Below are 71,927 nucleotides of genomic sequence, written 5' to 3'. Positions count from 1 at the left end.
TTTTGCCTGAAATTATGTCTGTGCACCATTTGTGTGCAGCACACACAAAAGCCAGAAGAGGGCGTTGGATTCCCCACAACTGGAATTATATAGCAAGTTTGTGAGCTGCCATGTGGATGCTGAGAATTGAACCTAGGTCCCCGAAAGCTCAGCCAGTGCTCTCAACCTCTGAGCCACCATTCCAGCACTGAGCTTGCGTTTTTACATCTTACAACTCTGCCTAAGACAAAGTATATCTCACTGGATCTGTTACCTATTTCTCTGAGACAATATGATCTGAGTTCAAACCGCCCTCCCCAGCATCTTTTTCACCATCCTTCCCCTCTTGAAAACTCCAGCTCCTGTGTAATCAGCAACACACGAACCTGGTTTTTCCTGCTTACGTGGCTTGAGGTACTGCCTCTCTGAATCACAGTTAAAGATAACTAGAACTGCCTTTGCTACCCATAACCCTTGACACCCATGACCCACCCTGCAAACAACCGTTTTGTTCATCATAGCACAGACTGGTGGAAGCATTTGTTCCAGGCAGAAACCAGCAGGACGAAGATTCAGACCCAGCCTTTTCAGTCAAGTCCCACACTGATTTTTAACTACTCGGCATGAGGTACCAAAAACATGCAGATTTTTTCCACAAAATATTTCCATAACTAGCTAACATGATTCTCACACACATTTTACAAGCAAGAGTACCTTTTGTGTTATTTTAAGGATAAAATATGTCCTCTTTACTGACTATAATGCAAGTTTTTATGGGAGAGAAGGAACTATCAGAGCAAAACCACTTAAAAGAATATTGGAGCCGGGTGTTGGTGGCCCAGACCTTTAATCCCAGCACTCGGGAGGCAGAGGCAGGCAGATCTCTGTGAGTTCGAGGTCAGCCTGGTCTACAGAGCGAGAGCCAGAATAGGGGATAGGCTCCAAAGCTACACAGAGATTTTTCTAGACTTGGATTTTGGAGCCAGGTGTTTGTTTTAACATTTTTGACCCAGAGATCTTTACAGGCCAACAATGGAACCTCATGAGAATAAAGACCCTGAAAGCTGACAGAAGGCAGAACCCAAAGAAGCCGGCCAACGAAAGTAGGGGTGCTGGGAACCCTACACATTTCTATTGCTTTTGATGGGTTTTCATCACCCGTCAGAAAGTGCAAGGAGGACAAGAAAGAAAAACAACAAACAAACAAAGATATGTTCGCTGCCTTTAAAGTAGTGGAAATGTACGTTTACTGTCTCTGACGAGGCCAGTCTCTCCATATCTTATTTTGTGATGTTGGCAGCAGGTCAGAAAACCAGTCGGGTTTGCCAGCTGTGCCTTGCTAGGATCTGCCAATAGGGGGCGCTGGTAAAAGTAGGCAGGCTGGAAGAGAAACTTCCGGTTCTCTTCCTATTTCCTGTTTCTGTGAGCATCACCATGTCAACGCCTGCTGACCTCTTAGAGGCCGTTCATTTTAATTTTTTTGCCTGCACTATGGTCAGTTTACAGAACGACCCCTGTTGCCTTTAAGAGGTCTGGATCTCAGCCTAGGGACTCTGAGCTTAGACAGCAACCTCAGCTCTAGTCGAGCAATGATCCTTTCCTCGGAGGTCTGAATTTAAGCTTGTAGGGGCTCTCTATCCAAATTTCTCCTTAGGCAAGTCTCCATTTCTTGCTTTCTCCAGCCAAGGGATAGTAGAGTAGTAGCTACTTCCAATGACTCCTGCCTGAGTGTCACCCCCATATCAGTTACTACTCTATACCTTGATCCTTTGGGGTTGGCGGTGCTGGTGATTGAAGCCAGAACTTCACATATGCACACAAGCACTGTACCATGGATCTATACTCCCAACCTCCCAGATAAGTACCTTCTATTCAATTGTTTTCTTCAGATATTTGCCAGGGACAGGTGCCCTTTTCTTAGAGGTAGCTAGGAATGGGACTTGTGCCAGTAGCTTTGAGAAAGACATCTCCCACACTTCATCGCAAAAGCCATATCTGAGGTGTTCAGTGAAGCCCAACATCCCATAATGTGATCCATTCTCTAGACTATCAGCAACACTCTGCTGTCAGATGTCATAGTGAGATCTACTCTGGATGGCTGTGGGCAGTTCTGTGACCTACAGGTTACTACAGCCACCACAGAGAGACATAAGGGACTCCAGCTTTTGAACACGTAAGTTTTTCAAATTAGTGAGCATGGTTCAAAGTAAAGAGTTTTATAACGACAATACATGTATATAATGTGCTTTGATCATATTCATGTAATACTTCATCTTTCCCCCATGTTCTCTTTCCCCTTCAATATCCTTATTATCCCCTTGTTATTTCCACAAATGCCCATTGTGGGTCCCCTCCCCATGCTAGAGTCCACAGGAGAGTAAACATGCTGTACCCGACTTCCTAACTTGGTTTTTCTATTCATCTGTTGTAGGCATCTAGGTGGATTTCTTAACTTGGCTGTTGTAAATTGCGCTACAATGAACACGAGTCTGCAAGTATCTCCATGGTAAGCTGACTTTGGTACCTTCAGGTAGATACTCAGAAATGGTATAACTAGGTCACAGAGAGGTTCCATTTTTGTTTTTACTTTTGAGAAATCTACATACCAACTTCCATAGTGGCTGGACTAATTTACATTCCCATTATAAATGTACAAGGGTTCACCAACCCTACCAACATTTGCTTTTTTTTTTCTTATAGCTGTACTGAATGGAGTAAGATTGAATCTCAATGATTTGCATCCCTGATAGCTAAGGAATGGGTATATTTTCTCATGTACTTATTGGCTATTGGTGTTTCTGGATTGGAAAATTGTTAAGTTCAAAGTTCATTTGCTCATTTGTTGATTGGATTATTTATTGTTGAGCTTCTTTTTAAAGATTTATTCATTTATTGTTAAAGATTTATTTATTTATTATGTATAGTGTTCAGCCTGTATGTATGCCTGCACACCAGAAGAGGGCATGATTCTTCACTATAGATGGTTGTGGACCACAATGTGGTTGCTGGGAATTGAACTCACGACCTCTGGAAAAGTAGCAAGTGCTCTTAACCTTTGAGCTATCTTCTCCAGTCCCTTAAAAGATTTCTTATGTATATAGGTGTGTGTTTGTGTGAGTGTAAGCCATGTAGGTGTGGTTACTTATGGAGGCCAGAAGAGGGCACTGGATCCCCTGGAGCTGGAGTTACAGGCAGCTGTGGGTGCTGAAAACCAAACCAAGCTGTGGTCCTCTTCAAGAGTAGCAAGTGGTCCTAACCACTGAGCCATCTTTCTAGCTCTTATGTAGAAGCTTTGTAATGTTGATTCTTGATCTTATTTCTAAAATCCTGAATCATTTCCCTTTTGTTCTAGTAGTTTCAGTTTCAGGTCTTACGTGAAGGTTTCTGACTTGTTTTGAGTTGGTTTTTATACAGGGGGTGGTTTTTGTACAACACTCCTTGTAAAAGAGGTAGTCTTTTACATGCATATTTTTGGCCCCTTTATCAAGAATCAGATGACAGTTTCAGTGTAGATTTCATTTTTTTTTTGTTTTGTTTTGAGACAGGGTCTCTCTATCTAGCCCTGGCTGTACTGGAACTTGATATGTAGACCAAGCTGGCCCACCTGCTTTTGCCTCTAGTGTATTGGGGTTAGAGGCATGTCCACCCCACTCAGCTCAGTGTAGATTTATTTTTTAAGTCTTCTGTTCCCTTTGTTCCATGTGTCTGTCTTTATTCTAGGAGCATGCTATTTCTGTCACAATGGCTCTGTAGTATTCTTTGAGGTCAGGTGCTCGATACTTCTAGTACTGCCTTTTATTCTTCACTTTGGGATTGCTTTGGCTAGTTGGAGTCTTTTGTATTTCCATATAAATTTAGAGGTCCCCCTCATTTCTCTTTAGAATTCCATTCAGATTTAGAATTTGTAAATCACTTTTCTAAATATCCATTCCCTCAATATTCTGCCAAATATGTGAAATAGTTCTATTTTCAAGTGTCTGTCTTTCTTTAGTGTAAGGTCTCAGACAGTCCATATTTAGGTGCCCTATGTCTAGAAATGAGCTCAAGCTGGACTACGGGAGAATTTCTGATGGTTGGATGAAAGCCAGCATTCCTCAGGAACTTGTGAAACCAGTTGAGATCTGCCAAAAGCAGTCATTTCCCTTACTTCCAGCAGAAGGGGCACATGGCTCCTTTGACATCCCCATGGCTGCCTGTTAGAGCCCATGCTGCCCTCCAGGCTCTCCACCCCTATTCACAAGTACTTGTATATTTCAAGTCAGCAGCCTAGCTCTTCTCACATACCCAGGCTTCCCTCTTTATAAGGGACAAAGTTTTCTCCTCTGCTCTGCTACTTACCCTTCTCTAGCAATATATCCCTGGTCATGTCCTGTCTGTTACTTTCTCTTTGCTTTGAATTCTTCCAGATGCATCTGAATATTTTCTGTCTCATGGTCATGTCCAGTCTGCTTTCTTTTTTCTCTGCTCTGGACTCTGGATACTCTCTCTCTTTTCCTCTCTCACACAATAAGAAACTTCCCCTTAACCATACCATGGATCTGTCATGTCAGCAGTTTCTCTTTTTTTTTTAAATAATTCTTTTAAGAATTATTTATTTCTATTTTTATATGCATTGGTGTTTTGTCTGCATGTATGTCTGTGTGAGGGTGCTGAACCCTAGAGTTACAGTTGTGAGCTGCCATGTGGTTGCTGAGAATTGAATCCAGGTCCTCTGGAAGAGCAGTCAGTGTTCTTAACCACTGAGCCATCTCTCCAGACCCATCAGCACTTTCTTAACTGTGTCCCCTCACATACATCTGGTGCGGAAACCCTAGCATACATTTAGTGCTTCGTAATTTCTCTATCTCTTTCTCTCCCCTCCCCCTCCCCCCTTCCTCCCTTCCTTCCTTTCGGTTTTTTTTTTTTTTTTTTTTTTTTTTTTTTGAGACATGTCTCACTGTGTACCTGGTACTCACTATGTAGCTCATGCTGGCCTTGGACTCATAGAGATCCATCAGCCTATGCCTCCTGAGCACTGGGATTAAAGGCATGCATCACCACCATGCGCAGCAGATTTGCCACTTTCCTTGCTCAGATTTTCACATCTTTGGCTAAGCTTTAGTCCTACATGGTTTTTGTTTGTTTTTGAGGCTATTATGATTGGTACTAGCTTCCTGACTTTTTTCACTGTGAGTTGCTAGTTCATAGAAAAGCCACTGATTTGTTGATTTTGTATCTTCCTCCTTTGCTGAGGGTATTTATTAGATCCAAGTCTTCTGGTGGATTTTCAGGACTTGATTTAGGGTCCCATCACTTAAAAACAGGCAATTTGCTTTCTTTTTTCATTTGTGTCTTTTTATTTCTTCCTCTTGACTCAACAGTACTTACTTTCAAGTATGAACTAGTGTGTGTGTGTGTGTGTGTGTGTGTGTGTGTGTGTGTGTGTGTGTGTAGAATAAGAAAAAAAAATCTTGGGTATTTTTAGTGTCTCTGCCTCCTGAGATGCTCCAGGAACATAAGCAGTGACAAGTTTACTTCCAAGCAGAAAGAGATACACCTGTGCATTGGGTGGGAGAGAAAATGCTTGCTTACGTGAGCACCGGTGAATAGTATCGGGGCAGGAGAGCAGAGGTGGAAACTGGACTCTTCTAGTTGAAGCACTTTCTTGCTTTTTCAGATACAGCTGGCTTTTTTCCTGCCTTCTTCACCTCACCTCCCAGAATGACTCGTGCTTGAGAATACGTCCTGAATGGTTTACCTAAGTTCACTCCCTTTTCTGAGAACAGGAAGTCAAAAGGTGAGTGACAGAGCCACCTGCTGCTCTCTCCTCTGCAGAGGTTTAAAAGGAGCCTGGATTACATAGGTTTAAGAGAATGGATTGCATAGTTTAAGAGGAGCCTGGATTGCATAGTTTAAGAGGAGCATGGATGTGCTTTCTGGTCTCCTTGTGGACATCAGCAAATATTTTATGGAAGGCAAGAAGGCAAGGACTGTAGTGTTAATTTTTATCAACATAGAACCAAACTAGCCTTCACTCCACAGACTCACACCGTTGGAGAAAGCTTCCCGAAACAGCCAAGAGGCTAGGAAAGGTGAGTTTCCTTCATTTTCCCTCTTCTTAAATCTTACCCCCAAAAGTTATTACTGAAGAGGATACAATGTTGTATTCACAAAGGAATGAACCAGAGGAAAAGAACCTGCTGGAAGGGTGTATTATACTTTTAATTTTTGAGGTTTTCTTCCCTTGTAGGTCTGGTTTTCTTTGGTAGTATTCAATACCTTGCGTTGTATTTAAAAGGTAGGTGTGGTTTGTGGAATAAGCATTAGGCTCATAGATATAAAGACTCAGGAAGGCAGAGTAGAGGGAAATCTCTAGTCTTCTAACATGTGATATTTGATAAATCACTCAGCTTCTGTTTTTCTGTCATAAAATGAGTCTAGTGATAACTAGTTGGCTGTGATGATTAAGTGTAAAGAAATAATCTTAGTTCACAAACATTATAAGTGCTCTGTGTACGTGATCATACTCACTTCTCTGGAGATATTTTAAAGTAGATATAGTGTTTGACTGCTGTCAATGTTTGGATAATATTGAGTTGCTCTTTCTTTCTTTCTTTCTTTCTTTCTTTCTTTCTTTCTTTCTTTCTTTCTTTCTTTCTTTTGAAATAGAAGATGGCTGGCCTGAAACTCACTATGTAGATAGGTTGGCCTCAAACTCAGAAATCTGCCTGCCTCAGCTGCCCGAGTGCTAGGATTAAAGGGGTGCACTACCATGTCCAGCTATTTGCTATTTCTTTAAGGACATTTTAAAGTGAAAGGTTAGCCAGATACAAGATCTGAGTATTGAAGGCTATGGGGGAGAGCAGAGTCTTAATAGAGAGATTAACAAATAGAAACAAGGAACCGTTTCCTTTTAAAGGGACTTGATTCTAGAACTGATGCTAGATCAATTTCGTGTAGTTTTGTTTTCAGACCTAGAAATTCTAAACCCCAGATAAAATTCCTGTCTAGAGCTTCAGGGGTGGGAAGAAGGAAAAGGGATGAAGGGTGGGGACTTCCTCCAGCTAATTGAACCTTTAACTAAGACAGCCCAGCTCTGTGCTTCCCTCTCCACAAAGGTAAGGGTGGAGCCGGTCCCTGATAGTCTGGCCAGCGGCTCTGGCTCTGTTAGGGCTGTTGAGTCTCCCTCAGCAAACCTGGTGGATGGGTTCCTCTTTTCTAAGTTATTTCTCCAGAGAAGCAATCTCATCTACCACCATTTTGGAGTTGGACTTAACATTCCTGGGAACATGTTTGGTTAATTTTTAATCAGAAGTTCTTTGTTCTGTTCAGCGAGCCCACCCACCTCCTCTGCTGGGCAAGGCTGCTGGATGGTCCTCACCTGTGAAGATGATTTTGTGGAGGAAGGTCTGTTGGCGCTATCATGTGTGGGTCATGGGCTGCTACATGCTGCTGGCCCTCATTGCCCTGAAACTGTCCCTCAGGCTGAAATGTGACTTCAGTGTCCTAGATCTGGACTCCAAGGAATCTCGAAGCCAGTACTGCAGGGATTTCCTGTACAAGAACCTGAAGCTGCCAGCAAAGAGGTCCATCAACTGTTCTGGGGTCACTCGAGGGGAGCACAACGCAGTGATCCAGGCTCTGCTGAATAACCTGGAGATTAAGAAGAAGCGGCAGCCCTTCACAGAGACTGACTACCTTAGCATGACAGCAGACTGTGAGCAATTCAAGACCAAAAGGAAGTTCATACAGTTATCGCTGAGCAAAGGAGAGGCTGATTTCCCCATTGCGTATTCCATGGTGGTTCATGAGAAGATCGAGAACTTTGAAAGGCTGCTGCGAGCTGTGTACGCCCCCCAGAACATATACTGTGTCCATGTGGACCAAAAGTCCCCGGAAACCTTCAAGCAGGCAGTCAGGGCCATCACATCATGCTTCCCAAATGTCTTCATAGCTAGTAAGCTTGTGTCAGTAGTCTATGCTTCCTGGTCCAGGGTGCAGGCTGATCTGAACTGCATGGAAGACTTGCTCCAGAGCTCCGTGCCATGGAAATACCTCCTGAATACCTGTGGGACAGACTTTCCCATCAAGACCAATGCCGAGATGGTCCAGGCCCTCAAGCTATTGAATGGGCAGAACAGTATGGAGTCAGAGGTACCACCGGTACATAAAACGTTCCGCTGGAAATATCACTATGAGGTGAAAGACACATTGTACGTAACCAATAAGAGGAAGACCCCTCCACCAAATAACATGACCATGTTCACTGGGAATGCCTACATGGTGGCTTCTCGAGACTTCATCGAACATGTATTCAACAACTCCAAAGCCCAGCAACTAATTGAATGGGTAAAAGACACCTATAGTCCTGATGAGCACCTTTGGGCCACCCTCCAGCGTGCCTCGTGGATGCCTGGATCAGCTCCCTTGCATGCCAAATTTGACCTCTCAGACATGACGTCTATTGCAAGGCTAATCAAGTGGCAGGGCCACGAGGGGGACATTGAGGATGGGGCGCCTTACACCCCTTGCTCAGGCGTCCACCAGCGGGCTGTCTGTATCTACGGGTCTGGGGACCTGCACTGGCTACTTCAGAACCATCATCTCTTGGCCAACAAGTTTGACCCAAAGGTGGATGATAACGTCCTTCAGTGTTTAGAAGAATATCTACGTCACAAAGCCATCTATGGGACCGAACTGTGACACACTGCAAGACGATTGCTACTTGTATGGCAGGACAATGCCAGGCCTTACTGGAGCAATATCGGGTGGGCTCCTGGGGCTCTGAACTCCACGTGTTCCCTAGGAGGAGGGGGCTGCTATGGGAGCATGGGTAAGTAGATCTCTGCGCCCTGTGAGCTGCTGGTGGTGACTGTGGCTACTCTCCAACCCTCTCCCCAAGAGCCCTTTTGCCTTTCTCACAGTGCCAGAACCACAACTACTGCTATTCGGGAGAATAAGGGAGGACCATGTGGCCAGGGACTCTAGGTTTTGGCTGCAGATTTCCTGGGGTTGGTCATGGGAAGAGAATTTTAGTGGAAAGAGCCCTCCCCTTTTGTACTGTTCATTTAAAATAAATAGCTTCCAAGCCAAAGTCCTATCCCTACCCTGTTGTCTATGAATCCAGAAGTAATCTGAACAGAAAAAATGTGTGAGACTTTTCTCATATGCTGAGGACAGTCTCTAGCGGCTGGCAGCGAAGTCCCCCTGGCAAGCTGTGTAGATGGCAAACTGAATCACAGAGCTAATTCTCTCATCACAGAAAGCCTTCCTAATTTTGTTTACATTGGCAGATTCTGACTTTACCAAAAAGGCGAAGGACAGAATGATTTAACTAGCATGACCACTATGTGTTTAGGAGAAACCCATGGTAGCTTCTTGGCCAAAGGTTACCATCCTGTACTGGCAGCCATTTCACAGCCAGCTCATTGTGGTATGGGGAGGGGCTGCATTGTTAATTAGGCTGGAAAGTAGAAGTAAACTCTGTCTTGCTAAATCAAGATGCCTGAATATTCTGTTTAAGCCTCTTGAGTCAAAGCTGCTTTGTTTCATTATGTGAGTATCAGGCTTGGTATTTGCCATTCTATAGAGTATGCATTTCCTTGTAGGGACACAGTGATATGTGTACATATACACATACAAATGCTAAAGTGTGTACATTTACAGATATATATATAATAATTATATATATATATATATATATATATATATATATATATGTATGTATTCCCTTGTGAAACAGCTTCCTCTCTGAAGAGCCAGAGCTAATTGTTGGCTAGTATGCATTCTATTCTGTAATGACCAAAGGTCACCGTCACTAAAAACTATCGGTAGAACCCCTGAATATGGTATAGCTGACTTTCTGTGTACATGTCTCAGAAGAGGGCTTTATGTACAAATTAGCATGTGTACTGTGAAGGAGGTTCACATCAATATGTTAGGATGTTAACATGTTTCTTCAGTTCAAGTCCTGATCCAGTTAAGGCTTTCTCTCTACAGCCAACTTTTACTGTAGCCCATGTCTCTCTAACAGCGAGTGTGTGACTGGAATTTATTTTTTTCTTTTGGTGTTGAGGCAGAGTTTCTCCATATAGCCCCAGCTGTCCTGGAATTCTGTACAGTCCTTGATGTTCTGGAACTTGCTTTGTAGACCAGGTTGGCCTCAAACTCAGAGATCCGCCTGCCTCTGTCTCCCCAGCACTGGGATTAAAGGGGTGCATTACTGTGCCTGGTGGAATTTTCTATTTCACAGTGAGAAATCCCGCCACCGCTGCCTCCCCTCCCCAACCACCATGCTTTTTTTTTAGAGATTGGTCTCCCTGGGTAATGGGTACTGCCACTACAAACTTCTCAACACTGTAATACTGAGTCCTTTGGCTCTTGCTCCCCCAGCCTTACCTCAAAGGTGACTAGTGGGTAGTTACAGGCTTGGTGACTGTGTCATGACATCTGCTGCAAGCAGCAGTTGACTATTCCTGGTCCTTCCAGGAGGAGGGAGGAAGAGGGGCTGTTGCCCTGTGAGACAGATGTATATAGAAACACCTCTCAGAAGATACATGTCTTCATGGCCAAGGTTCCCTAAAAGCTTTCATATGACTGAGCTGTAGCTTTTCACATAAATGCATTCAAGCTATTGGTCTGTGGACTTGTCATTTCTGGGAAACAAGTTTCTGGAATTTTCCAAGATTAAAATTTTCTCTTGATAATGAGTCAGGTGGACAAAAGTAGGGCTTTTGTTTGTTTTAACAGCATGAGGTCATCAAATCAGAAGGATCGAACTTCACCTTGTTTAATGTACTTTCAAGGTCACACGGGGAAGCCAGCACATCTGCTGATTTTTCTTTTTCGAGTCTTATCTGTTTCTTTAACCTTTCTCTGGAAAGGAAAAGGCTTGTGAATGAATCAAGCTATTATGCTTGTATCACCTTCCAAGGCTTAAATTTCCTCCTCATTCTGATGTGTGGCCACTATTGAGCTATATTTTAATAACTGTGTTTTTGTTGCATGTGCTACTTACTATATTTGTTCTTAGTATAGGGAAAGTCTATTGGGAGAAGAAAAAGCAGTTGTTAACTTTGAGGCACATAATTTAGTTGGAGAGAGGTCAGGTAAGCTATTTAAAAATGGAGACTAATATCTTGCCTATTTGAAGTACCTTTACTTGACTAAACCAAAGATCTACCCTTATGAATTCTACTTAGTTATTATTTACTGCAAAAGTGATTAAGTTATGAGTCTTTATCTTTATAAATCTTGATGTACTGGCGACCAATAAAATAATTCATTCCACAGTTATGAACTGAGTTCTTGTTATTTATCACACATTGTTATTGATTTTTTTATTAGTTATTCATTTACACGTGGAGGGAAGAGTGGGCAGGACACACACATGCCATGGCTTGGGTGAGGTGATCAGGAGACAGTTTTTGGGAGTAGGTTCTCTCCTTCCACCATGGGGTCCCAGGACTGAACTCAGGATACTAGGCTTCCTGGCAATACCTGTTTAGCCACCTCATATTGTTATTGACACTTGGAATACAACAGTCAACAAAATGTGAAAATCCCCACACTCATATTATTCATTATCAAAAGTGCCAAGTGCTAGAGAAAAACTGAAGGAAGTGATGGAGACCTTGGGAAAGGAGGGTGCAGTGGTGTGAGGCTGTTCTACATCTTATAAGGCAGTCAAGGAGGCCCCCAGTAAAAACAGCACTTTGTAGAAGAGGTCCGAAGGGGGCAAGGGAATGATTCATGGAGGTTAGTGAAAGAAGAACATTCTAGACCAAGAGAAGAGTCTGGGAAGGCCTTGCAGCAGACACACACATGCCAAGTTTCCGAACATTGAGGAAGTTAATTTGCATGGAATGTCAAGGAAGACCACTTGGATATGTTATAAAGAAAAGGGATTTATTAGTTTAGCGTTCGGGCAGCCCCATCAATTTGGTCTCTGGAGAGGGTCTTCCTGGCTGCATCAGATGGCGGTGCGTAGCATCATGGTGGGAACGTAGGAGAGAGCAGATGGTGAGACAGGAAGTCCTTTGCCAGGCTTAACAGAGGCCTCCCTCATAAAATGACATCAATGTCTCCTGCTGGCAGCCAGTGCTCCCCATCACAAGGCTCTACCTCCCTCAGCAGTCACTGCCCTTTATAGCACCACACTGGGGACCAATTTTGCAAGAAATGAGCAACACACTCAAACCATGGCAAGACCACAGAGGAGTAAACACAAGAGACCTCCAGAACCCCCAGAGATGTTTTGCTAGGCTAGCTGGCCAGCAGTCACCAGGGATCTTCCTCTCTCTGTCTGCTTCCCCAGTGCTGGGATTATAGGGGCAGGCCACAGCATCTGGCTTGTTTTTAATGAGTGTGTTGGGGATCAAACTCAGGTTCTCATGCTTGCCAGGTAGGCACTTTACTGATTTGAGCCATCTTCCCAGTCCCCCCAGATGCCCCCATTAACATATTATCTGAGATAAACCATACATACAGAAAAGTACAAAATGTCCTCATAAGAGGTTTTACAAAGTAAACATACCTGTGTAAGTAGAACCCAGATCATGAAACATGACATGACCAGCATCCCAGGGTGCCTCTGTGCCCTTTCTGTAGTGACATCACCACACACCATTTTACTTTCCTATCAACAGGGTGCAGGGTTACTAATTGTTTTACAGTCTCACCAGCATGTCCAATATTCTGCCTGCCAGTGCTCGAAGAGACCAGAAGACTGTATCAGATTCCCTGAAGCTGGAGTTAAAGGTGGGTATGAGCCACCTAGTTTGGGTGCTGGGAACCAAACTCAGGTTCTCTGTAAGAGCAGGGTATGCTCTTAACCACTGAGCAACCTCTTTAGCCCAAAAAGAATAGTTTTAAAGACAATTTCTCCTGGACTCGAACTTCAGGAGCTCCATTAAGAGTTGGAGAATATTCAGTAGAGAGTGCACAGTGATCCAGAGAGCTAGGCCCACTTTATTCTTTCGACATATTGCACACCCTTGCACCTTTCAAAAGTAAAACACCTTGCTTACCCTAATCCCAGAGATTTCATTCTCTTATGTACACAGAAAAATAAGCCATTTTATTACATCATGCAAAAAACAAAATAGACATGTGAGGTTTTTTTTTTTTTTTTCCAAAGTAGAGGGTATTTTTAGAATGGATTAACAAAATCAACTTATCCTGAGGCCCCCTGGAATGTAACAATACCAGGATAGCAAGCAGTTATGTAGAGTAATCTTATATATTAATATAGTGTGGTCAGAGAATAAGCAGGCCCTAAGCATTTAATGCTGTAAATTGCACTTAAAATTGTTTTTAAGTCTGTTAAGAAGCTTTGAAACAAAGCTGGGCATGTAGCTCATTTGGTAGTGCACTCCCTTAGCATCCCCAGGATCACATAAACCAGATGTAGTGGTGCACACCTGTCACTTGGGAGGTGAAGGCAGAAGGGTCAGTTCAAGGTCATTCTTTGCTAGACCCTGGTTGGAGGTCAGCCTGGGTTACAAGAGACTGTCCCAAAAAAAAGTGCTGAAAAAGTTTAATAAATATTGTGAGTTCCGTTTATTTGTTACTATTTCAACAACTATCAATTTACAGTCAGTTTTAATACCCGATCCTCACCCCTTAGGCTTTTTGAAGGTAGACACCACATCTTAAAAAAAAAAAAAAAAACTTTAGTAGTTAAGAGCCTGTTAACCCAGTGGATTCTCACCTCATTCTATATAATATGTCCCATAGCAGCAGGGATTTAAAATGCTTCCATAATTAGCAATGCCACAAAGGATAGCTGGCATATTTTTCATGCATTTTTAGCTGTTGAAGTTTCATGGTCAGTTTTCCCAGCTGGATTTTCTGGTCATAAAAGCAGTCTTGTATCAGGGTTTCACTTTTTTTCATGCACTTGAACTAGGAGTTTGGATCCATCTTTGAGTGCCATCAGCCTTGAACGTTGCTGCTCTGTGGACCGCATCCGTGACCATGAGCTGGCATCTTGGCCAGTAGGTCCTGATTAATGGCATGTTTGTTAACAATCTGAACTTCAGGCTCTGTTGATTTTTCATGAAAGATTACCTGATCTGTGTTCTCTGGTTCCTAGTTAAGATCTTGTCTAAATACTTAAAAAAAAAAACCAAAAAACAAAAAAACCCAACAACAAAAAACAACCTTCTTGAATATTTCCACTTTGTTCTTTGTATTTTACAAAGACCATTAAATGGTTCCATGATTGTATGCATAGGGAGATGGCTCAGAAGACCAGGTTTTGGATGGAGACAAACAGATCTGGGAAGTCTGGGCAAAATGGAGAGCTTAAGGTTCATTGAGAGACTATATCTCAAGGGAACAAGGTGGAGAGTGCTAGGGTAGGCCATTTGAACTCCTCTAGTCTTTTTATGAACATGCACTAGGGTACACACACACACACACACACACACACACACACACACAGACACACACACAGACACAGTGATATACACCTGTAAATCCAACATGTACACACCTGTAAATCCCAACATTTATGTGGCAGGAACACTTCTTTAAATTCAAGGTCAGCCTGGTCTGCATGGCAAGTTTCAGGCCAGCCAGGGATCTACATAGGAACATAGATTTTCCCTCAAAGGAAAACAAAAGAAAGGGAGAAAGCAAGAGAGGAGAGAGAGAGAGAGAGAGAGAGAGAGAGCAAGGGAGGGAGGAGGGAGGGAGGGAGGGAGGGAGGGAGGGAGGGAGGGGGGGAGGAGGAGGGAGGAGGGGGAGGGAAGGAAGGAAGAAAAAGTGAGTCAGCCAAGTGCCTAAGAATTTCCATGCCCAGATTTCAAGATCTCCTGTAACCTACCCTGATTCTCCCGGGTATGCAAAAATGAAGTGTTTTCTATTTCTCTTTGCCATGTATTTTGATCTCACTGGATCCACATTATCATATTGCAAATGGTTTCCTTAGTTGAGACATGTATTTGCTTATACACACACATGAGTATGTATATGTCCGTGTGCATTTAATTTTTCATATACCTATCCATTTGTGATTTCGGAATTTTAGTGTTAATGACAAATTGTGAACACAGTGATTAAGGACTATTACTGTGGTGGTTTGAGAGAGAATGGCACCCATAGGCTCATATGCTTGAATGCTTGGTCCTCTTAGTGGAACTGTTTGGGAAAAATTAGGTGTGGCCTTGTTGAGGGAGGTGTGCCACTGGGGGTAGGCTTTGAGATTTCAAAAACCCACAGCCACACCCAGTCTCTCCCACTCTCTGCCTGCTGCCTGCAGATTAGGATGTAAAGGTCTCAGCTATTGTTCCAGTGCCATGCCAACTGTTCCCTGCCATGGCAGTCTGTAACGTGGTGTTTTCATGGACTCAACTGCCAGCAAGCCCCCAACTAACTGGCTTCTTTTTAAAAAAGAGTTGCCTTGGTCATAATGTTTCTTCACAGTAAGAAAATAGCCACTAAGACACCATCTCAAACTGACTCAAGGTAGATGACCACAAATAGCAACCAATCAATCACTCATCTGTTATTAAATCTATGGAAGAGACAATTCTTTTTCTATGGTTTGGATCTCAAAGCAACATGCATCTAGATAACTTAATGATCTCAAAAAGCACAGCTTTCTTTATCTCCTGAAAGTAGATGAGCTAGTTTTTCCTTTTGTGCACTGATAGACAACTGAACTTCAATTCCTGGAGCCTGGGGGTAAGCTCTTGTGTGACCCTTCCCTCTAATTCCAGGAGAGCCCCTATTAAAAACTATGGGAAGATTAAACACATCAGAGCTGGCAAGATGGCTTAGCAGCTAAAAGCACTTGCTGCCAAGCCTGATAGCATGTGTTTGATCCCTTGGACTTACATTTTGGAAGAGAGAACAGGTTTCCATAAGTTGTCCTCTGACCTCCACACCAAATAAATAGAAATATAATAACAAAAGATACACTAGAGAACCAATGTTGGTCATATTATGTGTAGCATATGAACACAATTGTAAATAGTGTACACGTGCCTCGCAAAAGCAGGTGTGTATTGTGGCTAACCCCCACACAAGAATTTCATCAACTGATGGAATGTAGAACTTATGTTAGGCATTCCATTCCAGTTAGCTGCCCATTTATTCTAGGGTCCTGAAATAAAAATGTATTCTATCAGAGGCCACTCATCTAGCTTCTGAGCAAAACCCTAAGTACAGATCATGTCATGGTACAGCTGTATTTAGGAGACATGGGTTGAACCACACCATACACTTAGTGTCCCCCACCCCCACCCCCAGCCTGTGTGCTGCCATACAAGAAGCTACCAAATAATTAGCAGGGGCTGAGGAGACAGCTCAGTTGGCAAGGTGCTGGATACCTAAGCATGAGGACCCGTTTGACCCCCAAACCCACTTAAAAAGCCAGATGTTGTGAAGCACATCTGTAATCTCAACACTGGAGAACTAGAGATAGGAGGATCCTCAGAACTTGCTGGCCATCCAGTCTACACTACACGGTAAATCTCAGGTCCCAGGGAGAGCCTTGTTATTTTTTCCAAACGTGGGTGTTGTGGATGGAACATAGGTCGTTAGGGAAGGGTATTTTAATACAGTCATAAAAAGCTATTTTGCTGAACATTTTTGCCAATATCTCTTAGCAGTGGGGAAAATAATGACCCTCTGCTATGGAGGCATCCTCTCGGTTCTTCTCAAATGAAAGAATTCTATTGAGACTAAATTTTTTCTTTTCTTTGTGTGCAATGCAATGCGGGCTGAGTCCACATGGAGGCCAAAGGCTGACATAAAGATGTCTTCCTCAATCCTTCATTAAGACAGTGTCTTACTGAACCTGGGGCTTGCCACTCTAGCTGGACTGGCTGTGCAAGTCCTGGGAATCCTGTCTCTGCCTACCCAGGTCTGGGACTACAGGTGCACACTCAGCAGCTTTTGTGTGGGTTCTGAGGATTTGAACTCTCAGTCTTCATGTCTGAGCAGAATCGATTTACTTACTGAGCCATCTCCCCAGTTTGTTGCACAAGTTTAAATTGAAGTTACACACACACACACACACACACACACACACACACACACACACACACACACCCGGCCAGGAGACAGGATGACAGGATTTTTCTGTGTAGCTTTGGCTGTCCTAGAACTTGCTTTACAGACTAGGCTGGCTTCAGAGATCCGCCTGCCTCTACCTCCTAAGTGCTGGAATTAAAGGCATGTGCCACCACTGCTGGCTAAGCTGAAGTTTATTGAGTAAAACAAGCACTCCAGAAGTTGGGGTGGGCTATCCCAAAGGGGAATAACAGGCTCTGCATTGTGGATTTTAAAGTTGTATGAAACACTTGAAGTGAGAGGCAAATTATGGTAGGTCATAGCTCCCTTTTAGGGTATATTTTCCCATGATCCTCTAGAAAAACCCACAAAGGGGATGTGTCATTACCATGACATAGGGGGCAGGCAAGATGGCTCAGACACAAAAGCCTAACCACACAAATTCAATTTCCAGAACCCACATGAAGACTGAAGGAGAGAACTGGCATCCTACGTTTGTTCTCTGACTTCCACACGCATGCTACGATACACATCTGCTCTTGACCTCCCAATTATACACACAGTAATAACAAAGTCTTTAGAAAACACACAATGTAAATTACAATGGAGCTGAAGTCTTTTTAGGATGTGACTGATTCCCTTGTACCACTTTAGTTTTGGTAAAGCCGGAACCACCTATCTGTGGCCTTAAAAATGCTTAACAAGACATTGTGTTAGGAATGTAGCAACCAGAGACACAGTTGCAGCTCTCTTGGTGACTTGTCTGCTTTCTGAGCCTGCTGAAGGTCCCATGTCTGATCTCTGGACAAGCTGTCAGTCTTGGCTATTGTCCCAGTCAAAACAATATTATTTCAAAATAACAAAACAAAACTCATGCCTGATGAAAGTTAGGGCCAAGGTTTTACATCAGCTTGTCAGGTTGTATAAACAGGACGGGGCTTTGGGCTGTCTTCCCCAGCTCTACTGATCCTAGTTATCATCCTGATGTGTTAGCTCAAGTGTTGAAATGCAGATGAAATGGCCACAACATGGGGATGCCAGATGTTCACTTCTACTGGGTGATAAGAAAGGGCCAAGTCTTGGGGCAGTGACGATACATGTCTTTAATCCCAGCATCCAGAGGCAGGTGGATCTCTGAGTCTCAGGACAGCCAAGGCTACACAGAGAAACTCTGTCAAGAAAAATCAAAAGGTTGCAGGCAAATGGATGGAACTAGGGAAAAAAATCATACTGAGTGAGGTAACCCAGACACAGAAAGACAAACATGGTGTGTACTCACTTATATATAGGTGGTTATTAGGAGTATAGGATAACCAACCTACATTCCACAGCCTCGGAGAGGTTAGAAAACAAGGAGGGCCCAAAGAGGGATGCATGGATTTCCCTGGGAAGTGGAAAAGTGTAAACTGGGAGTAGGGGTGGAGAGGATGGAGGGATGGGAACTGAAGGGAGTTGTGGTGATACATTATTTATGATCTATTAAAGCTTGCCTGAGGATTCAGAAAGCAACGTCAAGCCACAAGCTTGATAGAAGCTAAGCACAAGCCTTTAATTCTAGGACTCATAAGAGGTACTTACGACAGGAACAGGGTCTCAGAGCTAGTGTTCATTCTCTAGCCACATTGAGGATAGGAAGACATTGAAGTCTCTAGGTATACATGGAGGAGAACATAGCAGTCTGAGTGAATTTGAGGATCACCCCTTTGGTCTGAGCTGAGGTAGACATAAGAGCTAGTGGCCGGTTGCTTTGCTTTTCTGATCTTCAGCTTGAACCCCAACATCAGTCTCTGGGTCTTTTATTTATCATGATACAGGGAGCAGGTTGGGAGGGCTGAGTACAGTGAGTTGAAGGCAGAATGGAGGGTGTAAGTAACAAAAGAGATGCCTTGCTGAGGGGTGGGTGCATTTCAGGGCAAGGGAGAAACCTGGTGCCAGAGATGTAGAAACAGATGTGTTATGCTTGTAGTAGGATTTTAAAGATTCATCTTGTATTTTGCCTCCATGTATGTATGTTCACCACATATATGCCTAGAGTCAAAAGAGAGTGTTGGAACCCTGAAACTGGAGTTACAGGCACTTGTGAGCTACCATGTGGGTGCTGGGAGGAAACCCAGGTCCCCTGTAAGCACAAATGCTCTTAACCACTAAACCATCTTTCCAGCCCCAGGATTTTGGATAAAAACTAGAATTCTAGTAATTGGTAAGATACAGATCATTTAAAAAAGTATGAACACTACTAAGGACCAGGTCAAAATAACTGACACATCACACAGGAATGCTGTTTGGAGTAGGGCCTTAGTTCTGCTACACCAACTGTCTGAAGTTCACCTCACTCCCCTTAGCTCAGGTCACTCACATTGATAATTATCTTTGAATTTGTCCTTTGGGAAAAAAGGGGGGGAGGCGAGTGTGTCAGATTTTCTTAGTAACATTCCATCCACATTTGGGTCTCCCCTGGTATTTTCAACAGATAAAATTACAACTGACAAGGTGAACATGATTTTATCAAAGGACACCCTTCTAAGTTTACCTGGGTATTTTGACAACTTCTTGCTAACCAGCTACATCAATTATTACTCACAACAAGTTTTAAAACAAGTTTATTGAAGAATATTCGTATGAAGGCAACCACTTTTGATTTGTCATTAAAAAAAAAAGTTACATTTCTTTATGCTGTGTACTAAAGGTCATGTAAGAGAACAGAGTCACATGCTTCTCTCTGTGAAACCCTTGGGTTACAGTATAGCACAGTGTTGTCATTTCTGCACCGTGAGAATAAATTAAAAAAAGTCTCTTCTATGTTTTTCTTCAAAAAGCGATGAAAATAACAGAAGGTGGCATAAAAAAGCCGAATTTCTCTACTCATTCCGTAGTATTGGAGCCAGTATCTAGAAACAGGAAAGAGAGCAATTCAAGGAGCAAGTTCTAAAATATCAGTATTTTAGGAACATCTAGGAAAAGGACTGAAGTGGTGTGTAGCAGGAGGAGGAGGAAGCAGGTAGAGAGGGGTACTCTGGAGAGACACTGCCAAGGTCAACAGCTTCCTTCCCAAGGCAGAGGTAAGATATAGTTAATGTAAACTGCAGGTGACTGTTGCGGACTAGTGTAAACAGCTCTTCCAAGCCACATCCTGCTGGGAAATACAGCAATCTTCTGTCTCTGGCTATCGCTGCCCTTTCCTCTGCTACTCTATTGAGAACACAGCTTAATTTTAGGATGCTAATTTTAGAAGAATGAAATTTTACAGCAGCACCTGATTTATGCAAAATCACTGAAGAATGGAATTTTCCTAATTAAGTGAATTTAATTTTTAAATGCCAAACTATATTTTAACCATGTCTAAGATTTCATCTTTTCCTGTGGCTACAAAAAGAAAAAAAAAAAAAAGGAATCTACCACAACCATTTTTTTTTTTTTTCAAGACAGGGTTTCTCTGTATAATACCCTGGCTGTCCTGGAACTTGCTTTGTAGACCAGGCTGGCCTTGAATTTGGAGATCCACCTGCCTCTGCCTCCCATTTCTTACATATTCAAATCTTTGCTAAAGATCCATTACTACAGTTTGCTTTAAATGAGGGCAGCTCTTCAGTGACCACCTAACTAAAGACATGGATAACTGGCTTCTTTTTATTATCTGAGGTTGGAAAAACAATCTCGTATCTCTCAAAAAGAACAGCACCAAGGACCACCTGGCAGAAGCTCCTGTAAGTAACACACCCACCCCACAGCTCTCTGTATTAGGGTTGCTCAGAGGCTTTGCTTTTTTGGTTCAAATGACTGAAATCAACCCTCTTCTGGTCATATCTATACTGCATTGGTTTTTAGTTGCTCTCGTCACATTTTAAGTGCTCAAGGGCCACGCACAACTACTACGGATGGTAGCTAGAACATTTTCATCATTACACAAATTCTTAACAGAACTAACTGGTGTTCTTCACCTGCTCCCTGCCTCAGGGCAAAGGACTAACCCTAAGGTCTCATACAAATGGAGCCCTCTATCAATGTGCTGTATTTCTAGCCCCCTTTTTACTCTACCAGACAGGGTTTAAGTTGCTTAGGCAGGCCTTGAAGTTGTTATCTGTTTCAGCTTCCCAAGTAAGGAAGATTACAGGTCTGTACTACCTGGCCCATTTATATCAATTAATTTGTAAATATTTAGTAACTATAAAATAATGCACAAACTCTATGATCCAATAAACACTTAAAAACCTAGGAGCTATAAGGATGTTATTAGCTTAAATTACAAGAGGGAAAAACCCATGAAAAGTACAGAAATTTATCTTGTGGTACAGCATAAAGTACTACCTTTGTAGAAATGGAAAACAAAAAGTAACTCAAGAAAAAAGGAAAAAAAAAAGAAAAAAGATCTTAAGTATCTGCTGGTCACACTAAGAAGTCTCTAGGACTACTGCTGAGGATTCCTAGTTAGCTCTGATGAGTAAGTCAATGTAATGGTGCTAATTTCCTAGATTTTTTGACATCTGGAAGACTTTTTAGCCTTTAATCCTACCACTCTGGAGGCAGAGATAGGTGGATCTCTGAGTTTGGCCCGGTTGGTCTACATGATGAGTTCCAAAACAGACATGGCTACACAGAGAAAACCTGTCTTGAAAAATCAAAATAAATAAATATAAAGGGCTGTAGCCATCAGAAATCAGATTAAAAAGACTAATCTATATGAAAAATTATATATGTGTAAACATGTCTCTGTGCACAGATGTGTTACTATAAAAAATACATCCCTAATATGTAGAAGTCTTTACTTTCCAAAGATGAGCAGTTATCTGTACAGGTGGTTTATATATGGAGCTTTTCTGTATTTTCTACATTTCTTCAGTGATTAGATATTCTTTAAAAGATCCAAACTGTAGCCAGCATGGTACACATGCCTTTAATCCCAGCATTTAGGAAGCAAAGGTAGGTGAAATCTGAGTCTGAGGACAGTCTGGTTTACATAATGAGTTCAAGGCTGGTCAATGCTACAGAGACCGTCTCAAAAAACAAAACAAAACAAAAAAACAACAAAAAACAAACCAGAAACAAAACAAACTTGATATGTAACATAAGAAATGGAGGTATTACTTCCTATATTTCTCTCTTTCTTGCTTCTTAGAGTCCCCTCCCCCCTTCTTGGAGTGGTGATCTTTATACTCCAGGGACTGGTACTTTAAACACAAGCTGTTCAGATTACCAATTAAAGTAAATATACAATAAAACATAGGGCTAGGGCATGACTGAGTATTAGTGCAAATCCAGCAAGTACAAGGCTTTGGGTTATGTTTAAAACTAAACAAAAGGAAATAACCAGTCATGGAGCAGAGATGTGCCACTTTAAACATGTTTAACGACCTAAAGAACCTCTAGGTTGGCTGTGGAATATTCCCTTGCACAAATGTAACAAATCAGAGGACTGGGTATCTCCCATTATAACTGCAAGGTTCACGATTAGTTTAAATAGCTTCTTATACATAAAGTGCAGGGTATCCAGCAACAAAGAAGTTTTAAGATAAATGCTCGGTTACACATTACTTTCTTTTTTTTTTGTTTTTTGAGACAAGGTTTCTCTGTGTAGCTTTGGAGCCTATCCTGGCACTCGCTCTGGAGACCAGGGTGGCCTTGAACTCACAGAGATCCACCTGCCTCTGCCTCCCAAGTGCTGGGATTAAAGGCATGCGCCACCAACACCCGGCTTACACTTTACTTTCTTAAAGAAGCAGTGACAAGTCTGATGACTGCTTCTAATAAGCAACTCAATGGAAGGAAATTTAGCAATTAGCTTACTTTCTTTACACATGAATTGAATCTGTGTTAAGCGTCTATGTGTCATCTAAGCATACAGATGTAAGGTCAGTAAGAAGACACATGTAGAATACAGAAGCTAGATTTTTATCTGATCACCTGGCCAATTTCCCCTGAGGCTTTCAGATAGATCAAGATAACTAAAGAGGAGAAAAAAAATATTTCAACAAGTTTGCTTTCACAGTAATTAGGCGAGCACTTACTTTTACCATCACAGGCTACAATTTTCACTTTATCCACTTTAATAAGTTCTGTCACCTCTCTGAATTCAACATCATTCAATACAAAAGTCCAAACATTATCGCAGAATCTGTATGTATTTAGAGAGCCCTTTAAAACAAAACATTGAGAAATGCCATGAGAAGCCATTGTTTCCCCTCATGCTTTATTCCAAAGAAACCCAAGAGAACTTAGCTACCAAGTATATAGCTATTAAAACAGTATGCTTAATGCTTAGCTTAGTTTACTTAACTTCTTAATTTTATCTACTTAGAAATAAGAGAAAACCTGAGCAAGTCAGCTCAGGTAAGAGTTAAAAAAACATTTTTTGCTAACCGACTATTTTTAGCACTCTAAAACAATCTGCAAATTACTTACCTGAAATGAAAAGCTGTATGAAAACTTAAATTTGTATGTCTACTGCACTCTTGTGGATAAATTATGAAAGTCCATCTGACCTCTGTCTTTTGAGAAAGGGATCTCTACATAGCACTGGCTGTCTTGGAACTCACTAGGTAGCCCAGGCTGTCCTGGAACTGTCTGTCTCTGCCTCCGAAGTGCTGGGATTAAAGGTGTGTACCACTACATCCTGTCCATTATATTAAAAATATTTATTTTTATATATGCATGCATGTATATATCTGGTACATGCTTGCCTGAGCTTATGCATACTATATGCATGTAGATGACTGTGAAGGCCAGGAGTCTGATCCCCTGAATTGGAGGCATAGGTAGTTGTGAGCCACCTGATATGGGTGCTGAGAACCAAACTCACGTTTTCTCCAAGAGCAGTAGTGTTTTAGTCACTAAACCCTCCCCAGCCCTCACATTTGACTTTTCTTTTTTCCTTTTTTTTTTTGAGACAGGGTTTTACTATGTAGTCCTGACGTCCTGGAACTCAATATTTAGTTGAGATTGGCTTCCAACTCAATGAGATCTGCTTCCTGAATGCTGGGATTAAATACATGCACTGGCTCCATTTGAATGTTTTACATATTTAAAGCTCTATATTCCACTGGTTGTTCATTTCCTAAATTTGTACAAAAGCAAATTCCTTAGAAACATTAAGACAATTTAAATCCCATAACTGGTTCAGACACATCACTGATATCTATTAAGACTACTTCCAAATCAGCTTTTCCTATGACTCTGCTGTCACTTAATCCAGAAACTTGAAAATTACCAGTTTGTCTCTCAATTCCACCATATCCACAGCTGTCAAGTCCTGTCAGATGTGCCCTTTAAAAGCCCTCCGTTTCTTGCCATCCCTTGTTAGAACTGTCTACTTTGACCCTTCTGATTCAGCTGGCTAAGAGGCATGGTCTTCTGCCTCTAGTCTTATTCCACTGTAATCCATTCTTCATGTGAACACCAGCAAAGCAAATAAAATTGTGTGGCTCCTGTGATGAACAGTCCTTCACTGACTTCCTTATTAGGGTTAGTATATTACTACAGGTGTGGACTTGCTGGGGGTCCCATTGTTTCTTTGAGGTTTCCTTCACATCAGTATCTCCTGAAGAATTGTCTTCTGGAATTTCCTACCATATTCCAAATGTTATCTTTCTACAGTACCACCACTCCTTTAGCTGACTATGAATCATTCTTCAGGACTCAAGCGTTAAATTGTGAGTGTAGCCCTTTGTCCTCCATACCTGCTGTACTCCACTGAACCAAGTAACATATCCTAACACTGTTAACATATTTATTTTAATGGTCTGCTTGGTAAACTATGCTGGTAGCAGAGACCAGTGCTTTCTGTTGTATTTTCAGAGTCCAGCAGAATCTAGACCACAGTAATTATTCATGTCTACTATATGCATTAAATCCATTCACAGTCATCAGTTTTTAAAATTCTGCTTATATTCAGATTCAAAAATTTTTCACCAACATGGATGATACTGTAGGAATCATTTTAAGATTTGCTGTTTAAATATCTTGTGCTGAATTTCACATTGTTTAATACTTTTTTTCACACTTATGCTTCCTTTTATGTACAAGGATATGTTCCTGCTCCTAGATAAAAACCCAAACCAAAAAATGTTTTTATTAAAAGAATTCACTGCAAAGGACAGTGAACCTTTGTGTATATAATTTTTAGTTACTTAGGTATCTTGCTTTTTTGTGTATTTCTACTAGATAAGAATCTAGTACCTTATCTATAAGAGCTGGAAGAATAATGGCACTTTAAACAATTTTAGATTCATTTTTCTTTCAAAGAGTTCATTTGGCTCAATATTGATTTTTATCAATTCTCTCTTTAAAAAAATAGAGTCTTTTAATACATATCAACAATAGGTGATATCTGTGTTTCTTTAAAATAGCAACTTAAAGGTTACACAGTACTCATTTGTAGACAACAAACAAACAACAAAACCATGGGGAAAAAAAGAGAAGAATCTGTCACAAGAAGGAATACTTTTTGACCACTTAAATATTTTAACGCTTACTTATTACCATTTGAAGCTGAGTACTATCATGTTTAGGTAGCCATTTCTTCCATCTTTTTTTCTTCTTCTATCCTCTTAAGTGCACACAGTGGCGCTTTAAAAGCCTAGTTATATGTATTAAATCCATGTGAATTTACTTTCTAAAAGTCCTCCCTAAGTTACTTGCCCCATTTTTTACTTTTTACTAATAAATTTCAACAAATAAACAATTAAAGCTTTAGTTTTCATACTCAAGGATGTTTTTCTTATAATATCTTACTGAGTAGTATCACACAGAATTCACATTAAGGATTTGAAACTAAAAATTAACTCATATATTACGTAAAGTCCTTAAATTCCTTAAATGGATAGACCTAATCTTATTGGTAGATCAGCAAAAATTACTGTACATAAAAATGAATATTGATATTCGATCAAGCAATTTGACTTAGAAAATTAAGTAGTAGCAATATGTTGTCTCTTGACTATATGGTACACCAAGCTAAACAGAATGCTCTTTGCATGTATGGTTTGCTGTAATTCAGGGCAGGGTATGGAATCCTGGGCTGCGGCAGTAGCAATGGGAAAAGAAAAAGTAAACTGGAAAATTAAGACCTCGTCAGGGCCAACTCTTAGAAAACTGACAGACTTACAAAACATTATATATAAGAAATACAAATATCCAATTAATTTTTGCAAAAGAAACCCACACTAGACACTTCTAACAGAGCAATTAGAAGACTACCAAGGTCTTGTGAACCTTACTGCCTCTGATAAGTAGTTCAATTTTCTAAATGGCCAAAATTTACACAGTTTAACATAGATCAATTTAAAACAAAAGTTAAAATTTCAAGCAGATTCCTACAAAGAACAACTTTGTCAGAACCCCTACTTGCCAGATTTAATACTCTTAGAGAATTCTATTTATTTATTTATTTATTTATTTAAATATGGTTTCTCTGTGAAGCCCTGATTGTCCGGGAAGTTGGTTTGTAGATAGATCAGGCTGGCTGCAGAGGCAGAGGCAGGCAGATCTCTGCCTTTCCTCAGTGCTAGGATTAAAGATATGTGCCATCATGCCTGACTATTTGACTATTTATATCTGTAATGTTTTTAAAAGATTTTATTTATTTATTATGTATACAACATTCTGCTTCCATGTATATCTGCACACCAGAAGAGGGCACCAGATTTCATAACGGATGGTTGTGAGCCACCATGTGGTTGCTGGGATTTGAACTCAGGACCTCTGGAAGAATAGTCAGTGCTCTTAACCTCTGAGCCATCTCCCCAGTCCCCTATATCTGTAATTTTTAAGCATGTAAAATGGGTAGACATTTATATGTAACATAAACACATATTTTATCTCTTCAGCAAAATGTAAGTCAAATGGGGACCTCATCTATTTTGTTCACCCTTATATTTCTGATACCTAGAACAATGTCTATTACCTAATAGGCACTTAAATGCTTAAAATAAATACTACAATCTTTTGTTATTTTATCAACAAAACACTCATGTTGCCTCAACACCGAGGTTTAAAAAAATGCAACTCATAAATTCTTTCCCTATATTAGCCTTCATATGTTTTAAATTTATTTCTATAGTGTACAGATGAAGATATTAGAGAAATATAACAGGGCAACAGCAAACACCATTATCCACAACATGTCTCCACATGGTAAACTGTTTTGCCACATTTTGCAATGAGCTCTTAACCTCAAATTACCACAAAATTGAGAGCGGTATTTTGTTCAAAGCAGGGATGATTCAGAAGACATCTAGCTACCAGAACAGACTTTATAAGTCAAGCTATCTAAGAGTAGATGGGAGGCAACATGAAGATTCTACAGATAACCAACCTTTCCTGGAAGGTCAGAGTTTGAAAAACATAACTGAACTTAAGGACTACTCTGTCACTTACCTTCTGTCTTACAGCTTATACTTTCAGGCCTTTGAAAACCTCAGTAATTCTCCAGGGATGAAAAAGCCAAACATATACAGGATGATTTATGAAGCAATGAAATTAAAAATCTAAAAGCTATTCATCACATGGAATGGATGAACTACCATTCAATTATTACACAAGTTCCCAAATCAGACTAACCAAACCCTCCTGTTATGCTGAGTAAGTCCATGTAGGCTCTCTGAGTAACTGGTGCAGACTTCCATACACAGGAAAATATCCTTACCCTGAAATTGACTCTGTTCCTGACTCTCTGAGCCAATGCTGAATTTATTGCTTTATCAAACTGAAGTAGAACTTGAAGGGCAAGCTGGGGGGTGATCTGTTGGGACTGAGAAAAAACGAAGATCATAAATTCACTAAGGGAAGAACATTAAAGACAAAATAGATAAAGTATATTAATTGTAATCTAAACTTCTGAAGTAGAAGTCCCTATTCCTCTGTGCTCTAAGTGACAATGAAACAAGGCCTGAAAATAACTTCTACACTATCTTGACAAATAAAAAAAACTTGCAGTATGTTTGCAAAGCCAGGAAAAACTCTTGCTATTCCTTCAGTGGTTGGACTAAGTGTTCAACAAATGGAAACGAAGCTTTTTCTTAATAAAAGACATGAGACATACGCACACACACACACACACACACACACACACACACACACACACACACACACACACACACGCAAATCTTACCAAAGTCTATATAATAATGCCAAAGCAGATGGAGCCAGGCATGGCGCTGCACAACTGCAATTCCAACAGGTGGGCAGGAAGACCAGGGGCTATAGACCACACTAACTACAGAGCACATTCAGTGACAGCCTGGACCCTGTCTCAAAAAAACCAAAAAACAACCTCGCTCCCACACCTCCCTCCACACCCCAACAGAACATAAATATAAATATTTAATACTTTCTTAGTTGTGTGATGAGTAAGATTAATTCTTCTAAAACTTAAATAGAAATTTAAAGTTCTAACTCAAACCTCAAAAACACTGGACAGAATTACTTTTAAAATGATCGAATATCCCTTTCTTCTAAATTTGAGATGAGAAGACTATACTTTAAGGGATCATTTCTATAGTTCATCACTAAAAATAAGGGAAAAAATGTTAATTTTAAAATACTTTTAACAAAGAAATTTGAAGACTTATAGAGCATGTTTAATGTTTGGTCCCCACCTGTATGAGCTCATCAAGGCTTTCTTGAAGACTGTTTCCCAAAGTCGTATTTCTGTATAACTGATATGCCATGGCTTAAAATGGAGCAATTACTTTTTCTTCAGGCTTGCATTGATGTCCTACAAATTTAATATAAAAGGCCAACCTGTAACAATGTAAATTATATATAATAGTCTACTATTTCATGTATTCTAACATGGAACTATTAGAACTCAATTACAAATTACTATATTAATTATTTTATAATTTCAAAGAATTGTTCAAAGTTGATTTTTCTGATTTTAACACAAGTATGGTATTTATCATTTTAATTCAGTATGTTGACATACTCATCAAAATGTTCATCTTTATTTTTCCCACAGATTTCCTTTAGTTTAGAATTTCCCACATAGCATCCATTCTACCTGCTGTCACATAGTGACATATTTGCATTTGGGCCCTTTATTTTTCTGTTCTCTTAAAATTCCATTAGAGTTCCTGCCAAGAGGATGACACTATGACAGGAAACAGAGACAGGAAGATGAATGAAGGTGAACCAGTCCTAAAAATCTCTGACTCTATAAAGGAAAATAGACACCTAAAAAGGTTAAATTTGGTGTAAAGGAGTAAGACATTGTATCATATAGGTTGCTTGTGGACCGAGCTGGCTTTAAGTTTCCCATTCTTCAAGCAAAGGAAGAAAGCCATTCTAGGATGACAGGCAGGAGGGTAAGAAAAGCCACAGAAGTGTGAAAGTGTAAGGTCTGTGGAAATCTTTAAGTGTGAGTACACAGTAGCAGTAGGTGAAGCAGAAGCAGAGGACAGGATGAGTTTGCTCCACAAGAGAACTGGAGGCAACAAAAAGCCCTTGAAACAACAAGGCAAGAAAGGCAGAAAATCCTACTTATGGGACCTGAAAATGGATACAGGAATACAGATTTAACATGTTTACTTAGAGTCCAGAGATGATAGGAGGAGACATATTCAAACAATCACCAGATAAGACTTGGCAAAAATAATGACTGGCCATTTTCACATTACAGCTGGCCATCATTTGATTCAATAGATCATTCTGTGATCTTGATGACATGCCTTCAGCTTTGGGGGTACCATTCTTAGTTCTTTCCTCCCAGCTCATGGAACTACTTACTGTATATCCTGTTTTCTTTGGCAATTCTTCCTCAGCTCCCTGACTTCCATCTCCTGAATGACCCTAAGGCTTCTTAAGTCTTCTCTTCCCTGGCTTTCCCCTTATTTTTTCCATCTAAGCTTATGGTTTTAAACTCCATCTATATGTTGATTACTCAGAAACTTTTATCTCTTGTCCTCTCTTCTCTCTTTGTACCCACAAGTAAAACTTTATTTTACACTGAAAAAAAAATTATCAAATAGCTGAGACATTTCTCCTGCAGTTAAGAGCAATTGCAGAGGACCTGGGTTCAGTTCTGAGGTACCCATATTGGGTAGATCACAACCAGTTGTAACTTAAGCTCCAGGGAACCCCATGTCCTATTCTGGCCTCCATGAGCACCCACGTGCATGCGCTCTCTCTCTCTCTCTCTCTCTCTCTCTCTCTCTCTCTCTCTCTCTCTCTCTCTCTCTCTCTCTCTCTCACACACACACACACACACAGCTTCACTCCTACCAATAACTAAGGCTGACACATACATGGTATTCCGTCTTCGTCTACCAGACTAGAAGATACATGACGGCAGGGAAATCTAGTTCGGTTATGTATTCACCATTCAGAATAATGTACGTAGTATGCATTAAAAAAAATTTGTTGAGTAAAAAAACCTGGTGGCATGTCTAAGTGTTAATAAAAAAATTAGAAATACATTTACATGGGGGTACATTTCTACTTTACTAATGAAATGAAATTAATGGAAACTAGAATCTCCCAACCACATTCATGTACTCACCTACTTACCACTGCCTATACCCATGGATCCTACCTTTCTGTCATTATAGTCACTGTGCTTTTATGTACATGCAATTTTTCCACCTCTGAATCAGGCCCTCGTTCTCTAGCATATCTGAGGATTTTGTCTAACAATCCAGTCATTCTTTTTTTTCTTTCATCACCAAATTTTCCCTTTCTTCCATCATTTCTATTGGCAAAAACAAAAACAACAAACAAAACACCCAAACTGGCAGCTAGCTACTTCTCTCACCGTGGGTAGAGCACCACCACCACCACTCAAATTCACTCCTCCCGCCACCTATATTCTATTCTAAGAGTTATTTGACTCCCTGTTTCCCATTCTCCCCCTTTCCCTAGTCATACCAAGCTTTTGGCTCTAACTGTAATGAAACTGATGCTGCAGGTCATCAATGGCACTGCTAAGACTAGCGCAGACTAGCGCATCTGACACAGCTGACTTCTTCCAGTTACAGGATCTCTGCTTGGTACTTCACTTTTGGGGTTGTCTTCTTAGATTCCCTGGTTCATCCCGACGACTGACCCTCTTCTCCTTGTAGCCCTGGCTGGTCTGAAACTCAGAGAGATCTGCCTGTGTCTGCCTCCTGGGTGCTGGAATTAAGGGTGTGCACCACCATGTCTGGCCCTTCCCTATTCCTTACAATCACAAGACAGTCTCTGTTTACTATTTTCTTTCTACATACATTTATGAAGTTTAACTTTCATTCTTATGGCTTTAAACATCAGTTGGTGAGTCCCAAATACACATATCCTCTAAGCAATTCTCAATTCTGGAACTAACTTCCTATTCAAAATTTCTGCTTGTCCTTTGCATCTCAGATGAAGTGACCTCTATGGGCTTAGACAAGAAGACCTTTGAAGTTGTAAACCACAAAGATGTCCAATTCCTAGCAAATCTTGTAAACACAACCTTCAAAATGGATGCAGTATCCAATCATTTCTCCACATGCCTATTATTACTTCCTTGTTCTGAGCCACTGTTACAAGTCACTTGGATGGTGCAAATGGTGTCCCCATTTCCTTTATGCTAAATTTGTTCCCCAAGCTCTTTATAGTTTACATTGGAGTTATCTTTTGAAAACATGGGCTAGAAAAATTCCTTTTCTCCCACAGCTTTCATCAGCACTGACAATGTGGCTACCTTTCATGTCTGGTCTTACCTACTATCTGTCTCCCCCTTGCACACCCCAACTTCCCGAGCATGACAGGCACGTCTCTGCCTTTCTGATGGCTGTTCTTTCTGCCTGAAATGTTCTTGCGCAGATCGGAACTTGACTAACACACAAAACTCATCTTTGCCCAAATAGCTCCCACCCAACAACGCCTAAACACTGCGGACTCCCACATCCACTAGTGAACTAATCCGTACCTTTTAGCTCGCTCAAATTTCTTGTTGGCACCATATGCCAAGTTACATAACGGTCTTATATTTATTCTCTGCATAAAATGTAAGGTCCACGAGGGCATGGATCTTTGTGTTTTACTCCCTGAGGAAACCTGCGGGCCGAGAACAGTACCTGACCCACGACGGGAGTCAAACGAAACATTTAGTCCGTTGAAGGTAAACGCCGGTCAGTACAGGTGTTTTGAGAAGAGGCGAAAAAGGTCAGGGAGATTACAAACTTGAAAACGGCCCAGCAGAGAGCCGTGCCACGCTCCCTTCTGACAACTAAGCATTATTTAGAAAACAGCGAGGAGCGACTTCAACGTCTGCTCAAACTAGATGCCTCGGCCATCTCCAATCTTTTAAGGTGGCGACAGCTGCAGAACTGCGGCGTTCCCTCCTCACGGTGGAGATGGAGCGGGGGCGCTTGGTTCCGGTGTCTGAGCCAGACGCGCGTCCACCGAGCGCGGCCTGAGGAGAGCGGGAAGGCGGCTGCTCCCGCGCGGCCGCGTCTGCCTGGGGGCGGCTTCCGGCGGCCACAGCGCTCGCTACCGCCCGCCCCGCCGCGGCTCCCCCGCTCCCGGCCCCGCCGCCCCCTACCTGAGGGAAGGCGCTTCCGCCGCGGCGCTAGCAGAGCCGGGCAGGGTGCCCGCCGCGACCACCTCCTCAGCCACGGAAACCACAGCGCTGGGCCAGTGACCCGGAAGTGCTTGTGTGACCCGGAGGTGACGCCACGAGAGCCACCGGTGGCCCCCACCTCTGCTTCCGAGAAGGCGAGGGCCTCTCCTGCTTGGGCGGGGGAACCCCAAGCCCGCGGGGCGTCTCACATGCTAGCCCGAGTTTAGCCCAGCGAGCTGTTTTGTGAGTCGTTAATTCTTTTCGTTTGGAAGACCTAATACTGAAGCAAATACGTGGTGGCTGTTCTGAATTTCAGAATCTCAAGATTCCTTTTGGTAGCAGCTTTCAGTGTTTGGCTTTCTGCTTTGAAAACAGCAGTTATGTGCACAGCAGATGGCCAGCGAGTATTTGAGTTGTGATTTTGGGGTCAGTGCAAAAACCCGAGGTCTGATAATGAAACAGGTACACCTTTGTGCCATGCTGTGTTTTCCCTTTTAGCCTTTTTGTTTGGTTTTTCGAGACAGGGTTTCTCTGTGTAACAGCCCTGGCTGTCCTGGAACTTACTTTGTAGATCAGGCTGGCCTCGAACTCATAGAGATCCTCCTGCCGCTGCCTTCCGAGTGCTTTTTACTCCCCGCCCCCACCCCCAGTGCTTTTATTTAGCTTTTAAAAACCATATCCTTGTATCCTAGAATAAAATAATCCTAAACTATGAACTATAAGTCTGATTAAAGTTCAAATAATGTTAAGATGTTATACAGGCCGAACTCGTCATCAAGTCAAAAGACTTAGTAGCACCCACACTGCAGGGTAGTAAAGGCCTGCTATTTGAAAGGCTTACCAGATAACTCAAGTGTAAAAGTTAACATAATTAAAGACAAAAAAAACAAGGCACAAATGTATATTCCAACTAATTTATTAAAACGCATTATTAACATTGTAGGATCTGTGCAACAAATTAGGACACACGCTGTATTCATAAGTCCAAAGAAGAGGAAACAGCACATTTGCTTGTCAGTGGCAGCTCACTGACTAGAACCGTAAGCTACAGTAGCCTGCAATCAGACTGAATTCTCACTGAAATGTTCTAGGCCAGTCAATACAATCCAAGATAGCAAAAAATGTCAGTAAGTTAATTTTGTCTAAATGACAGCTGTGAGCTTGTAATGAAAATATCTTTGAAGTATGATTCAAAGTGCAATAGTGTCTGATGAACTCTGAATTGTGGTTTTTGTGAACAGCACCCCAAGGCTGTGCAAGCCAGCATCCCACAATATCAATATCTACTAGTTAGGTTTCTGTAAGTAAACAATGAAGTAACTCTTAGGAGGACAGTTGCCTTTTTGAAGTCTGTATACAAAGGTTCAATGGAGGAGCTGACAGTTATCAAGTTCTTGTCCTGTCAAACTGAATATACAAATACACAAAAACTCAGATTCCAAAGTTTTCAACTATTTTTTTGTTGTTTTTTTGTTTTTTGTTTTTGTTTTTTTTTTTGAGATAGGGTTTCTCTGTGGCTTTGGAGGCTGTCCTGGAACTAGCTCGTCAATCAAGCTGGTCTCGAACTCCTAGATCTGCCTGCCTCTCTGCCTCCTGAATGCTGGGATTAAAGACATGCACCACCACCACCTGGCATTTCAACTATTGTAGGAAGTCTTTTAGACAGCTATTTGAAGCAGACAGCTTAGTATCATTTTTTACTAATTTGAATGCACTAAGTGTTGCTCCTCCCCACCCCACCTCACCCCATCCCCAGGGCTGGTCTCCCTGTCCCCAAACTCTCAATCCTCCTGCCTTAGCCTCCAGGGCGCTTGAATCACAGGCACATGCCATCATGCTTGGCCTGAAAACTTGTGGTTTTTATCTAGTACTTGATTTCAAGTGGTGTATGTGAATTTCTCATAGCAGTTTAAATTTGGCTACACAAGCATTACCTATTATATATAATTGCAATAAAATGTCCTGTTCAAATTGTAGTTGGCTCTTACTGTTCCACACACTGTTTTATTTTTGTTATCTTTTAGAACTTTAAAGCTTCATGACTTGGCCTTCTGACCTGACTGAATTCATTCAGAATCTCAGAAGGGGAGCCCAAGGTGAAGGGCTCCTGAGACAGATGGTTTTGGACTGGTTTAGAACACTGGGCAGACAATGCCCTGCTGCTGCCCCATTCTTGATGGTCTTAGCAACTCCCACTACATGATTCCCATTCCCTAGAAGACAAACTCCCACTAGCACAAATGTTAGCCTGGAAATCTACCGATTCCTCTTATTTCAGCCCTCTGAGATTGATAGATCCATTTCTGAAATATCTAAATACAATAAGGGCAGGAGGAGTGGAGGGAGACACATGACAAAACCAAAGTAGAATGGCGTGGCACCTCTGTAGTCAACTGTCTGCACAACTAACACTGTTAATTTTCTACCCCCCACTTTTTTTTTTGTTTTTTGAGACAGGGTTTTCTGTGTTTTCCAGGCTGGCCTTGAACTCAGAGAACTGTCTGCATCTGCCTCCTGGAATGCTGGGATTAAGGTACACACCACCACCACCTGGCAACAATTTTCTACTTATAACACAGGAAAAAGAAGGCCAAAGCCACTGTTACCTTTCATAAATGGACCACTTCTATCCAGAAACTGGCCTGCTCTACTGCAAGTACTCTAGTGCCAATTCCCAACTGAATAGCTCACTGCAAACAACAAACACTTCTACTTCAGACTGCCTCTTTAAATTCCCTGAGCACGCACACAAATGGCTGCAGTGTTGTGGAAGAATACTGTCAAGGAGCTGGTGACACTAAAGAGTGACACTTGGCACAGAAGCCAACATTAACGTTTACCAACTACAGAAGTCAGTCAACTTGGACACTAGCAACTACACCACTGTTGAGACCCACTTCTATCTGAAGCTGAAAGGATAAGAGAACAAGATTGTCATCACAAGAGCCATTGGCAATTTCCCTTTCAAGCCACATCTTATTTGACATCTACTTTTCCTTGTGGATACAGGAAATGGAACCATCCACTGCGACACAGAGTACTTCCCTTAAGAGGGACACTTTTGGTGGCATGTAGGTAATAACCAAGTCTTATTTATAATGGCCTTTTCTCATCTTCTAACTCTGCTTAGTACCACACTTCCTGGTACCTCTTGCCTCCTTGACAAATTAAATAAAGGCTTCAGTGTGGGGCAGAGACATCACAGCTTCCCTTGGTGCCTTTTTAAGGAACACAATCAAGAAGAACACAGAATCACATTATTTTCGAAGAAAAACTTTTGATAAAAAAGGGGCAATCAGAGCTGAAGTGTAACAAAGACGGTAATAGAAACATCACAAATTAAACCTGTTAAGTTTATCCATGACCCCAGCAAAAAGTCATAGAATTATTCTATGCATTTGCACCTCAATTAGTAATGGAAATTAAAATATGGAAGATGTTATATTGTTACTAATTAAACATCAACTTAATACGGCTTTTCCTCTAGCCTACTAGTTATCAACCCAGTCTCACAGGCATGTTTACATATATTGTGGGTCCATCCCTATACCACATGCCATTCAAATGCACGTTAAAGCAGTTTCCCCCCATGATTCAAGTCTTAGCACCGTTCCCTTTATTTCCTTGTATCAAGGGCTTGCTATGTAGCCTAGATGAGCCTCAAACTTAAGACTCTCTTGTTTCAGACTCCGTAGTGCTGGGATTCAAGGCATACGCCAGGATACTTGGCTGTCCCTTCTGAATTTTATTCATTTTTAAAAAGAGGTTTAGGGGTGTGTGTGTATGACATCATGGTATGCAGGTGCCCAGAGGCCAAAGAGTGCATTGAATCCCCTGGAACTGTAGTTATAGGTGGGCATGAACTGCCTGTTCTGGGCACTGGGAACTAAACTTGGCTCTTGCAATCACTGAGCCAGCTCTCCAGTCCCTCTTGAACTTTAATGTACTAACTGAACATAGGCTACTTCTACTTTTTAAAAATTTACAAAAAAAAAAAAATCCACTTCTGAAAAAAGTAAACAAAATAAAAAGCTGAAGCTACTGTCTGTATTTTGAAACTGAAGATCACTGGAAGAAAACCAATGACAGTGTTTAGTTTATTCCGAGACGAGAGACAGATGAGACATTCTGCAAGCTACCCAAGGGTAAGTTCAGAAGGATGTCTATGGAGCTATGCTGGTATTAAAGATGGATGCCACCACGCCTGGCTCGATACAGCTATTCTTAAAGTTTCCTTCACCAACACAAATAAAATGGTTTTCACTCCATTTACTCCAATGACACTAGTACAGGATGTGACTGAAAAGCTGGATCCAAGCTGAGAGATTGTGGAGGAATATTTTACCTAGAGTCCTCCAGCTTGACCGTAACTGGCTTTAATTTAGCAGGTCAAATTTATGCCTGAGAAGGACAAAGAAGTTAAAGAAACATTCCCTTTTGTAATAAAATCTTAACACTAAAACCTGACAATAGTGAAGGTCAAGAAGTTCAGGACAAGAGGGAATAATCTTCTAAGTTTAGTTCACACCTGACTCAATTTTGATTTGCTAGGTCACTCTTGTAAACAGTTTATAGGAAGGACTGGGTGGTTTGAAGCTGATACAGCAATTAAATATGTACAGGCCAGGCAAGTTCAGGACACAAGACTAGACGAAGTTGTTGTTTTGGAAAGATTTCGTAGGTAATTAAACCCTGCTTGGAGGCACAAATAAAATTTATTTCAGTGTTCAGTCAGGTACTTAACCACATGAAATGAGGGCTTACGTACAATAAATGTCATCTTGAGTGCACGAAACACCAGCGGTACTCCCATACTTACAGAAATGACCCATGTATAGCACTGTAACACCATCCAACAGCTACATGAACACCTATCTGCGTAGGTCAAATAGCACTGTGGTCACACTGATGAGGAAGTATTCTGGTAAAGTGCTCTATGAGAGCATTTCAATGGCAGCCCATCTGCTCTACAGATGCAGCTGACCATGAACACTCACGGAAGCCTCTGCAATACCTCACAGCTTCACTCACACAGACACAGCTCATTTCACATCAGTGAACACATCTTAAGAGTTCCCTTCCTTCCTTTCTTTTTTAAACAGTACTGACTTTGGGTAAAATAAAAGTTCCCTTATATACATATATACAAAGCCTAACCACTACTTTCTCAAAGTCTCTGGGTCTGGTTCTAGGACGTCTTTAGAGAGGAAAGCAAGCCGTTCACCTGCCTGCACTGCCACCACGTTATGAAGTAATGTGCTTTCAGGTGAGGAGAAGCTCGGGCTGCCACTACTGACTAGAGCATGTGCATGACCCTGGGTACTCCGAGTCAGTTTATCCGTCCTTGCCTTAGGATAACTCAGCCTAAGCTACACAGGAAATGTATTCAACCATTTACAAAAACAAGTCTTACATGCACTTTACATTTAAAATTGTGTGTACATTCTTCAACTAGATGAGTACACACTAAAAAATATTGCCCCCAACATAAAAAATATATATTATTTCTTTCCTTTGTCATTTATGTATATAAATATTTTACTGAAGATGCATCATTCAAATAAACAAATGCAAAAATTGCTTTATATAAAGTGTAGTTCTCTGCTATTTAGCAATATAAAATGATTATAATTAGTCGTTAAAGAGCTAAATTCAAGAATTGCAAACCATTACAGCAGTGAACAGTCCCTTGTACAAGAGTCCATTTGGAAAGGAGTCAAGTAAATTTTGTAACAGATTACATAAAAACTCGAGCCATGAATGCACTATGACACACAACAACCCCACTTCTCAGGCGCTCTTTGTCTCATCTGGACAGGACACCGAACCTACTGCTCACTGTTTGGTGGTTCTTGTTTTCCATTAAGTTCTTGATCAACTCTGTTCAATGAGAAACACAGATAATTAAAAATTTACAAGATACGGGCAACTGGAAGACTTCTTTCTTAAAAACAACTACTTTTAGCACAGATTATTTCGTTACATAATCAAAGCTTTGCAAACAAAGCAGATACAATAGAAAGAAAAACAAACACATATTATTTCTCCAAAGAAACAGAATTTTTCTAAGCAACAGTACACTGGCAAGGATACAAACACCACTGTTTATGGCTATAGGATACTTTATGTCATAGCCATAAACATTCTCAGAGCCCATGACTTACATCCACTACAGCAGGAAGTTTAGTGGTAAGACTGTTGAAAGGAATGAACTCTCTCAAAAATGACTGTTAACTGCAATTTAACTATATCACTAAAGTCACCCATGACCAAAACATATTAAAGCCTAGAACTCAAACTGTTTTACAGAATGGTAACTATTTTCTGGAATTCACTGGTACACTGTGTACAAATGCCTTCCATTCAGAAATATCTACAGAACTTACAAAATCTCACTGGATTAATGTTGTGTTGTCCAGAGGTCCTACAAAAATTTAGGAACATGGAGATGAAAAGGTAACACGACAACACTACTAACTCTCTATAGTAATTTGAACAGCTGATCTGGGATGTTTAAGTCACACTAGTAAAAAGCAGGAAGGCACTTTTCACACCTGTTTCCATTCCTACGATCACCCAAGTATCTGTCAATTGTAAAAATACAGTATGTTGGCATCAAAGATTAGATACCTACTCCTGGTAAGGCCTACAATATATGGCCTTTTTTAAAGAAAATATGAACTATTATTAAGAAGTAATTACAGACATTGCTGAAACATGACACATGTCTGGCCACAGACACTAAGTAGCAGAAAGAAACAGGTGAAACATTTAAAAGGACTCTACTTCAATCCTTAGTTCCTGCCAAACACTGGGAACATTCCCATCTCTGGGATTCCACCTAATAGATACCTTACCCACAACCCCAAGTTTTGTTTTAAACAAATTTCTTTATTCAAAGCTAATTGAAGAAAAGTTGTTTCTCAAACCGACCTTTCAATGTTAAAGAAAGTTTTATAAAAATTAAATGCTAAAAGAATATGTGTAATGACCTACTGAGGACCGAACAAAAGCAAAATGGGGGTGGGGGGTGGGGTGGGGTACCCAGGATAAATATATAAATATAAATATACATATATATACACATATACACACACACACACATTTATACACACACACATATTTATATATATATATACACACACACACACACACACACACACACACACATACACATATATATTTTAGCAGAATGAACATAGATTAAGGAGAGGTGAGGAAGTAGAAGGGACTCCAAGGGAGGAATAGTCAAGATAAAAGTAACTTCGACAGGTTCCAAATAATGAAAATGAAATGTTTGTGTTTCAATTTTTATGTGATGCTTGAATTATTTTTGACAGTTGATCAAATACTAAAGCCTTTTTAAAAAGGAATTCCCAGCATACTTCCTCAATAGAAGCAACTCTTTTTTGGACACAGGGTCTCTCTCTGTCTCTGTCATCCTAGCTGTCCTGGAACTCACTCTGTAGACCAGGCTGGTCTCAACTCACAGAGACCTGCCTACCTCTGCCTGCCAAGTACTGGGATTAAAGTCCTTTACCAGCTCCCAACTTAGGCAAATCACTTCAGTCTAGAAGGTAGGTGGCTTCAAGCTACTCTACAATTATTGATGCTATTTGAGTTTGAGCCACTCCTCTGGCATATACACAGCACTGCCTAGAGGGGAAAGCAGAGCCCACTGCCCAAGCCACTGCTTACATGAATCAACTTCGTGAATCTTGGTTAAACTGTAGAGTGCCACACAGACTCTTTTACATGGTTAGCTGAATGCTCACAAAAAGAATCAAAGTACTCAAAATTAAGACTATACCACCAAAGGTTTTAAGTGTTTCTACAGATGGGTAAAGTAATACATGTAAATCTCTCATCTTAATTCTTTAGATCATAGTAAGTGATATTTGCTAATGTTGTTCTTTTTTTTTTAAATAAAATCAGTGGGTTAACATTGGGTGTGCTGGTAGAGAGCTACAACTTCACATTCAAAGATTGAGGCAGAAGACTGGGGGGGGGGGGCAGCCTGGGCTATAGAATAAGAACATCTCTACAACAAAACAAAACCCCAAAACCAATAAATTAGACCCAAGACCTCCACTTTTCTAAACTACCATGTAAGATGGCAAACTATTTTATACTCCACCTTTCATCTTTATGCTAAAACATTAACAAATGAAAGGTTGTTACACTCAAAGCAAAAGAGTTCAAAATTAAAGTGGAAAGCAGAGTGTTTAACTGTTAAATGGTATATCAAATTTTAGGTATTTCATCACATGTAGTTTGACTGGTTAGCAGGCTATTTAATTTAAGCATATAAAGAAAATCAATGTTGGTTAGCCAAAGAGTATATGCACTGTAAATATAACCATCAACCCCAAGGGAATAAGATGTTGTTGGAAAATGTCTGTGTAACTATTTCAAAAGCAAAGTGAGAAACAGTCTTCAAAGGTCTGGGATTTTAAATAGCAATCCCAGTCATTCCCCTGGGTTCAGCATCGTATTCCGACCAGCACAAGAAGAAGGGCTTTGGTTCCTAACAGGCAGTAAGTATGCTCATATTTGGCAGGAGGAGTGTGGGGTTCACTCTGTACTGGGCTCTGGGCAACATTTATATTTACAAGTGCTATTCTCTCTGTTTGCGAGCTAACCAACAGCAGCAGGGTTAGTCTTTGCGATGCAAATGGACTAGTCTAGATGCAACCCAGTCAAGGTGTGCATGTACCTTTTTTGTCTCTTTTTAAACTTTTCTTCTTCATACCTTGGTAGGGAAGAGTTATTTCAGTAAACGCACATTATGAGATTAAAAAAAAAAAAAAAAAGACTGAAAGTGTAAGTTTGCAGGCACAACTACAAATGCTAATATTTAACACGTGATTTAGAAAATTAAAAACTGCCTCAGTAAACTCTGGTTTGGATACACTTAGGCCTTAATCTGAGACCAACAGAGACAGAACACCTTCCCGAACCACAGCACTGTGACGCCAAGTGTTTATGTTGACAGTCTTACCAAGTCCCTTATAAGGCAGGTGGAAGTGAGCTGTGACACAGAAAATTCTAGCCTCCAGAAAATAATTAAAACCAAGTTGATTTAAGCAACAATTCGTTTCTTTAGCAACATGAGTTCTTTCAATAACATGATAAACTCATTCCATCTGGGACAGCAGTATGTCAAGTTGAGAAGATACTCTTCAGGCCTGTTCCTTCAGGAAATTTCTCTCTCCGACTGTATACAGCATTTAACATATGAAGGATTCATGACCAGGCATCACCTCTGGTAATGTAAAAATGTTGATGTATGGGGAAGGTGTGGGCAAAGTTCCTCTACTTCATTGTTACAAACTCCTGTTCTAGAAAGCAGAGAGGAAGGAAAAGCATTCCCCTTGCACAGAAACAAGGACAGAATGAAAGCAGGGTAGGAACGTACTGTTTGATGCACTCTGGTATGCCAACATACTCCATGGGAACAAGCTCCGCGAGTTCTGCCAAATTAAAGACGTATCTAATTTTCTGACTGAATTTTGAACTAGGGAAGAAGACACAAACAATTACCTCAATCTTTCTGACACACAAAACTGACATTTCAATACAAGGAACTTTTTTCTTAAGGGTCCTCAGAAAATTACCTGATAAATGGTCTTGTAACAGCTAAAAGTGTTCGGATAAACCAAGATGGGTGGACAATGATTAGAGACTTCAGGTTTTTGCGTAATCTGGAGATTAAAAAAAAAAAATTATAGAAATTTCTATAAATTATTATACAGAAAGTTAGACATAAAGAAGTATGTACAAGTTTGTACAATATAACTGAAAAAGAAGTCACCAAAATTTTCATTTAGGGATAACACTAATTAATTAATTTATTTATTTTGCTGTAGCACTTCTAAAGATAAGAAAATGTATTTGGGAATTCTAAACATCCCCCCTTATGCTGTGAAATAAACTCTATTTCATTTGGGAAAATTCAGGTCTTAGTCTGCCTGTTTTCAAATGTCTTCTAGCATATCCAGTGGTACCCAGAGCTGTTGAGCAGGTAAAAGCCCATCCCGAATATAAAAGTAAGGTATTCTTTCTTTTGAGTCTGGGGAGAAACTGGCATTTGTTTCTGACATACAAAAAGCACTGACTTGTAAAGAGGACAGAACAGAGATGACCAAGGGAGAGAGCAAAGGAGTCAGACCCAACCACCTTCCAGAGATTTAAAAATACTCACTAAAAGAGTAAAACCTCTTTTTTTTTTTTAGGAATTTCTATATGATTTTTTAAAAATCACAAAGGATAACTAACATGTTTGCATATGAAAGGAAACCTACTAATGGGCCTGAGTAAGCCATCTGAATCAGCTACGACAAAAATCAAACCACTAGCAAAATTAGTTGCTCCACTGGCATGGACAAATGATTCATTCTCAAGACAACACACTTCTAATGTTTGCTCTGAAAAACTATAGCTGGGCTAGTATCTTTAAGAAACTTGAGAGTTAGGAAAATAGCCTCGTAGGTGAAGTGTCTGCTGTGTAAGCATGGGAACCTGGGTCCCATTCCCCAGAACCCAGGTCAAAAAAAGAGCATGGTGCTGCTGGCCTGTAATTTCAGTGCTGGGACTCTGTAGGCACCTAGTTTAGCCTCATCAATGAGCTCCAGGTCTTAGTCAGAACTGTCTAAAAAACAAATTAGACAGTGCCTGAATTGACCTTAGGCTGAGCCCTGGCTTCCAGACAGAACTTGTGCAAAGCAGTACAGGAACACTCTCCAATCTTTCCCAAGATGAATAAGAATGTGTTCCAAATGGAAGAAGAATAGACAGCAACCTTGTGTTTTGAAGATTAAAGTCACTCTTACTTAATAAAGCATGGACTCAAGTTATTCTCCATGACAATATACAATGCCATCCTTAGAAAATGAAAACATTAAGAAATTGATAAGTACAACTGAAGAAATCGATAGAGTATTTTAAAATGGCAACAGAAAGTATACTTTAATAAAACTACTGTCAGAATCTCTCAGCAAGTCTACATCACCGTCTATCAATCTGCTGGTAGCATCTCCTCAGCCATCCCAGACTGGGCATTTTCCTTCGAGTTGTCGCACCATTTAAGTAAATGATCATGTAGTTCTCTGCTACCAACAGCTCTAAAGTGCCAATAACATATCTATAAAAACAAATTAAATACATGTCTTAAATGTCACCATTCAGGACTGAATTAAGCTTCCAAATGAACACAATTCCCATCTTCCCTCTATAATGACAGCAAACACCTGTAGTAGCTGATACAACTGTTTAAAACAAAGTCACAGCAAATCCACACAGACTGAACCACTGTGTGGTCAGGGGAAAGGTGGGAAGGGGTACCACATACATTGCTTTTCTGATCATGCTTCAGGGTGTCGAAGTAAAAAATGAGAAACTACACTAAGCCGAGAAAAAGAGTGACTGTGGAAATAAAGAAACCCTTGTCAGCTCATCATGCTGAGTCTCCAGGGATAGATGTAATTTAGTCATATAAATTTTGAGATGGCCGGTTGCCTTTTCAAACAACATGTTTCCAAATAATGAAGTTGGAACAGATAATCTATTCTACTGGAAAATACAGTTTTATAATGCCAAAGGATAAAGACTTGGGGACTCAGAAACAGGGTAACTTCTATATTTTGTTACTATTGTTGCCTGACTAGGGTATACACATGCCAGGCCAGAGATGTCATGGAGCTGTATCCCTAGTCCTTTTTGATATTTTGAGGCAAGGTCTCATTAAGTTGCCCAAGTTGGCCCAAACCTTGATCTGTATGTAGTTCAGGTGGGCCTCCAACTCCTGATCATTCCCTTACAATCTCCCGAATAGCTGGGGTTATTGTACTATGCTATCAAGCTGGCTTCTCTCTAATTTTTACAAGATTTAGTTCACTAGCATAAACTATAAGTCTATTTAGCTCAGAATTCTGCTCAAACATCTTGTTAATACATACTTACTTAAAGAGATTGTCCATCAGATATCTATAGTTAGGCTGACCACTTTCAGGCATAAAACAGACAGCAAATACAACAATGGCATTTAAACCATCCCCATAATATCCTGAGGAGAAGAAAAAAAAGGTAAAATCTTTGGCACAATTTTTCACTGAAGGATTGTAATTTTTAATTTTGCATGTGTGTGTGAGAGAGAGAGAGAGGAGAGAGAGAGAGACAGAATGAAAGAGAGAAGGAAGAGAGAGAAAGAGAGAGCAGAGCTTTCAGATGAATGAAGATCATAGGGATAACCAAAGGCTGCATCTGGCAAAGTAAATTAAGTGGGAACAATTTCATATGAGAAACAAAAGCCCATCTGGCCAGTGTTGGGACTTGAGGCTATACAACATGTTTTATCCAGAGTGAACTGCATTCTGATAATGAAGATGCTGACAGTATTTGCACAACATCTTGGTACAGTCAGACCAACAGAGTGACAGCTTGCAGTTTCATAGCTTTCTGACTGACTTGCAAATCTTCTAAGGGAATGAACTATTTCTGTGTATCCCATAAATAAGCAAAGCAGGTGCCCCATTCAACATGTGGAATGAACAGTGCTCCACTTAGCTACATGAGTTGTGCATGAAGAAAGTGCAGTCAAAGCTCAAGGGGTGGCTTGTGCCCACACTGCAGCACCCTAGTCACATACCAAACTGAACAACTCACACCTAGCACTGTGGCAGATGCATAGATGCAGTTTATTTAGTCAACCAAATATGCATGATAGAGAATAAAATAGACACACATGGATGAAGCTCAAAAATATGCTGAATGACAAGTAGTATACACGATGTGACTAGTGTCACATGGACTTTCTTAAGAGGCAAGACTGTCTATGGAGCAAATTAGGTGTAGCGGCTTTTAGAGAGGGTGGATCCATGGGAAAGGAGTGTGGAGCTTCCTGAAGAAAGTGAAGTGTTCTATATGAGCTTGGAACATACCTATGTGTGCAAATATGTACATGTTTATGTATATTGAGAGACATACAAGCTTTTTAAGACAGGGTTTCTCTGTGTAACAGCCCTGCCTGTCCTAGAACTCACTTTGTAGGCCAGGCTGGCCTAGAACTCACAGAGATCCTCCCGCTTCTGCTTCCTGAGTGCTAGGACTGAAGGTGTAAGCCACCACACCCAATTGACATACAAGTTTTTGTTGAAACTTATCTAACTATGTATTAAGATAAAGTGTAGGTCGAGCATTGGTGGCATATGCCTTTAGTCCCAGCACTCGGGAGGCAGAGGCAGGCGGATCTCTGAGTTCGAGGCCAGCCTGGTCTCCAGAGCGAGTTCCAGGATAGATTCCAAAGCTACACAGAGAAACCCTGTCTCGAAAAACCAAAAAAAAAAAAAAAAAAAAAAAAAAAAAGTGTAAATGCTTGCAAAGGGTTCAAGAAACTAAGTCCTTTTGAGAAGTGAACATATAGGGTCAAAGTATTGTACTTTTAAAACTTACAGTAAACATATAAAAATAATTTTAAAAAGTTATGCAAATATTGGATCCCATGGAACTGGAGTTGCAGATGGCTGTGAGTTACCATGTAGGTGCTAGAAATTGAACTTGGGTTCACTGAAAGAGCAGTCAGTACTCTTACCATTGACCCATCTCTCCAGTCCCTATGTAAGTGATGCTTAATTGAACTTTTATCATTTTACTTCAAGTCTTTCATATTCCTGGGGCTGGAGAGCTGGCTCAGCAGTTAAGAACACTGGCTGCTCTTCTAGAGGACTCAGGGTTGATTCCCAGCATTCACATGGCAGCTCAAAACCATTTCTAACTCCAGTTCCAGGGGATCTGATGCTCTCCTTTTCTGGCCTCTATGAAGACATGAGACACACAAATGGTGGTCTTCAGGCACACATATACGTAAATTATCCATCCACTTAAAAAAAGTTAAAACATGGCAGGACAGTGGTGGCACATGCCTTTAATCCCAGCACTTGGGAGACAGAGGTAGGTGGATCTTTGTGAGTTCCAGGACAGCCAAGGCTACATAGAAAAACCCTGTTTCAAACAAACAAACAAACAAAACCAATAAAAAAACCAACCCCAAAACAAAACAAAAAAACCCAACCCCCCCCCCAAATAAAACAAAGAACAAAAATCCTTTTACATTCTCAAAATGACTTGAGAAATTTTCACTATTCTTTCAATCTCCAGCAACATTTTCTGACAGCCTTTAGATTTTGGACACTGCATCTAAAGATTCTGAGCATCCTTCTAACCCTTACCTCCATGGCTAATAACTTTTTTGTAGGGTTCGATTGCCTTCATATCCACCCTGTGGTCCTGTTCTCCAATCCTGAACATGCGCCAGCGGCGTCCATCCTCCTTTTCTTCTGTGGCTGTGTATTCAGTAACTGAGTCTTTCCTAATGACTTCAGTAGTTTTGGGTTTGGGAAGATCATCTGTTAAAATAAAAGTCTTTTGAATCACAAACTGTTATTTACAAAATAAAAATCAAAAGTGTATGTTAACCACTTTACTATCTAGATTATTCCAAGTTTTTCTGTTTTCTTATGGGTGTTCTGCTATGCTCCCCAACCCAGCCTCACACTCATGGGCTCAGGTGATTCTGCCTCAGTCTCCCAGTATCTGGGAGAACAGGTGAACACCACCACATCCAACTATTTACAAAGAATTTTCAGTACACCAGCTGAAATTATCATCCACATAACAAGAAAAGGTTTGTTCTTACTTAAGTCCAATTTATGTCTCTAAAATCAGTTTACCAGAACTTTCTATTGTCCAATTCAACAAAGCACCAAGTTATAGTGCATCATTTACAACAGGCTTAGGGAAGATAGAGCCATCGAGGTCTTACTATGTACGCTGGCCTCATATGCCTTCTCAGATCCCATTCAGGACAACAGTGTCCATTAGAGTTACTAACACCTTACTTCAAGTAACCATCAGAGAGCCAATTGTTTTATAGCACCTACATTAATTATAAAACACTGTAATAAAAGATAGAAAGTGGTTAACTCCTCAGTGATCATTTTCCGTTTGATCAGTTTTATAAAGCAGATATGTACTTTTCTGAAGAACACATGCAAAAATTTACATAAATTAACACTAGCCAAAGCACCAATGATTACATACAATTTGTATTTGCAGATTGCAGTTTAGTTGATTGAAAATGAAGTAATGATTTTCAAAACTTTAGTATGATAGTCCTTACCAAAAGATGGGGGAGGGGAAACCTACTGCATGTTAGTTGTTTCCAAGACAAAGCTGTTAACGGAAAATATCCTTCCAGGCAATGACTACAGCAGCATTAAGGAGAGAAGAGACAAAACACACAGGCAGAAAACTATTTCAGTGTCTGGATAAAAGACTGCTTCTTACTGGGCTGCTTACTGAACCAGTAAAACACAGAAGAAAAAAAAAGCTTCAGAGTATCACTCATTACCTATAAAGTGTCTACTGCTTTAAGTACAGTTTTGATGCAAAATTCACTTTAAAGATGAAACAAAAGGTTATTAACATTTGTCTAGCTATTATAATCAACTACTGCTTAATTCTAGAAAGCACACAAAACAAAACACACAGCAATGCCTCTGAACACAAAGTAATTAGAATGATAACATCTGATGGGGGCTGAGCACATACTACTTCAAGGAAGCAGTTTATAAGTGCAGCAGTCCTCAGCAACTCTCCTGCCAATCCTTATGTATGTATTACTATTACAATTATTATTGACAGGATCTATGCAGTCCTGGCTGTCCCTGAACTCGCTATGTAAACCAGGCTGGCCTGGAACTCAGAGACCCTTCTGCCTCTGGAGTGCTGGGATTAAAGGGATGCACCACCACGCCCAGCCCCTTAGGTGTTTTTTAGTACAGTCCTTATATGTCTCTTTAGAGGACTTTTTTCCTGACAAGAATATAATGGAATATTAGGCAATACTTTTGAAGCAACTATGAAAAAACAAACTTTACAATATTGGGCAAGTAAGGAAAAACAATACTAAACTAAATGAAAGCTACCTGCATAAGCTATAGTCTTGAAAACTTCAAGTATTTTCAGAATCTTCTACTTTTAGTAACAAACTTAGGAACTGTAGAAAAAATAACATATTTCAAACAAAAACCTTCAATGGATTTTAGCAGGTTTCACATTTAAGATTTGGCCATATACTACTTTTCCTAAAGAGAACACTATGGTAAACATTGTGTAATATAAACATCCATTCACAAAGCTCATATAAAAGTAGTGAATTACCTTCCCACTCAAATTCATCACTGTTCTCTGATGGGGTGTCCAAGCCTTCCAGGTCAACCTCTCCACCTTCATCCAAATCATCCGACCACACAGAGTCTTCACTAGGATCCAGGGTCAGGCTGATGTCTGGAGCCATTAGTTTCTTACGCACTTTATTTCCATTAACTTCTAATGAGCCTGAAATTGGAAAACAAGGAAGAAGCCTGGATTGCTCAGATGCCCCCAGTTGAAAGAGAAACATTTTAGTCACTTCATTCTTGAGAAAGCATTTTCAAGAAAATCCCAAGGCATTAATTCGTAAAACTTGGTTATGACCACTGCTGCTGCTTTTTAAAAAAGATATATTTTCATTTTATGCGTATGGTTGTTTTGCCTGCATGTATGTCTGTGTACCACATATGTGTAGTGCCTGAGGAAGCCAGAAGAGTTCATCAGATCCCCCAAAACTGCAGTTATGGATGGCTGTGAGCTGCAATGTAGGTGTTGGGAATTGAACCCAGGTTCTATGCAGGAGCAGAAAGTGTTCTTAACTGCTAGGACATCTCTCTAGACCCATATTTTTATTTCTAAACATGTACATGTGCGTGTATGCGTGTATGTGCACACAAGTGCAGTGCTGGCAGAGTCCAGGAGAGGGCACTATACCCAAGGAACTAGTTATAAGCATTGTGAGATGTCTGAGGTGGACTTTGAGAATTGCACTCCCTCTTCTTAAAAAGAATTATTTACTATTGCTTCTTTGGCAAGAAATCAAGAATCTATCAATGTCCTTTTTTAAACAACAGAGGCAGATTTCATAGTCAGTTATTAATATGGTCTCTTTCACTCTTTATAAAATTTTCCAAAACTAAAGGTGTATTTTTTTATGAAGTTGAATTTCTTAAGGATTTTCCAAAAATCTGCCCTTTGGCTTCCTCTATCAGAATGAAAGTTCAATGGGTTTTGTTTTGCTTTCCTCTCTACAAAGAAATGTGTTCAAAAGTAACACAAACTTCACTGAAAGTTTTCAGTTCTTACCAGGTTGGCTGTCTGGACCAGTTACATCTAGTATATCTGCTTCAATACTGTCATCTTCTGGTAAAGGTCTAGACGACAAAGACACATTCTTTAACCCAGAAATTAAAAACAATTCTTTTGAAGCTCAAAGATCCATTAAAAATATCACTTAGTTATAAGGACTAAAGCTGTGTTTAAGCCCTACAAATCCGTTTGTATTCCTGTGTATGATGTCAGAAGATAATCTCAGATGTTCCTCAGGTGCTGTCCACTGTTTGAGACAGCATCTCTCACTGGTCTGGGATGGATCAAATAGCCCAGGCTGGCTGGCCAGTGTACTCTGGGGATCTGGTCTCCATCTCCCCGGGGCTGGGGTTATAAGTGGACACCACTATGCCTGGCACTCCATTCACTCTTGTAGACACCTGATATCCCATCCCTCTGTAAGCCCAAGACCTCAGCTTAAAGCAGTCTGCTAAAAATCTTTAGTTGAAGATATGAAAGATCACCAGTCACACAGTTGGAAAATTAACTTTCACTTTCTAGAATCCAGCAATCACTTGTAACCTTTTTAAAGAAGCTCAACATATATGAGCTGACAGTTCAATGAAGTAATTCTTAAGCTTTGTTCCAAATCCATTTTAACAAAAAGTACTGCTCACATTGGAAAATCTTCATCCTGCCATTCTTCTTTGAGCTCCACACCTTCCATCCTCAGCCTGGATTCAATGTCAACTTCCAGTTCCTGGCAGTCCAGGCAGCCGAGGTCCTGGGAGGGAAAGATGGACAAGAGCTCCATTTCCAGTTTACTCTTCATCTGCAGCAAAGGGGCAACAACCCCACCCAAGCTCCCATTCCCCACTCCAGCAGCTGCAGAGGTATTAGTTCAGTGAAACTTGACCCTTATTATTATTTATCTCACATAAATAAATATTTTCTCTCCACAGAATCATAACTAAGCCTTACATCTTAGTTCTGGACATAAGGGTGATTCTAGAAACCACATTAGTAACTTACAAGCACACGAATGCTCACCAGGTCCCAGTGCTATGCGGTGTTTACAGCTCCTCCTCTCCATTCCTGAATCACTTAGAGGCTACCCAGGAGCTTGTCCAGCAATGCACTAATTTCTAATGTGTTTCCCATTTGTATCATGCCTCTCTCACAGAGCTCAGCACTCAAATTAGTGATGCTTTCATATTTACAACTATACTTTTCAACTTAAGCCCCAAAGTTTAATTTTATTTTTGTAGGAAACTATAAGAATTCTCAGTAAGATGGCACACTGACTCACCTTCTGTCTGACAGAATACAGCATTTGAAATACAGTGTAAGTCATGAAGAAGAGTTGGAGAGATGATTCAGTGGCCAGTTCCCAGCACCCACAAGATGGCTCACAACTACTTGAGACCCCAGTTTCAGGGGCATCACACAACCACTTCTGACCTTTGATAGTGCTGCATGCACACGGTGCACAGATATGCAGACAAAACACTCACACATAAAATAAAAAACAAATCTTAAAAAGAGGTCATGATGATCAGCTGGTAAAAAGTACAACAGAAACAGCTGACAAATACTGAAGCAAGAAGTATCATTGAGATTCAACTCATTTACATTACAACAATCAATGGAACAAGTTACTGCAGGCTGCACTAAACCACACTTCTGTTTCTATCTTCTTGCCCTTTAGTCTAGGCTGTCTTCAAACTTGTGATCTTGCTATTCCAACCTCCCGAGTTCTGGAACTACAGGCATGGGCCATGATGCCTAGCTTCACATTTTTAAGAGTCACACAGTAATAACAACGAAGTAGTAGTAGTTCCAAGTGGTTGACACAGAGAAGAAAGGGTGGTACGCCTATATAGCACACCCACACACTTCCATACTACTTGATTTTAAAAAAACTGCAGAGCATGGTAGCTCACACCTTTAATTCCAGCATTTAGGAGGCAGAGGCAGGTGAATCTCTAAGAGTTCAAGGTCAGCATGGTCTACAAAGCAAGTTCCAGGACAGAGAAACCCTATTTTGAAAAACAAAACCCAAACCAAACCAAACAAACAAACAAACAAAACCCACCTTCCTAAATAAAATAAATGATGAGAACCATTAACATGCATATCAAATGATATTCTAAAAACAAACTACAAGGGACATTAAATTCTCTGAAGTGTTAAGTTTCATATAGCAAATTAAACCATTCCTCTAATAACTAGAGGTCTCTATCTCCCAGTTTGAGTACTTATACTTGGGAAGGTCTCAAAGGACGTACATTTTTATAAATCTATTTATTAGCATGGGGGGGTAATATGCTAACTTTCTGTCACTGAACTACTCAGTGGGTAAAGAACCAGAATAGTTCCCATGGTCTTGTCCTACCTTTCTACTGGGTATGGGGAGGGGGAGGATCAGAGTATTCTGTATGTCTTTCTTAAATAACAAGAAAAAAAGTCTCAGAAATAACAGCAGAGACTGACAATTGCAATGGACATATCCTTAGTCTTAGTACAATGCTCAGCACATTTTAGATTTAACAGTGAAGGCACACCATTATTGGGCAAGTTCTTAAGCTTATATTGCTTTCTGAACTATATAAATAGGATTCCTGTTATGAGTTCCCCCTTAAAAATGTCATGAAAAATACTACAAGAACATAAATACATGCAATATAAGTCACTGTTGGTGAAATTATTCTTTATTTGCTGAAAGAAATATTTTGTCTGTGAAATGCCTCTTAACTGCCTTCATTACTTGAGAAATAATTCGTTCAAAATTGTTATGGAGGCTGAGGTTAGCAATCCCAGTGCTCTGGGGCCTACAAGAGGATTAAGGTTGAATGGGAGACTAGCCTGGGCTATATAGCAAGACCCTGCCTTAAATAGAAACAACAACAAAGGAGCTCTTTTACATACACACAGGCTTGTAACCCCCTGGCTATCTCAGAGGCTGAGGCAGGAAGACTGCATGTTCAAGGCCACCTCGAACCTCTGAGTTAGACCCTGTGTCCAAATAAACTAGAAAGGTAGGGCTGGGGCTGTAGCTCAGACACTACTTGCTCAGTAATGGGGCCCTGAATTCAATTCTCAGCACCACAAACAACACAGAAAGCCCAGGTCCTTCAGCCCTTGTAGCTCACCTCCTCAATTGTTACTCTAATGTCCTCCATCATGTGATGTTCATACATCTCTATACATTGGCATGGGTTTTTAGTTATGGGGACAGTTATCTAGGCTAGTTAAACAAAGGGGACAGAGAGAAATAGAGGTTCACTCCCCCATTTCATCAAGAACTTTGGGGGCAGCACACTAGGTAGATTAAAAACAAAGTCAACAATCGAGCTCTGTTCTTGGAAGCACTTTATCACCAGGCAGCTGTAGGAACAGGAAATAACAAGAAAGGAGCTGAAATAAGTACAACTGCTCTGGAGGGAATCCGGATGCCTCTGACTCACCAGCTTGTTGCAATTTCCCAGTTTTGCCTTTAGAACTTTAAAATGTTACAATAGGGAAATAGCGCTTCGATACATTATTTGTCAAAATAACGTACTTTCACAGAAATAATTTGACGTCTTGATAGCTTGGTGGCACACCTTTCTGCCAGTATCTGTGGCAGTCATAATGAAATCAACAGCCTTTGACCCCAGTCAGGTTAAAAAATCAAAGACCATGGATTCCTCCATACACAACTTAAGAGGGGAGGTGTGAACCCAACCAAGATGGGGAGGGAAAAAGCCATAAGCAGTTTAGGAAGAAGAGCAAAATTAAGTATTAGGATCCTATTTTGACCTACCTAGGCTGTGACTGACAGTTCTCCAAGGTAACTTTACCATCATGTAGTTTAAGCACTGCTGCTAGAAATAGGTGTATGCTGAAACCAAACACGGGTGGCAGAAGGCCAGCACCGACACAGAAGGTTTGCTTTATTTATTTTCATCTATTATGAACAAAAGCCTATATGCCCATGAAGATCAACAAAAATCCCCAGAAACATCCTCCATACTTGCTTGTGGTTTTCTCTGTCCACTTTGTTTTGAGACATCGTCTCTCTTCTGTTCTCTTTGATCACTCCATGCTCCTACCTAGCTGGCCATGAGCTTCAAGGACAGTCTCTTTTTTTCTCCTCCCATCTTGCCACGGAACTGCTGGAGGTATAGCTGGCTTTTTATGAGGATTCCAGAGGTCAAACTCAGGGGTTCAGGTTTTCCAGGCAAGTGACTTTATTGGCTGAACCATCTCCCCTACTACCATCATGTAGGGTTTTCAAGAATGAAATGAAATGCTTCTACAAACATTCTCTCTCTGTCTCTGTCTCTGTCTCTGTCTCTGTCTCTCTCTCTCTCTCTCTCTCTCTCTCTCTCTCTCTCTCTCACACACACACACACACATACACTCAACAAATTAGAATGGTGCTAACTTCTCTCAAAATTGTGAAAACATAGATAGCATAGGATAAACATATCTATAAGAATACAGTTACTAAATTATCAGTATGCAGAAGGTATTGGAGATGTGTTGACACCTATAAGTAGATTAAGCCCTAATACCTGATCTCCAACAGTCTGTTAGTGTTTTAAACTGGTTGTAATGTAAAGTTAGGACTATCTGTAATATGTCTTGCTTCATAGATGTCAGCCTACCTAAAGACCTGATTAAACCAAGCCAAAGCCACGCTTGGGTCTGAAGAGACATAATTGTTTTCATCACTCTTACCAGCATCACTCCAAACAGAACAAACAGAACCACTGCCCAAAAGAGTATTTCACCTTTACTAACTATTTTTATACACTTTAGTAACTGATTAGTTCATGTTTCAACCGACCAACAGATGTGAGAGACAGAATTTGATGTTATTTTTCCCTTTATCTTAGACAACAAGGCAAAAGACAAACACCACATCTGATTCCTAGGTCTACAGAAGAACTGTATGCCTGTCTCCAGTTCATTACCAATTCTACACACAGGTCTTTAAAACCAGATTTGGTTATACTTAGTGTGAAATGTACTGTAATGCCTAAAGATGTAACTATGCTGATTTGTGGTAATTAGTTCCTATTCCATGCACACACATATCAGACTTCCTAGTTTAACAATACCAAGCTTAGCTAGAAAAGACTTGAAGACTAAGAATAGCATTTAGAAAAAAAAAAAAAACCAAAATGATAAGAACATTTAGAAAAAAAAAAACCAAAATGATAAGAACCAAGTAAAAAATGTTAGAGGTAACGAAGCACTGGTAACTTCGAGTATGAATAACTTAACTAGATAACGTCAATTCTAACTTTGAAAAAACATTCATTCATAAGTTAAGAAGCCTGGCTCAGTGGTTAAGCATTCTCTCTGCTTTTCAGAGGACCTATTTCAGTTCCCACCACCCACAGCTGTCGGTTCAGAACAGCCTATAACACCAGTTCCAGGAGGTTCTGATGCCCTCTGCAGTCGACCACACCATGTGACACAGAAAAAAAAAAATCTTTGAGGAAAAAAGTTTTTTACAATTGCAGAAGGGTTCTTATAAATCGTAAGATAAAGCGCGTTTCATTCAAGGTGGGACTTCAAGAATAAGGGAAAAGATTCCAAATAAAGAAAAACTGAGGCTAAAGAAAGCAACACTTAAGAAATACAATCGCAGATGGACGGCACTAGAACTACTTTATGTCAAACACTGTAAAAGCTGTGTCCTCAAAGAGTTCCCAGGACAAAGAAGTTTCAAAGCAATAAAGATCCAAATAAGTTTCTGCTTGAACGTCAACTGACTCAAGAAGAATTCTTCAGTGGTATCGGGTGCATATAGAAATCCAAAGCATCTTGACTGGTATTTAAATGAAGAGGTTAAGTGTCTGAAAACAAGCAGGGACCGAACACTGACGTACACACCCTATCCCGGGATAGCACTCTCAGGTCGGTGCAAGAGAGCCTGATGACTTATAGGATGCTGTTTGTGTATGCCTTCTGCGTCCATCCCCCGAGGCTATGGGGTGCACAACACGCCCAAGTTTCTTTGTTCGGCTCCCGGATTGACGCCGGATAGGAACACGGAACAAACGTGGCTAGGGGAAGCCAGGAACCGGGAGGTTTCCGCCCCAGGCACTCAGCCACAATCGGAAAAAGGAAGGGGGCGCGAGACTGGCACCAGAGCCCGGGGCTGGGCGGGGCCCGGCAGCTCGAGGACCCGGAACGCGAACACGCCAGTCCCCGGCCGCCGCCCCCGCCTGGCCTTGCAGCTCCTCCCGGAGCCCTCCGGCTGAGCCCCAAGCCCGGCCCGCAACCCCGGCAGCGCTCACCCCGGAGGAAGCCGCGGCTCCCTCGTCCTCTTTGCCCCTCCAGGCCGGCGACGTGGGGCTGACGGCCAGGTCGCAAAAAGCGGCGGCGGGCAGAGCCCGCTGCCCTTGGTCGGCGGTGGAGACGGGGCCCAGCGCTTCCCGGCCGGTCGCAGCTGCAGTCCCGGTGGCAGCAGCTGACCCGGATTCAGTGCGCACGCCCTGGCGGAAGTGACCACCTCCGGACCGGCGCCGGGCGCGGCTGAGGGAGGAAGCGGGGACCGGGCGTCATCACAAAATCCCCAGCGTCCCTCCTCTCTGCGCAGGCGCGGTTGTCCGGGCTGGCTGTCGGCTGCCGGCTGAATCCCTTGCCTTGTTGCTAGAGAGCCGGCGCTTCTAAGGCTCACGCTCTTCCTTTCTGTTTCTGAAGAGACATCATCTTGCTGTCTGAAAGGGCCAGTGCTTTCTTCCGGTTTGCCTTTACTTAACATTACGTTAACCATATTACAAAGTGAATGCAGAGGGTGACAAAAAGCCCATGTCTTTCGTGGGGGTAGCCAGATCCTAAAGAATCTGCTGAAGAGCTTTTCTCTCCCGCATCCCCCCACCCCCGCCCCGCCACTCTCACGAGTCCGGGGTTGGCCTTGAACTCCCCCCTGAGTAGTTGAATAGTCTTGAACTAACCCTGCCCCAGCTTCCAGAGTGCTGGGATTACCAACGTGATGGTTACCGCACCGTTTAAGCGTTAGAAGAGGCTGAACCTAGCTAGGGCTCCCTGCCTGCTAGGTAAACGCTCTGAGATCTCATTCCCTCAACCTTTAAACATGCCTTTCCCAATTATTTATGGGTCGAATCTTGATGAAATAGATACACGAAAAAAAAAAAGAAGTCTTACGTAAAATAGTTTAGCATCACCTCAACAGCCCTAAAATTGGTTGTAAAAAATGCCTCAAAGGATCTCAAGTTTCTGTACTTTTCTGTGTGACCAGTAACGATTTTCGGAAGGGCTCCAGTCTATGACGCGTACTTTTAAGAAACATCAAGGGACTATTATTTTGGAGGACATAGCCTTCCCTCTTAGAAGTTGCACTTGCTCAACCTGTGAACAGTCTAGCTGCTGTTCTATTAGGGCAATTCTACTAGGAAGTCCTAAAGGGAATGGTAAAGTCAGACATCTAAAAAACTGACACCAAACACAGCGCTTTGTAGTCACAGTCCAAATTTATTCTCTGTTGGTAGAGAGTTAAGTGTTCTGTGACTTACCTATTAAATGGGGGGAGGGGGGTAATGCCTACCTCACAGAGTTGTTTTTTTTTTTTTTTTGAAACAAAACAGTACATGTTTATGAGATGAGTGCTTGGAATATTGTAATTATGTGTGTTAGGCATCATTATTTCCCCTAGCAATTTCCTTAATTGCTGGAGGGAAAACAGATGAAAAACTGATCAACAAAGTTTTAGTTAAACCACTTGGGCCATGAAAAGCATTTCCTTTTTAGTTACAGGTTTTTCATAGTTGCAATTATTTCAGTTCTGCAGTGTGCAGAATTCCCCACAGGGTGGCAGAAAATCGTTTACAATCATGTAAAGGGGTGAGGTTTTTGTGTGGTCTTTAGTTTCTACATTTTTAGTAAGTTTGTCATGAAATAAACTTGGTCCGTGTTTGGTTCTGAATAAGTTGCTATGCTACATTCCCCTTTTATCTTCATTTCATGAACTATTTATACTTATTGTTGAAACATTAGAAACTATAGATAAACCAAAAAGATAATCATTATGAATGGTTACATTTATGTATCCTTGAGATTTGAATATACATATATTAATTGCATGTCTTTCTAAAAATAAGATAAATGTAGTTAAGTTTATAATATATTTAAAGATGTCTAAATTTATTTTTAGTTTTCTTAAAAATTTTTTTTCTATGGAGCTTGGAAATGAAACCAGGGCCTCATGCAAGCATTCCACCACTGAGCTACAATCCCAGCTCTCCTTTCCTTTTTGTTTTTGAAATATATCATGAATTCCTTTTCACATCTATAAATTACATCACATTTATTTATTCATTCACTTATTTCACAGTTTTACAAGACAAGATCTTGTGTAGTCCAGGCTAGCCTCAAACTTGCTAAGTAGCTGAGCCTGGCTTTGAACTCTTGATCATTCCTGCCTTCGCTTCCCAAGTTCAGGGATTCCAGGAGCGCACCATGTGCTTAATTTTCATCATTATATTACCAATCCTTTATTCAACATTTAAGTAGCTCAAATTATTCATAGTTAAAAAACATTTCAAAAATGTCCAAAAAGTCAGGAATACAGGACTATTAACATATTTTAAATAATACATTAGTTACATTTTAAAATAATACATTCAATATATTTTCTTTAACTTACACATACTATCTTTAAACCAATGTATCCAAGTGTTAACCTAAAACAATATTGAATATTATCTCAATCCTGTGTTAACAGACTTTGGAGGTAATATTTATTGTATTTTTTAAAGGACTGTTTTATGTGTATGAGTGTTTGCTTATATATATATATATATATATATATATATATATATATATATATGTTTGTGTGCCATGTGTGTGTGCCTGGTTCCTGCAGAATCCGGAAAAGGGCATCAGATACTGTGGGACAGGAGTTATAGATGGTTGTAAGTTGCTATTTGGGTGCTAGGAACAACTTAATCTAGGTCCTTTGCAAGAGCATCCAATGCTCTTAAATGCTGAGCCATCTCTCCAGTCCCTTGTCTGATGCCTTAGATGTTAGAATGATAGGAGTATCTCAGTGTAGGTGGCAGAGCAGCATCTCTCTGGGAAGCTTTGCTGTTAGAAACATGGTTTCCACCAAAAAAAAAAAAAAAAAGATCATTGATAGCCTGGAAATTACTAATTACTCACTTTCTTTGCCTCTCATTTTATTATTGTTATGTGTTGATAACTTTTCTGTGTGCACAATCAAGATCTTTCTAAAAAAGATTTATTGTATTTTATATGTATATATGAATGCATGTATATATGTGCACCGTGTGTGTGTGTGTGTGTGTGTGTGTGTGTGTGTGTGTGTGTGTGTGTGGTGCCTGCTAGGGCCATAAGAGGGTGTCAGTTCTCCTGGAACTGGTCTTACAGGTGGCTGTGCACCACCGTGTGGGTGCTGGGAATTTAACCTGGGCCCTCTGCAAGAGCAGCAAGTTGCCTTAACTGCTGAGTCACTTATCCCTTCTCATGATCTTGGTATATACATTTCCTGTCTATTTCCCCTCTCTACATGACCTCTTTCAGGGAATCCTGGGTGAGTTGTACTGTGACACTCAGCTTCTTGAATTGCTTTGTTCTGCTTTGTGATTTTCTGTTCCCGCCATTAGTTCTCCCTTTGGGATGTGGGATTATTCTGTTCTACAAGGGCATGTTGTACTGTATTAAATGACTTTTGTGAATGGTGAAAGGGGCTGGAAAGATGGCTCAGTGGATAAGCACTCATGATGTTTTTGCAGAGAACCCATGTAGCATGAATAATAAAAACCCAGAGACAGATTTTGGAGTTCAAGCTGACAGATCAGAGAAGCAAAGCAGCCAGCTAGTATCTCTTACCTCTACCTCAGACTGAAATGGGTGATCCTGTCTCCACGAATCCACGAAGCACAGTGCAGACTGCACTGCTCTCTACCAGGCCTCAGACTACAATCCCTAGAGTTCCTGTCTCCTCCTGCTTTATATTCCTCTCTCTGCTCAGCCAGAGCACTCCTGTCTCCACCTCTTTAGTTTTGGGATTAAAGGCGTGTTGTGTAGGTTCTGTTTCTCTTTTAGACTGGATCAATTTTTTGCGTAGCTCAGTGTGTCCTTGAATTAGCAGAGAGCCATCTGCCTCTCTCTCCCCAGTGCTGGTATTAAAGGTGTGTATAATAACCACTGCCTGGCTCTATGACTGTGGCTAGCTTTGCATTTTGATCTCCAGTTGTTTTATTAAATCATACATAATATATCACCCCAAACCCAGGCTTGTTTTGTTCCCAGCATCCAATACAAGGGCTCACAGCCACCTGTAACTCCAGCTTTAAGGGATACAACACCCTCTTCCAACCTTTATGGGTCACCTGCACTCACATACACATACCCACACACATACACATAATTAAAAACACGTAGCCTTTCTGCACTGCCATCTTGATGTGCCTGAAAGCCCTGGTTGATGTCCTCAAGCATCAGCAATGCTGCAAAGAGGCAAATACCAGGCTCTTACCAGGCCATTCTCTAAAGTCATTGTCTGGTCCCTAACTTCAGTAATGAAGCGTGACTACACTAATTTGAAGTCATTGATGATCACAGAGCTAAGAAAAATCATTGTGAACCTCACAGGCAGGTTAAACAAGTGGGGAGGGATCAGCCCCAGATTTGGTGTGCAGCTCAGAGTCCTAGGAAAATGGCAGAATAATCTGTCCTCATCCTGTAGCCTTGGATTTATTGTCCTGACAACCTCAGCTGGCATCATAGGCCATGAAGAAGCAAGATGAAAACACCTGGGAGGGAAAATCCTGTGTCTCTTTTCCTAAGGTAAAATATACATAAAGTACAACAAGAGAATAAATCTTAAAAAAAAAAAACCAATAGTTTCACAACTTTCCCTGATCTCTCTGTACATCTTGTCTTCATATGGCAAGACCAGGGTTATCTATTAGAGTAAGAGTGTTTCTCAGAGACAGTTGTCTACAGAGTAGTCCTGGGAATTCCTTCTGATTAGTTGAAGTTCCTTGGGTCAAGGGTAGCGAGGAGCACATGTGTGAGTGTGTGTGTGTGTTCATATCTCTGTGTGCACATGTGTGTGTCTCTGTGTGTGAATGTGTCTATGTATCTGTGTATATCTCTGTGTGTATGTGTGTTTGTGTACGTGTAAGATTGTATTAAGTGTGTGTGTCCTCGTGTGTGTTTGTGTGTGTGTGTGTGTGTGTGTGTGTGTGTGTGTGTGTGTGTGTGTGTATTTGTCTCTGGGAGTTTTGTGTGAGTATGTGTGTGTGTTTGTGGTCAGCCTGAGGTGTCCTCCTTCAGAAAGTATCTATTTTTTCTAAATATATTTAGGTATATGGGTATTTTGCCTTCATGTATGTCTATGCACCATTTGTGTGCTGTAGAGGTCAGAAGAAGGAGTTGGATCCCCTAGAACTGAAGTTAAAGATGATTGTGAGCCACTATTTCTATGCTGGGAATCAAACTCAGGGCCTCTGCAAGAGCAACAAGCACTCTTGACCACTGAGCTATCACTTCATTCCCAGTTACTTATTTTTGTGCAAGGTTTCTCACTGGGACCTGGAACACATGAATTCAGCCAGTCTGGTTGTCCAGTGAAATCTAAGTATCCTCCCATCCCTGCTTCCCTGGTTCTGGGATTCTAAGTACGTGCCACCATGCCCAGCTGTTTACATTGGTGCTAGGAACTGGAAGCAGGTCCTTATGCTCACACAGTAGACAGACACTTTACCAACAGAGCTATTGTTTCTCAGAAATGAATACTGTTTGTTTGTTTTTCTAATTCTCATGCAGGCACTTTTATTTCTTTTGGTTTTCTCTCTCTCTTTTTTTTTTCCTGCAGACTTTCAAAGGCCACTCTTCTCTCCTGGGCAGACAGAGGCTTGTTCTAGAGCATGCACCCTGGTAATGCTGCTTCTCCAAGGAGGACACAGCCTGTTCACCTTATGGTCTGGCCCTCATTCTCCACCAAGGTCTTAGATGTGAATGCAATCCCTATTCTGCCAACAAGGCGCCTCTGGAGAGACTGGTCCTAACATGGAAACAGTATCTAGATACAGTCATAGATGATATTCAGTGTCACTCCAAGGTCTGCTCTTCAGACCTGGGCCCAGAAAAACTAAGACATGATAAAGAATAATATATTTGAAATAATAGTAGAAATTGCTTGTGTAATTCCCATTTCACAAAGCCTAATATGTATTAACTAAAAGAATGAATTCACAGACACTGCAGCTCCTTGACAGTCTTTGGAAAAAAAACCCCACAAAAATACCCTTTATTACATGGATTGGAGATATCTTTTTCTGGCAAAGATGAGGAGAAAGTGGATACAATTATGTATTCATTTAATTATTAATAACATCAGTCTGAAATGTACATATATACATATATATTAAACTTACTTCATAAAATTCAAAACTAAACCTAGCAGCAGTTTTTCTTGGGCATGATGAATGTTTCCATTTTACTATAAACTCATCAAAGGAATTGTTCCAGAGAGAATTTGTGCATTCTTGTTTCAGAAAGTCAAATTGGACCATGCATGTCACCCCTGTGTGCCATTTCTCTATCCCAGAGAGTACCAGAGGGAACCAGAAACAACATCCCTGTATTTAGAGCTGGACTGTAGCTGTCCTTGGGGGGGTACTAAGCTTGTTTGCTAGAGTATTTTAGTACACTGGGTTTTAAGAATTTGTCTAATTCCTGAATAGATAGGTTGTGACTTGAGGTTACCCAAGTGTGAGAGAGTTCAGATTTGGATATGGTCATGTATGTTGAGGATAGGAGAAGTATCATCATTCAGTGAGGAAAGGTAGCACTAGGTTAGATTACCTATCACAACCAATAATGAGGCTAATCAGAGTCTATGTTTACATTTTGGGTAAGACGTTTCTTCTAGTCTAAAAGAATAGTGCCAGGAGAATGGCACTGTAGGTAAAGTGCTCACTGTGCAAATGTGGAGACCTGAGTTTGGATCACCAGTTCCCAAGTAAAAAAAATGCCAGCTGTGGTGGTATATGCCTGTAACCTCAGAGCTGGGGGACAGACACAGGCAGATCATGGGGGCTTGCTGGCTCCCCAAACTGTAAGCCTGAGTTCAGTGAGAGACCATGTCTCAAAAACTAAGGTGGAGAGTAACTGAAGACATCCCTATGTCTTATCTGACCTCCATGTTTGCTCACATGGGTGACCGCATGGAGGTCAGTGCACGTGCAGGCACACACATAAATACACATACACATACACATACACATACACATACACATACACATACACATACACATACACATACACATACACATACACACATCGGGGTAGGTAAAATGAAGAAATGACACATGCAAGTTTAAAGCTATCTTCATTTTATAATACAGAATCCTAAAATGGATATGGTGGTGCAGGTCTTCAATCCCAGCATTCTGGAAGCAGAGGAAGTCAGCCTGGCCTACATAGCAAGTTCCAGGACAGCCAGAGCTACACAGACAGACCCAGTCTCAAAAACAAGCAAACAAATCCCAAGGTTTGGTAAATCACAGCAACCTGCTATCATAACAGTTATGAGGTCAGAGATCTGTTTACAGGGAATTCATTTACCTTCACTTGGAAAATCACCTGAATAGGAAACACTGCAAAAAGGAAAAAAAATCACTCCATCTACTAACACTATTGCAAAAGTATGAAGACATGACTTCATCATGATTAAATAAGGATCAGCCCTGAAGAGGGAAGTTGACTGCACTCTTCTTAAAGGTCTGAAGTGTTCTTAGCACCATGAGCATTAAAAAAAAAAGTAAATAAAAAGAAAACTAGAAAAGATGTAGAGTTTGATTGACCACAGCTGGGATAGTGGTGATTTTAACTGTGATAGAGCTTTCTCACCATTGGGTCTGCTAAGCATGAGAATTAACTAAAATTGACTGTTCAGGGCTTGCTTATGGAAGCCTCACCCATATCAACACAAACCTGCATCTCTGTCGTCCACCAGAGGGTTAGTCAGCTGTTTATCTCTCTTTCTGTCTTTTTGTTGTTGTTGTTGTTGTTTGGTTTTTCAGGAAACATGGTTTCTCTGTGTAACAGCCCTGGCTGTCCTGGAACTCTGTCTGTAGGCCAGGCTGGCCTCAAACTCATAGAGATCTGCCTGCCTCTGTCTCCCTAGCTGGGATTAAGGGTATATGCCACCATTGCCCGGCATGTTTATCTTATGTAGAGCGTGGTCTACCTCTGTTTTTATAAAACAAGTCCTTGCAAGGTACACACGCAAGTGTTGCAATAATTGGAGATTTAAAAAATCCTATTTAGCCATTAATAGACTGTAGGTTAAAGGGTGGACATCAGCTAATGGGGACATTCTCATTCAAACCACCACACAACCTGAGAGTATTTTAATCGACTGTGAGAATCAAAGGGATTATTTGTGTTGTAAAGTGTGGGAGACAGGCATAATGGTGAAGACCTGAGGCAGGGGGATTGTAAATTCAAGGCTACTATGAGCTATATAGTGAGTTCCAGGCCAGCCTGGTTCCATAGTGAGGCTCTCAAAGAAAAAAAATTCAAAGCAAACAAAAAACAAGAAAATGGGCTCTTGTAAACAATGCTCTCTCTGTGTGTATATACACATGTGCATACATGCATGTGGAGGCCAGAGTCCAGTATTTGGTGTCATTCCTCAGCATCTGCCTATGTATTCGTCATCATCGTCATTGTTGTGATTTCGAGATAGGGTCTCTCACTGACCTGAAGGTGCAAGCAGGCCAATGAGCCCTAGGGATCCACTTGTCTCTACCTGCTCTGTGCTGGGATTCAGAAAGTCACCATACCCAGCTTTTTTTAAAAATCAAAACAAAACAAAAAACAAATGTATGGATTCTGGGGTTTGAACTCATGTTCTCATGTTTTCAGTGCAAATACCTTACAAGCTGAAGTATCGCCCTAGTCCATAACTTAATAACTTTAATTACAGCTCAGGAGGAAATATGGAAATTATCACATTCTTCATTTATATAGTTCTCTTACAATGAAGGTAAACACATTCTTCCAGTACAATTTCTAAAGAACCACATTATACTCATTTGGAATAAGGAAGAAAGATTTTCTAGTTCAGACAGACAGACAGAGGCACATGCACAATGTACATACATATGGAATGGGAAGAGATGAAGTGACAAATTTCATATGAATGTTTAAAGCAGCTTGATTTCTAAAATTCTAGACTTATATCGAATGGAGCTCTTGCCCTTTAAGAGGTCTTTCACTCATATATGGGACTATACATATGCTTTATATTTGAATGCGGCTTGTGTTTAGTTTGAGGGTATGTAAGAGTATGGAGGGGAGGGTTAAATCAGTAGGATGACTAATGCCTGAAATTACTTTGTTAGTCTTTCCTTAATTAGCTTATGACACAGATCCATGTTAAAATGCATTCTATTTTATAGAAAGATTTTTCGAGTAAGCTTATGCTGAAGTAAAAGGCTTTGGGGTGAGAGGAGGCGTTTTAGACCTTATTTTGCCACCCCCCCATAACACCAGACAAGTTATGTAATTCCCTTTGACCTTCATTTCCTCGTAATTTATGAGGTCCTAGAGATTTGTTATTTTTTTCTACTTTGGCATTTAGTTGAAGGTAGGATAATAATATATTATTTTTTAGGAATTCAGAAAATGCTATATAGATTTTCAAGCATAAGCATCTGAAAAAATTACATCTTGATTCTCTATTTTTCAATCTTTAAAAAACAAGTATAGCAACCAAACAATCCAAATTAATATATAATCCCTTGTCTCATAAAGAGGAAGGTGCCTTAAACTCTGTATATTTGTTTATAAATTATATTTGAGGTTTGAAGGTTTGCACAATGTACTTGACACAGAGTCAGCCAACACCCGTTAGAATTCCAATCTGATCATGGAAGTCATAGGTTTCCCCCATCCCTTTCTTTATATCCATTCCCTTAGACCAGAGAGCAAGTGGCAGCTAGACATCATTCTCAGGGAGTCCCAAGGGGTCTTAGTCCTTGAACTAGCCATTTATGTTTAAGACCATTCCGGGAAATGGGGAGTCCCTTCCACGTTTGGTTTATAAGACCATTTCTCATGGTTTCACCTCAGTGCTGAAACGACTTTAAATACACTGTTTTCACTTTGGATAATTTTTGCTTAGTTCGACTATTAAAACCATCCTGTAGTAAATGTACTTTTATGAGCTGTGCTATGTAGGTTTAAGGTACTAAATAAGATGTTTATGTGTCTTTAGTTTCTTCTACCAAGTTGTGTTTCCAAAGGTATCCCAGGGGTCTCCCAAATAAAGAACCTTTTGGTTAAATTAATAAATCAATCTAAAATTATGCTTCTAATTTCATTTTATTTTAGAAAACAAAAGAGCACAGTCTGTGATCCTGATTGCCCATCTTCTCCCACACACTCATAAATTGGTTTGGTGTTTAATTTTTGAGCTAGGAAAGAATAATTCATTTTTATCTTCATTTAATTTTAATAGTCAAGGAGTAGCCTATAGAGATGGAATAAATTTAATCCTTCTGCAATTAGTGTCAAATTAATTCACTCTGGACTCGAATAACTGAAGACGTACAGACCCTCCCACAGGCTGACAGACACCTTTATCAGGTTTAATGTTTTATGTAAATGACCCCACTTGAAAAGCTTGTCCTGTTTCTTCCCTCCTCCTTTTCAGTCCCTGTTAATTGTTTTTTAATAAACTTTTGGTATTCTCTCAGGGCTAACTACTGTTCAGTGGATCTATTGTGGGATTCCACAAAGATAATGCTTCTGCTGTTGGCTTGTCTTCTGTGGATTGAGCAATTCAATTTCCTTGTTCTAATAAAAGTTCCCAACCACATAACTTTGTGGGATGCTCCAATGAAGATGATGTGGTCAGACCTCTTGAGGATTGAAACGGTCGGGCTGTGCCTGGTGTGCAGTGAGCAGACAGGATTATTTTAAGTAGCCATTTATCTCACACAACACGGTCCATCTGAATCACCCTCTATCTGTTACCCAGACATGACTTTTCTGAGCAGGAATATTTTTCCCTCCCAGGGAGAGGCCTCAGTAAAAAAGACTATCAAGAAGGCTAGAATCCAAGATGTTTTAAACACCGTTTTTCCTCCCCTCTAAAATCAACAATTGGGGTCATACGGCTAATATCCGTATTTGTTTTATAATTAACCAATTTGATATGTGAAGAATTTAACAGTCAACTATGGATCCCCTAATTTCTGTCAGCTGTATGTAAATGCATGCTGGAGATCACTAAAAATGACTCCAGATTTTTAAAAAGATAACTTAGTTATCTCTTGTCAGGTCACTGTGTAATGTTGCTTTCTATATTTGCTGTGATAAGCATTAAAATCTGTATATTGGTTTATAAATCATTGTTTAGGAGTGCCTAAAGGGTTCAGTAAATGGTATGAAATTGCCACAGTATAATAAATGGTTATTTGATAATGAATGAAATTGTTTGAAAAAACTGTTAAAATGTCAAGTTTAAACATATATATCATTACTCAAAAGGAAGGCAAACATGGAGCCACAGTGACATCATAAATATACTGCAATAAATGCATTTATTTATACCAGGCAAGTTATAGGTACTTTGTATAAATGTGTACAAATTGATATATGAAGTTAATTTCAATCTGTAAAAGTAATTGCATTGGTTTAACTTATTTAACTCTCCTTACAATAATATTTATTGCAGCAAAAGAGGTAAAGAAATAAATGATGATAAATAGATAAAATACATAGGCAATGGGAATTGTTTTACAATTTAATTATACTGTCACATAAAATTATCACACAAATACACTAACCCGACAGCAAAGATACATTAAAACTCTATTATCCAATACACTGAACAGTTTCTGTTGTTGTTGGTCTTCATTTCATTTGCACATTTAAAATTTTTTATTTTGTTTCTTCTACAAGCCTAAATTGTCAAAACCATGTCTGAAAATGAAAGACTAAATTGAGAAGAAAAATGTTTTGTAAAATAAAATAATAGTCATTGGTGCAATGTTGTGAGGATGGACGTTCAGTCTAGGAAATGGTCAACAGCCCACTCAGAAATTCACAGGAGAAAGGTTAATTGAGTTGTTGTGTTTGGGCGGTGATTATAAAAACACATATATCAAAAGATGCCTATCTTAAATGACCTCATGTTTCATTTGGAGATAGACATAATTGTCAAGATCCGTATATCTTACAAAATCAACTCAAATGTTTATCTCCTAATATTTATCTCCTGATGAGGTGCTGTGGATCTTATGTGGACTCTCTCTTGAACTGCTAACTGATCCTCTAACGGGGAGGTGAGACTGTCCATGACAGAAAAAGGTCTTTGTGTCCTGCCTGGTTACTTTGTTGTTGCTGTCCATCAGCATACTGGGTCATTTTGTTCTAAGTGTCTATTAGCTAGGACTTGATGCCACAGGTAAACCTTTGAAAACCTGAAATCCATGTCTGTAACTGGTATCTGTTTATTTTTTTAAACATAGCAGCACATTTAGTAGTATCTATAGTAGGTATGTTTGGTTATTAAAACAAGGTAATTTTACTCATTCTATACCTGGTATTGTGGAACATTCTTGTAATCCCAGTGTCTGGGAATTGGAGACAGAAGGGTCAGAAGTCAGAAATGCAAGGCCATCCTTGCATGTAGAGAGCTTGAAGCCAGCCTGGGATACAGGAGACACTGTCTCAAAAATATTTTATTCATTCCATAGTAGAAAATATAAAGTTTATATTTGGAAACGTGAGCAGGAAAATTAAAACAAACTAGTAGAAGAAAAATTCACTGAAGGAACACACGAGAACTGAAAATAGTACGTTATTGGAAGCGGTACAACTGATAGCACAACACGATTCAGTATTACATACAGTTTCTTCATGAGGGTCAAGCAGTTAGCCATGGACAGTAAGCTAACTTCTTAGATGACTTTCAGTGTTAATAAAACCAAGCTGTGTTTTCTCCCCATTCTTCTCAGCCATTCAAATAGAAGGCAAAACTATGGAAGTTTCACAATGTGGGGTGAAGTAAGATGTTAATATAGTACAATTTGCACTCTTTACCCACTGGAGTATTCTTCACAGTTGTAAAATGGTCACAATCGACCAGATGAGGGATGACCCAAAATGGATGATGTCATCCTCAACACTGGTCCGATAACTCTTTGAGCTCTGCTGTCTGAAACATCTTTATCCACAGGTTGTCATGAGTCATTTACAGCACTGTCTGTTGTTTATATGTATTTTTATATGCCCACATACACATTCTTAGATTTATTTAAATATAGGTTTAAATCTTTCACTGTTTTTTCTTAAGTAAAACAAGAAGTGGGGCAAAGGAAATGTAGTTATGACAGCACTTATTAATGAAGAGTTTAAAACTTGAAAAACAACAAAGTTTTAGTTTGCTTGTCTATTTTTATTCTAGTTAGGTCACTTTAATAAGTTTGATTTAATGATGCGATAAGTGTAAACATAATTCTTATCAGAGAGAACCACATCCGATTTTCTGGTAGAATAGATGACAACTTAAGGTGTGTTTTAAATCTGAAGGGTCTCTAGGCTCATTATGACTTTCACTGTATGAATTCATTTTCAGGAGGAAAGAAGTAGACATTGAAATAGGTAAAATACAATAATAGAAGTAATTCAGACATGACAATGGGAAAGAGAGGCGCTCCGAAAGGAATTAAGAGTAGCAGATATTGATGAGCGTAGACTCATAAAATGTTATCCTTAGGATGGCTTTCACATTCCTATAAATTAAAGAAATAGACTCTGCACATTAGGGTCTTCAGAATGAGATGTGTGTGCTGAAAATATGATCTTTTTATTGGCTATTGCTACAGAAAGGGTCATAAGTAATGCCAGCCATTCTTAGAACCTAGAATCAATCGTTTATTATGCTCCAGAATGGTCAGTTGTAGATAATCATTATTTAAGAAAATATTGAACATGGGGGTGCAGTTTTTGAAAATACTGTTAAACTGAAGGTCAAATTCCTCTATTCTCAAAGTGAGTAGTGTTTAATCATTGGAAAAAAATGTTTTACCTCTAGCTTGAATAGAAAAGGAAAACAAATAAGCAATACAGGTCAGTGGAGATGCCTGCACATCTTTCTGAACATAAGAACTGTCATGCTGAAAAGGAATTCTTTTTGGTTTTTGTTTATGATATCCTGTGAGTGTTAAAGCATTGACCGGTTCCCTCCTATTATTACTGTTCCTTCCTGCTCCATCCTGAAACCAGCTTTTCACTGGTCATGCTTTGTTCAGTGGTGGTGTTTAGATCCCAGGGCAGTTCTGTGTGCTTGGGTATGAAATCACAAGAAGGGAATGGAAAACTCCTCCTCCATGAGATTAGAGATGGAAGCATCTTACAATCACCTACTTCTTCTGTTTGTACAGAGACTACATTCAGATCAGGCCAAACCTAAATAGATTTGTCCATGGAAGGACAAACTGAGACTGCTCCACAGGCCTTCCTAAGTACCTGTCATAGGTACCTATGTGTGTCTGTAGACAGAGACCACTCCAGTGTATGTAATACAATGCCCAAAGTTCTGTGTTTGAGTGGTCTCATGCTTTTCCATAATTTCAGTGTGAGGGCTGGAAAGGTAGCTCAGTGGTTAAGGATACTTGCTGTTCTTTCAGAAGACCCAGATTCAGGTCTCAGGACCCACCTGTGTCTGATAGCCATCTGTATCTCCAGTTCTAAGGCTTCAACAACCTGTCTGACCTCTGAGGGCACCAGGTATATACATGGTGGGCAATACATGCGCGCGCGCGCACACACACACACACACAATTTAAATATTATGGAGGCCTAAAGAGTGGAGGAGCAGAGGATGCACACATTTCTGGTCTTATCCTTGATCTCTCTTTCACCTTATTCACTGAGATGAGCTCTCTCAATCAAACCAGAGCTTGCAGCTGTGGCTAGTCTTGCTAGTCGGCTTGCTGTAGAAATCCCATCTGCTTTCTGAGGCTGGAATTGCAGGTGGTTACCATGCCCACCAAGCATTCCCATAGGTTCTGGGGATCCAAACTTTGTTCCTCATTCGAGCAGGGCAAGTGGATTATTCACTGAGCCTTCTCTGCAGTCTCCCCATTCTCTCACATTAAGGAAAGGGGTCTATCAGAAGACCAGAGGATCAGAGCTCTCTCTGGAAGAATGGGTTCCTTGAAAATTGGAATTTGTGCTCTGGGCTGAAGGTGGTAAGGAAGCCCCTTGGTACTGACAGTGGGCAGTTTACTGTACCTTAAATCTCTGTTTCTCCATGCTCAGTATCTGAACCAGCCTATGCACAGTACTACAGGGACAGGGCTATCTCCAACAGTGTGATACTGCTGTTTACCTTGGTGTTTAGTCTTGGCATTCAGCTTTGGTATCCATATGTCCACAAGAAAAGCAAGAATAATTCAGATTTATAGCCAGAGTGACATTTAGGGCATATATCCATGTAAAAACTAAAATCAAATATTGAGGCAATTATGATAATTATCCAAGCAAAGATATTTCTTTCTCCCTTATATGGATATTTTATGAAAAATTTGGAGGGTGCTTGTCATTAACCAGCTCATTACTTTAATTAACCACTTCATTATGTAAGTGTAGTCACAGCTTTAAAACTATTTATACTGTTTCATTCTGTGTGTAAATGCAAAGTAACAATATTAATTTATGAATGTGATCCTGTAGGTGATCGCTCTGCATTAACTCAGAACCAGCAATTAGTGCATGCAAATCAGCTAAGACAAAGTCTCTTTTATCCTTGTCTGAATACAGGAAGAGGTAATGTGCACAAATGCTCACTCCTTGTCCATGTGACTCTCAAAAGTCACGTACTTTTTGATGAAAGTCCGAAACCCATCCCATTTGTTGTGAGTCTCACAATCACTCCGAACGCCATGCAAACACAGGAAATACAATGCTAATAAACCATCATCCAGGGCCTAATTATATTTATCCAGACAGATACAATTAGGGTCGGGGGAGAGTGGGTTGCAGTTTTATTTTTTTCAAAGTTTCCCCCCCTCATCTGGAGAACAGAGATGACATCTAGAGCTTAATTAGCCCTCACAGTGGCATAAAGGGTCTTTTCTAGTCATCATACCTGGTACCTGTATTTTTTCTAAGAGGAGTAAGTGTGTGTGTGTGTGTGTATTCCCAGTTAAATGAGCAGCCCTTC

At 40.5% G+C, this 71,927-nt stretch overlaps 3 protein-coding genes across 8 annotated transcripts; 1 reads left to right on the top strand and 2 right to left on the bottom strand.

Annotated features, from left to right (window-relative positions):
- Window positions 1-7,329: 7,329 nt before the first annotated feature.
- Gcnt3 (glucosaminyl (N-acetyl) transferase 3, mucin type) lies at window positions 7,330-9,308 on the top strand. The gene has a single exon (XM_035444450.1). It carries the CDS (start codon window positions 7,348-7,350, stop codon window positions 8,659-8,661), a length of 1,314 nt encoding a protein of 437 aa, XP_035300341.1. The 5' UTR covers window positions 7,330-7,347; the 3' UTR covers window positions 8,662-9,308.
- Window positions 9,309-19,564: 10,256 nt separating this feature from the next.
- On the bottom strand, window positions 19,565-32,622 carry Gtf2a2 (general transcription factor IIA subunit 2). 5 transcript variants are annotated; one of them, XM_027411249.2, is made up of 5 exons: window positions 32,474-32,621; window positions 28,569-28,687; window positions 27,617-27,721; window positions 22,983-23,109; window positions 19,565-19,868 (listed from the first exon to the last, which is right to left on the bottom strand). In XM_027411249.2, the coding sequence occupies exons 2-5, from the start codon at window positions 28,638-28,640 to the stop codon at window positions 19,843-19,845; spliced, it is 330 nt and encodes a 109-aa protein (XP_027267050.1). In that variant the 5' UTR covers window positions 28,641-28,687; window positions 32,474-32,621; the 3' UTR covers window positions 19,565-19,842. The 5 variants fall into 5 exon arrangements, with proteins under 5 accessions (XP_027267050.1, XP_027267053.1, XP_027267052.1 ...); XM_027411252.2 differs by having other exon boundaries at window positions 28,569-28,713; window positions 32,474-32,586; XM_027411251.2 differs by lacking the exon at window positions 32,474-32,621 and adding an exon at window positions 32,007-32,145.
- Window positions 32,623-33,391: 769 nt separating this feature from the next.
- Bnip2 (BCL2 interacting protein 2) lies at window positions 33,392-56,120 on the bottom strand. 2 transcript variants are annotated; one of them, XM_027411247.2, is made up of 11 exons: window positions 55,987-56,120; window positions 50,368-50,474; window positions 49,727-49,794; window positions 48,710-48,886; window positions 46,717-46,893; window positions 44,453-44,555; window positions 43,503-43,634; window positions 42,109-42,195; window positions 41,910-42,008; window positions 41,208-41,243; window positions 33,392-38,371 (listed from the first exon to the last, which is right to left on the bottom strand). In XM_027411247.2, exons 2-11 carry the CDS (start codon window positions 50,415-50,417, stop codon window positions 38,320-38,322), a joined length of 981 nt encoding a protein of 326 aa, XP_027267048.1. In that variant the 5' UTR covers window positions 50,418-50,474; window positions 55,987-56,120; the 3' UTR covers window positions 33,392-38,319. The 2 variants fall into 2 exon arrangements, with proteins under 2 accessions (XP_027267048.1, XP_027267049.1); XM_027411248.2 differs by lacking the exon at window positions 41,208-41,243.
- Window positions 56,121-71,927: the final 15,807 nt, after the last annotated feature.

Source organism: Cricetulus griseus, chromosome 4, assembly GCF_003668045.3.
Source record: "Cricetulus griseus strain 17A/GY chromosome 4, alternate assembly CriGri-PICRH-1.0, whole genome shotgun sequence".
NCBI classification, from domain to species: Eukaryota; Metazoa; Chordata; class Mammalia; order Rodentia; family Cricetidae; genus Cricetulus; species Cricetulus griseus.
The sequence above is the reverse complement of the archived record's forward strand: the minus strand, read 5'-3'. Positions and strand labels throughout refer to the sequence as shown.

Excerpts from the sequence above, each read along its gene's own strand:
- Bnip2 (XM_027411247.2), bottom strand. The coding sequence starts at position 50,417 with ATGGAAGGTGTGGAGCTCAAAGAAGAATGGCAGGATGAAGATTTTCCA. Across the intron at positions 48,887-49,726 it reads TGGTCCAGACAGCCAACCTG|GCTCATTAGAAGTTAATGGA; the intron begins GTAAGAACTGAA and ends TTCCAATTTCAG. Across the intron at positions 43,635-44,452 it reads CTGATGGACAATCTCTTTAA|ATATGTTATTGGCACTTTAG; the intron begins GTAAGTATGTAT and ends TTGTTTTTATAG.
- Gtf2a2 (XM_027411249.2), bottom strand. The coding sequence starts at position 28,640 with ATGGCATATCAGTTATACAGAAATACGACTTTGGGAAACAGTCTTCAA. Across the intron at positions 27,722-28,568 it reads GCCTTGATGAGCTCATACAG|TCCCAACAGATCACCCCCCA; the intron begins GTGGGGACCAAA and ends GTTTTTTCTCAG. Across the intron at positions 23,110-27,616 it reads GGAACAGAGTCAATTTCAGG|GGCTCTCTAAATACATACAG; the intron begins GTAAGGATATTT and ends TTTGTTTTAAAG.
- Gcnt3 (XM_035444450.1), top strand. The coding sequence starts at position 7,348 with ATGATTTTGTGGAGGAAGGTCTGTTGGCGCTATCATGTGTGGGTCATG.